Source organism: Solanum stenotomum, chromosome 12 (assembly GCF_019186545.1).
Source record: "Solanum stenotomum isolate F172 chromosome 12, ASM1918654v1, whole genome shotgun sequence".
NCBI classification, from domain to species: domain Eukaryota; kingdom Viridiplantae; phylum Streptophyta; class Magnoliopsida; order Solanales; family Solanaceae; genus Solanum; species Solanum stenotomum.
Window position 1 is genome coordinate 13,847,821 of NC_064293.1, and position 71,128 is coordinate 13,918,948.

Below are 71,128 nucleotides of genomic sequence, written 5' to 3' on the forward strand. Positions count from 1 at the left end.
CCCCCCCCCCCCCCCCCCAACATTCACTTACTTAAAAAAGGGCTACTAGCCGTTATCAAATATAAAAGATTATTACCGCTAAACCGGACCAGAACCGGGTAAAGCCTTGGGATCTATCCCGGTACCCTTATGACCGGTTTCGTACCGATCCCGGAAAAAAACCTGTCCGCATGCCAGCCTTAGATGATACCAACTAGTTGAAGGCTAAGTTGTTGCTATACTTTCATTAGGTGCAATTGTTAAATACTCTTTTTATTCATATTAGAAGCTTGTCTATTGGTATAGAGATAAATTATGAGATTTGGAGAACCCCTAATTATTTTGAACGAAAAAACAAATTACGTAACTGTGGAGTAAAATGAACTTGAGAAGAGCATAAAGGGTGGACATAATTTATGGTGTCAACCCCAACTAATTGTGATTGAGTGCACAGTTGGGAGGCAATGGACAAATAACCACAGGTGATTCAAGCTCACAAATCAGATCAGAGTCGTTGGGCTAAAATTTTTCTGTTGACTTTGTTCATTCATACTCATATCAGAGTCGCATCTAGGATTTTTTAAACATGGGTGCACCCAAAAAAATGTATTAAGCGGGAATTGATCCGAACATGGATGCACCAAGAAAAATGTATTAAGTGAGAATTGATACTTAATCCTCAACGTCAAAAGCTCAACATTTAACCATGTGGACCAGATAGACTTCTTATAGTACGGGTGCCAGAATATAAAAATATACAAATTTTAGAAAATATGTACATACAATATCTAGTTTTACGAAGAGACCACGGGTTCCGATGCCCTATTTTTTACCTTTAGATTCACCACTGACTCATATACGCTTGTCTATTCATTCCCTGCAACACAAGTCTCAAACTCAAAGGATTGATCTCTAATAGGCATCCATTTCCTAGCTTAGTTGCTCTAGACATAAGCTTCCATGCATATTATCAAATTTGTCGTGCTCTCTTTAATCCCCAACATTCTTTTTAATTTTGATGCATACATAAGTTGATCCTACTACCAAGGTTCTCCTGTGGCACTAAATTGTATGTCTAATTGTCTATCCATAATATGGTTAGTACTTGCCAATTTTTTTTGTATCAAGATTCCTAAAAATTGAAGTATGGGTTACCTAGACTTTCTATGATCATTTAGGGATGGGATTAGAGCAACACTATAGTTGTTTTGTTAGTGGTGTGAATGAGGATAAGGAATGGGACAACACTCTCTCCATCCTGCTAATGATTCTCTCTTTATTTTAGGATGTGTCCAAATGTTTAACATCATTCGTTGATGACATTAATTTATTGTACTTTCACAACTCCTGTAAATTTTAAATTTATGTAACTTCACATTTTAAACTTTGATGCGGTGTTCCTTCAATCAAATATGTTTTGTCCACTAGTACTCATAAAATACATTAGTCATATTAACATCTTAAATTTCTTTTCATCCAAATATCATTTGTATAAAATGGGATGAAGGATGTTTTTCTAGGGTATTGTGGATAGGTTTTAAACTTGTATCCGATTTTTGGTTAAAAATGGCACTGAAGTTGGACTTGTGCTTTTTACATGTTAGTTTTAACTTAGCAAAACTGCCTATTAAAAAAGTAAATAAAGCAACAAAAACTAAAATAGTATGAAATTGCTCTAAAAATATAAAAAAGTGGATGGATAGCCTAGGGTGGTGGTGGATGGAGTACGGAAGCAGGATAAGTCTATTAATTACTCAATACTCCTTGTATCCCTAAATCCCGTATACACATTTCAGTGCTGTAAGAAAGTTAGGGAGGCGAAAAAAAAACGAAAAAATAGCATGAAATTGCACTAAAAAAAATAGAAGGTGGATGGATGGCCTAGGGTGATGGTGGATGGAGTATGGAATCAGGATAAGTATTTTAGCTTACTCTCTCTCTCCCTAAATCTTTAGTTACACATTTCAGTGTTGCAATAAGGTTAAGGAGTCCAACTCCCATGCTATATTGGTGGCAAAAGAATACTACAGTTCTGAATAAACTTTATCTAGAAAGAGAATTACAGTTAAAAATATAAGTTTATGTTCATTTCTACTCAAGATTTAATTGGTTAAACTCTTGGTACATGTAAATGATACATGTCAAATTCTATGGACTTTCGCAAGCAATTTGATATAATGCTTCCATTGATTGTTTTATCATCCTAATCCCATTAACTTAAATTGTAACCTTTTATACTTTCTAAAATTTGTTTTGATAAATTGTTGGATAAAAGAATGCATCCTGGTTGGATGTGGAAGGAAGGTGTAATGTGTGTGTAACTGATAAATGCGTACCAAGTATGCTATCATCTGTTTATGTTTTCTCCTTTTGCATGCAGGACAGCCTAAGCGGCATCTTCTTACTACTGGCTGGAGTGTGTTTGTTAGTGCCAAAAGGCTTGTTGCTGGAGATTCTGTTCTTTTCATTTGGTACTGTTTAGCTTCCTCTGGTGACACTACTGTACATTTTTCACATATTATTTTATCCAGCATGACAATTTCCTCCAGGCTTTTTCTTGAGATAGTCGGTTCTGCAGGAATGAGAAAAATCAGCTCCTTCTGGGAATTCGGCGTGCAATTAGACCCCAGACTGCGATGCCTTCATCAGTTCTATCTAGTGATAGCATGCACATTGGATTACTTGCTGCTGCTGCTCATGCTGCTGCTACTAATAGCTGTTTCACTGTCTTTTTTAACCCAAGGTAGTACTTAACAGTACTCCTCCCTTGAGTTTTCATTCATATCTATTACCATTTATGCTTTTTTCTACTCACATGTTTATTGCATTAGGGCTAGCCCATCTGAGTTTGTTATACCACTTTCAAAATACATCAAAGCTGTATATCACACGTGCGTGTCTGTTGGAATGCGTTTTCGGATGCTATTTGAAACTGAAGAATCAAGTGTTCGAAGGTATGGAAGGAAGTAGTTTGATCTTAAGTGAACAATTTCCTTTTATTTTCTTGATGTCAAGTTTCCTGATCTGTTCCGCCTGAAGTGCTATATAAGTAGGCTTGTAGTTTCTTATGATGTATTGGGCACCTGTTTTAAACTTAACTGCAGAAAAAGGCTCTCAAATATGCATCTTCTCCTATGTTTTGCTTCATCATGAATTATAGTTGGAGAATTATGTTTACTTATGTAGAATGGTGAATTGGGATGACGGTGCAGGATTATTACCCCTATGGCTTTCCTTTGGCCCATAGAGTTGCATATCATTCTTGTCTAGGACTGGCAAAAATATAGTTGCATTCTTGCATTAGGGTTTCAATTAATGAAGTTGGTTGTTGGTTCTAGTAAATAAACCAACTCTTTAACCAATTAAATTAAAATTTTCATTCGCTAGTAAATTAGTGCCCTACCTTTGTGGGTATCATTGAAATTTTTAGCCTGTATGTTTGTTAGATAACTCTCTCTCTCTCTCTCTCTCTCTCTCTCTATTTGATAAACCAATAAGATTTTATAGATATGTGGGTAGAAACAAAAGCCAGTATACAAGAGGTATACCAATAAGTAGAAAACCTACAAGAAGAAATGGTTTTCTACAATAGTCACCCAATCTTCTATTCCTACAGGGATCTCATAGGTGCACCAAATGGAAAATAAGGGATTAGAGGCTACTCGGCGCCTAAGGTTCCAACTTAGGAATCAATCAACATTAATCCGCAGCTCAACGGTACATTATTCATCTCCACCCTTCAAAAGCTCGCATGTTTTTCTCTCCATAGTACCCACATAAGTGCTAATGAAGTAATATTCCAAGCCTTGTGTCTTCTTCTCCGTCTGCCGCAATTCCAACTAAACATCAGCTCTTTCACAGTACTTGGCATCACCCATTGCTCTCCAAACCAAGTAAGGATATCCCATCATAACCTCAAAACAAATCAGCAATGACAAAAAAGATGGTCAACATCTTCACCCGAATCCTTACACATAAAACACCGGCTAACATAAGTGACCTGTCATTACAACAGATAATTCTTTTTTCTTATAGGTGGTTCTGTCATTTTTCAGATACATGGGCACAATTACTGGGATTGGTGACTTAGATTCAGTTCGCTGGGCAAACTCTCACTGGCGGTCTGTCAAGGTAAATGGTCTATTTTTATTTTACCTTTAGCATTTCTCTATTTGCTATTCTTATTCTTTTGTAAGTATATCAGTTATAACATGGTTTTCCCATTCATGTCTCTATGTTTGAAGGATTTACTCTTTTTTCCTTTTACTTCGTTTGGGGTTCTGGGGTGGGTCAGTTCAAGTTGAACCCACACATCGGGTGGGTTGAATCCCACTCATGTGATTGAGTTGAATGCGATTGCTAACACTTAATATTTAAACAACAAATTTCATGAAATTATAGGTTGGTTGGGATGAGTCAACTGCAGGAGAGAGGCAACCAAGGGTCTCATTATGGGAGATTGAGGCTTTGACTACTTTTCCGATGTATCCATCTCTTTTCCCTTTTAGACTAAAGCGGCCTTTGTATCCCATCTTATCAAGGTATGGCACACTGAATGGTCATGTGGTTAGAGAATTGAAGCTGTAAATCCTATCTTCCTTTATTTTGGTAAAATTGTGAAGTCTGCACTGTAACTTATCAAGAAAGAAAGAAAAATAAAAGGGAATGGCCTATGTAGTTTTAGACTTTTAGGGTCTGTTTGTTTGGAGGGGTTAAAAGGGTTATCTCGGTATTAAATTTGGGACTAAACCTGTGTTTGTGTTGGATGAGGGGACTACCTAAAACCAGGATAAATTTTATATCACAATCTTGGGATTATTTATCTATCCCAGATGAAAGGTGGGAAGATGATTGTAGTTATAATCCCAGGATAACCTGCTTTTGAACCAAATAACCCTTTAATGTCTCTTCTAGCCTCCAAGAGTTTTACATCCTGTCTTCCCCTCCCAAATAAGCATGATAGAAGGAACAATTATGAGTTTATTGCAGTATCATTGTTCAGATAGCAACCAATTCTCGTTCCAGAAGCTATAGTACTAATTTTTCTCCTTTGCTTTTGCAGATAGTAACAATGAAGCTATTAATCGAATGGCATGGTTAAGAGGGAATACTGGTGAGTTAGGACCTCATTCGATGAATCTTCAATCTTTTGGCATGCTTCCATGGATGCAACAGAGAGTCGATTCAACAATTATCCCAAATGATATTAATCAACATTATCAAGCTATTCTGGCTACTGGCTTGCAAAGTTTTGGGAGTGGAGATTTGATGAAACAGCAATTAATGCAGTTTCAGCAGCCTGTCCATTATCTCCAACATGCAAGTACTGATAATTCCATTCTGCAGCAGCAGCAAATAATGCAGCAAGCAGTTCATCAGCATATGCTGCCTGCTCGAACCCAAATGCTGTCAGAGAACCTTCAAAGGCAATCAGAGCAACAATCCAATAATCAGTCAGAGGAACAGGCTCACCAACACGCTTACCAAGAAGCATTCCAAATTCCACACGACCAGCTCCAGCAGAGGCAACCATCAAATGTTTCCTCTCCATTTTTGAAAGCAGATTTTGCAGATTTGAACTCAAAGTTTTCGGCATCTGTTGCTCCTCCAGGCGTGCAAGATATGCTAGGTTCTTTGTGTTCTGAAGGAAGTAGTAATTCATTGAATATCAATAGAACTGGTCAGTCTGTGATCATAGAGAAGCCGCCCCAACAGTCCTGGATGTCAAAATTTACGCAGTCACAACTAAATACGTGCTCCAACTCTTCACCACTCCCAACATATGGGAAAGATAGATCCAATTCTCGGGAAAATTGTAACTTGGATTCCCAGAATCAAGTGGTTTTTGGTGCTGATGTTGATTCTTCAGGGCATCTCCTTCCGACCACAGTGTCTAATGTTACTACTACATGCGCTGATATGTCCACAATGCCACTTGGGGCTTCGGGATATAAGAATTCTTTATATGGTTATGTGCAAGACTCTTCTGAGTTGTTGCACAATGCAGGACAAATTGATCCACCAAATGCAACCCATACATTTGTCAAGGTGCCAGTTCTGCTGTATAAGGTCAAATTTTTCATTGGCTTTAGTGCATCCAACAATTATGTGAGTATAGTTTTTTGTCTATGCAGGTTTACAAATCGGGGTGTGTTGGGAGGTCACTGGATATCGCCCAGTTCCACAGCTATCATGAGCTGCGACGGGAATTGGGGCAGATGTTCGGTATTGAGGGGTTCCTTGAAGACCCTCAAAGATCAGGCTGGCAGCTTGTATTTGTTGACAGGGAGAATGATATCCTTCTCCTTGGAGACGACCCATGGGAGTAAGTACCCAATTGGGAAGACTTAATATGTAACTTTTTTCTTTAATTTCCAGTAAGACAAAAGGAGAACATGTGCTTTTAAAATTTTTTCTTTTATGTCTCAACTTTTGATTTATAGGGTTGCGTTTTCTTATTTAGCTAACTCTCAAGTCTGTTATCTTACCTTCACATGATTTATATTTTTTTCAGCCTGGTGATAGTGTTCAATCTTTTTGGAAGTGGCTTTTCTTTTGTCCTATTATAACATTATAATCTTCTCTTTGTTTCCCTGGCATGATATCTTCAGGGCGTTTGTCAATAATGTCTGGTATATAAAAATCCTTTCACCCGAAGATGTGCAGAAGCTGGGAAAGGAAGAGGCTGAATCCCTGAACCATGGAGCGGTTGAAAGGATGAGTAGCACTAGTGCTGATGATCAAGATCTTATTTCTGGAATGCCATCTCTAGGATCGCTAGAGTACTGATTGTTGTAATGTTATAAAGAAGAGGACTAATTCTGATTCTCAATCTTCTCGAGGGTCAGAAATTCAAATTACATGCCTCGTAATCTGGCTTCTTTAGCTTTCGTCTAATTGGTCCATCTCCCAATTGTATGCTGTATTTTGCGTTTGGATCTAGCAGTAATAGGGACTTAAGGCGTCTCCCATTTGTATGGTGTAGTTTTCATTGTAATCCTGTTGTTCAAGTTAATATAATTCACTGTACGGCACAAGATGAGACGTGATTCAAACTAAGAATCTCGGAAGTGTTAAAATTTGTTATTGCACTTCTACTTTTGACAAGTAACCCTTGAATTTACCTAGTCTATCAATTTTGGTTTGTTTTTGTTTTTTTTCAGACCAAAGAAGCAGTTGAGGATCTACATCTGTGGTTTTCCTGCAGGTAAATGTTCTTTTTTTTTGCTTTGATCTGCATATCTGGAATGACACTTTCAATGTATGGACTTTTTTATGCTTCTAAGTCACCATAAGTATATTTATTGGTAAGCCAGGTTAACCTGCAACAATAGGTGAGGTTACCTGATAGTGTAGAAGGTACATAACCAATTAACCGTGTCTATAACTTAAACTCGAATTTATTTTAGTTTGGAAATGAGTTTTTAAGTTATATTCAAGAAAAACATGAGGGTTACTGGTACTCCATTTCAAAATATAATGAGCTACTTTGAGTTTCTATTCTCTAATCATATACAATAGCGGTGCTATAGCACTCTACATTGTACATGTGCAGTGCATAATTGTAGTTGAGCTATTTTTTCTTCATTTCCCTCAAACAACCAAACACACTCACAATAGCCACATAAATTACTCTGCATTGTTGTTGCACCCTCTCTTCTTTGAGCATAACGGTTGAGTCCCACATATATCTAATGGTGCTTTAATGATGTAAATGTTGTTTGGAATATCTCTCCAACTTTAATTAGAGGTTTCAAGTTTATTGAGAATGCAACTTTTTTTAGGAACTACTTGACACCTAAATGGGGTTATTCGACATGAATTCAAAATTAGAGATTGAATGTAGGATTTAAGTTTTATAGGTTTTGAATGCTACTGAACTTGGAACTCTTGAGCTTATATATATCTGTTGGGCGTCCTCAATGAACTCTTGTGGATCCTCATCCACCTTCGAACTATGAAACTTTGAAGGGTTTATCTGAGTGAAATCCCAAACCCTAGCCGCGGCTGTATTCCCATTCGGGTTGGTTGGGGCCTCATCTTGCTGATTGACTTGAGCTAGCGCCTAGAAAGCAACCCTGAATTCGGCATGAGAGACTTGTTCAACCAAAGGGTCTGCTGAAGCTGGAGGTGGTTGTTGCTCATTTCTGTTCCTTCTGATGTAGGCTCTTCTGAGAGGCATGATCTCTGAAAACGCGTAAAACACGAATTAGAAGGGGACCATATAGAGTTGAACTCTATCGTACGATTGAGAGTAAGAAAGAAGTGAATTATTTTTGTAAAACATTTCATTGCCTCTTATTCATAGATGTGGTGTGCTTCACACCCATGAACAAGACTTGACTTAACGCGACTTTTAGACACCCTCTGACACTTGAGCCTAATGTTCTGATAACTGCTTACATATGTCCTTGTTATACAATGCATCGTTTGGTGTGAGGGATAGACATAAATAGTCCTGGGATAAAATTTAGATGTCTTGTTTGGTTGACATGTTTGGGATAACTTATCCCACCATTTATAGCATAGTGATGAGATAAGTTATCCCATATACATGGTGGGATAAGTTATTTCAGGATAACTAATATCAGGATAATTAATCCTGAGATAACTAGTTCCCAACCAAATGACCCCTTAAATGTTACAAAGAGCTTACATATTCCTTTTTATCTAAAGAAAGTGAAAAAAAAATTAACTTTAAATTTATTTTCTTGATTTTTAATTTTTAGGAAATCATGTAGAGGTATATGTGATCCTTTTTAATTTCTTTGATTATCAATATTTGAGTTTTTTTATTCTTATTTTACTTTTTTTTTCTTTCATTCTTTATTGTAAAAATATGAGAAATAAAAAAAGAAGTGTGAACGAAAAAAGAGAAAAAAATACCAAAAAATTTTAAAACTATTTTTTTCATAATTGTTGTAATTTATTTTGTGTTTGTAAAAAAAGGGAAAAGGGTCAAAAATACCCTGAACTTATTGGAAAAGGTTAAAAAATGCCCTTCATCCAACTATTGGGTTAAAAATGCCCTTCATCCACCTATTTGGATCAAAAATACCCTCAAGGTTAAACTTAAGTGTAAACTTACCCTTCCTTTTAACAGAAGATGACGTGGCATAAATAATTTCTTAAAATTAAATATATAATACGTATTATTTTTAGTGGTCCACATCTAACTACATTCAAACTAATTTACAATTATACCCATGAACTCAAAACCCATTTCTAAATCCACAAAGCAAAACAACCTCTGGAGCTTCTCCATCTGCTCTATTCCCCTGCTCTCACCGCCACCGACATGAGACATATCAGCAATAGTTTCGTGGCGGCACTCGCCGCTTTTCTCTCGCTCGCTGGCAGCAGTTTCAGCCGCGGTTGAACTGGATAACAGCGAGAGAGTAGAGCGACAGCGCGTCAGAGCTAATAGCCGCCTTCGCCATCACGGACGCAAACGGTTCCTCGACCTTATTAACAGTAGAATACTCACCATGCCAAGAGGGTGTAACAAGCTTCAACATTTCCGGGGTCTACGCAGTGTTTCAGAAAGCTTTGAGCAGATTCCGATCAGTTTTGTGCTTTCAAGGCTAACATATTTTTCTGAGAAACTTTTGATAATACAAGCGAATGGTGACTTAACACATTTTATTGCATTTGCAAATCAAAAATCAAACCCCCATTAGATATAGTTTTTAGTTTTGGCCAAAGGTGTAAACTTTGTTTTAATCTAATTTAAAATGAAAAGAGAAAAGAGGATTGCAACATACTAATCAAAACGTTAACTAAATCAGTGTGCAATGCAGCAGAAGTGAGTGGCATTGTTATATTCAAGATAGATATTGGTGAAACTCCAAGAAAATAAACCTGTTTAATTTGTTGGGTCATTAAAAAGTAGTTTTGAGTTAACGGGTATAATTGTAAATGAATTTAGATGTGGACCAATAAAAATAATATTATATATTTAATTTTAAGAAATTATTTATGCCACATCATATGTTAAAAGGAAGGGTAAGTTTAACCTTGAGGGTATTTTTGATCCAAATAGGTGGATGAAATGACATTTTTAACCCAATAGTTGGATGAAGGACATTTTTGAACCTTTTCCAATAGGTTAAGGGCATTTTTTATCCTTTTCCCGTAAAAAAAAAGGACCTGTATGAGAAATTTTACTAGAAAGTTAATAAAAAAATTAATTTGACCATCAAAATAATAAGTTCAAATTACTTGTTGAATCAAAAAGGCAAAAAAAAAAAAAATACGTGTATGAAAGATCAAATATGTATATGAATTTTTTTTTTAATAAATTTTTTTTAAACTAAATTTAAAATTAAAAATATCTCTTCCATTAGAGGTAAAATAGTACATATGAGTTGTTTGTGTAACAGAAGTTTATATAAATCACTTTTATAATAAGGTATATATCAATCTTAAATGGTAAAATTCAGATCATTTTCCCTTTTTACATTGTGCGATCAATTTTTGTTCCATTTTGTTAATCAAGCATATAACACCATACATAATAAGGTAAACATTTTACTTTATTTTATACTTAAGTTTTATTTGCATATTTGATTATTATACAAAACTGTGGTAAATAAAAAAATTGTTAATATTTAAAATGTTTTTATTCTCTTCACGCTCTTTAAAATTGAAATGTTCATCTATCTAAAGGTAATTTAATAATTAAGTATTGTTAATGCTCAAACATTTGATCAATTCAAATGAGGGTTGAAAAGACAACTCTTAATAAGATTGGATGCTCGACCTAGAGCCCTTGTCGCAACCCTCGAGAAGCTGGAAAGTACCTATATGGCATACCATCCACAAGCACAACCGCAATATATATATATATATATATATATCATTTTTCATGATAAATATCCAACCATCAATAAAAAAAATTAAACACTATAATGAAAAGCAACATATATATAATTTTTGTGTTTCTATTGGTTTTCTTACTTTTTTTTTTTAGTTAATTTAAAAGAGAATGTGTATTTCCTTTTACCGACAACTCGTTAATTCTAATTTTCACATAAAATGTTTAAGATCACAAAATTAAAGAACATTTTATATATTTTACGTATCCTTAGTTTAAACCACAAGACATAATTAAAATAATGAAATTTTCCTTTTTTTTGTTTTGTTACGTATCCTTAGTTTAAAACCCGTTTGGATGGACTTTTAAGTTGGTCAAACTGACTTTTAAGTCAATTTTTGACTTGTGAGAGTGTTTGACAATTATAAAAACAACTTAAAATAAGTCAAAAGTTAAAAGTAGGGTGACCCCTACTTTTTTTTTAAACTTAAAAGTCATTCTACTTTGACCAAGTATATTACTTTTTTACCCTTAATTCTTTTAAACAATTCCAAATTCTTTCATATGATCTATTCAAATTATATATTTTTGAAATTTAAAATAAGTTGCACATTTAAAATTAACTTAAATATTAAGTTATTGAAATTGAATTAAATTATAAATTAATTTTATTTTAATTTTTCTTAGAAATAAAAATCTTAGATTAATCAACTTTTTATTATGTTAACAGTTTTAAGGATATTTCAGACATTTTGATAAAAAAAAAGTGTTTAACAACACTTATTTGTCAATCATATCAACAACTTTTTTTTAACTGAAATACTGTTATCCAAACATATAACTACTTATTTTTAAAATAACTTTCAGCACTTTAAAAAATTATTTTTTAAAAGTTACTTGTTTTAAGCCAATCCAAACGGGCTCGTTTTGATGTACGCAAGACACAAATTAAAGCAATCACATTTTTTTTTTCCTTTTCATCTTCTATCATCACATATTAGTTTCGTCTGAAAAATTTTATTACATTTTTAATTCATTTTCTAAAATGTGAAAAATTACTTAAACTAATTGTTCAATTCAATGTTTGAATTTGATGTTGTAATTAGCAATGAAACGTGTAATATTTTTGTGTTAATTGGGAGATTTAACTTTATAAGTTATAATTTATTTTTTTTAAAATCTGAAATAAACCGCAGTCGCTGCAACTTTTGCCACAACCTATTCTTTGGGTGAGCACTGGATAAATCTCCACTGTGTAATAGTTTAGAAATCACACAGGAGATGTAAACCACACAGGGGATATAAATCATAGACAAGTCCAATGCGACAGGCTCGACTCAACAGGTATTGAGGGAGAATCGATCCCGGATCATCCGTGTGAATGACCACCCTCCAAACCAACTGAGTCATCCCGAAATCTTATCAAATCGCTTAGTTTGATCAATTAGAAAAATAATTTATTAAGAAGTTGGTTAATTTATATTTTAAAAAAATTAACAATAATTGCAAGGTTGGGCCGTTAGTGGCGAATTGGAGGAAGGTATAGTGCAAGTAAAGGAAGATTAGAAAATAAAAAGTGACGTGACTTGATTAATACTATATAGATATTCCTTCCATTCAATCATTTTAACGGTCGTTTTTTCCAAAAATAAAAAATAAAAAATCTAAAATAAGTATCATAGTTTAAGATTAAAGTTGACGACTAACAATTTTTTTAAAAAATATTACTCAATTAAGTTTATGAATAACTTAATTAAATTATACCTCATCTTTAATATTTTCCTCCGTGACAAAAATTTAAATTCAAAGATTCTCGCTTGAAAATTCCACATTGAGGCTAAAGTGTTCTCTAATAAAAATAACTCCGTATTCAAAAAAACTTAAATTCGAGACTAGAATAAATAAGTAATTATCACTTTGCCACGGATTAGACTTAAATGTGGCGGCGAAAGTCTTTGATAGAGTGCTTTGATGAGTGAATTTTCCACTAACTTCAGTCATTTCATGTCCATTTTCGTAGAAGATTCCTCATCACTATGGCCATTTACATTTTTACACTATAAAATGCCATACATTTCTCCATCTTGTATACCAAAAATTGATGGTTTACATCGATCATATTCTGCTTTCACAGGTAATAATTCAATTTTTCCACTACTTTGGTCAACATTTTTTCAACTATTTCATATTATTAATTGGGCATTACCTGATTATGCAGGGTGAAAAAAACTTACTCTTCTAATCAACAATTCAGACTTATATATAGGAAGTGTGTATGTAAGTTCCCCTATTCCTAACTCGTATAATGTGTTTGTATGATTTTGACTTGACACTGTATTAAGAAAGTAAAGAGGACTACTAAATCTCATGGTTTTAAACTAAAAATATGTAGAATGTGACATCATGTCCTTTAATTTTAGGGGAAACTACCTTATTAGACATATATTCTTACCATATTTACTAATTCTACCCATACTTTCAAATAGTTTTTGTATCTTACCACTAATTAAGAGTTTCTTATCATATATTGAGGAAAATACACCTAAATACATGTATTTTTGCTACCATATACACTAAAATAGAGAGAGAGGCAAGCGAGAAGGGAAGGGAGGCGAGCGAGATAGTCAAGTATATCAGATATATGTGAACCACACTAGATACACACTAAATACATGTGTATGTATCTGGTGTGATTCACATGTATATGAGATACCAGATCATAGGAGAGTGACGAGCGAGTTGGGAAGGAGGCGAGGGAGGCAAACAAGATTTGTTATGTACTTATGTATCCTATATACATACATATCCACTTGGATACAATGTGTCTAAAATAAATAACATCGGATTTTGACCCATGTGTCCTGAGATACATGTATCTTATATACATATATTTGATATACATGTATGCCATATACAATGTATCTAGAACAAATTACACCTAATTTTAACCTATGTATCCCGAAATACATGTATCTGGACGTATTTGGGTGCACCAAAATCTGGTAAAATTCATAATATTGCAAATTAGAGTGTATCTAAGTAATTAACTCCTAAACTAGTGAGATTTCGATAAGTTTTCCTTGGTTTTATGCTCTTATACATGTCATATTTCTAGTTATAATTTATAAAATACACTGTCATAAGAAAGGGAAAATAAGACAAAAAAATGAAACAGGTGGAATAATATAATATGTGACTTTATACTTACTAATATAGAGAACAACAATAACATACCTAGTGAAATCCCACAAGTGAGGTGTGGAGAGAATAGAATGTATGCATGCCTTATCACTACCTCATGGAGGTAGAGAAGTTGTTTTCGAAAGGCCCTTGACTCAAGTGCAACAAGTATGAAGAAGAAGACAAATGAAGAGAAATCAAAATAAGAAACAGTGCAAAAAAACCAAAAACAACAATAAAATCATGTGATAATCGAAATGCCATAAACAACATAGGTAGGGTAGATTATTTTTAACAAACAATAATAAACCATGGTAAAATAAAAAGCAACAACTAAAATAATACAATTAGTACCATTGCAAGCACCAGCCTCTCTGAGCAAGACAATACTACACTACCTACCACCCTTCTACCCTAATACAAGTCCTCCACACCCTCCTATCTAAGATTATATCCTCGGTAACTTGAAGCTGAGACATATCATGTCTTATCACCCCTCCTCAATACTTCTTCGGCCTACCTCGGTCTTTCCATGTACCCTCTATAATCAACCTCTCCTACATTCTCACAAGTGCATCTATCTATCTCCTCTTCATATATATGTCCAAACCATCCCAGTATTGCTTCCCTTATCTTATCAACCATGGAGGCCACACTCAACTTATTTCAGATATCCTCATTTCTAATACTATCACTCCTAGTATGGCCATACATCCACCTTAACATCCTCATCTCTGCAACAAGCATCTTCTAGACATGGGATTCTAGAATTTCTCGACTGACCAACACTCAGTCCCATAAAACAAAGTTGGTCTAACCACCACTCTATAGAACTTACTTTTGATGTTTTGTGGTAGACTCCAAAGGCCAGCTTCCACTTCATCCACGCCGCACCAATACAGCGTGTGATATCATTGTCGAAGTCTCCACTCTTTTGGATTGTAGACCCAAAATACTTAAATCTAGCTCTCATGGGTATATTTTGGGTGTCAAGCCTCACTTTCATGCCTACCTCATGCATCACATCATTGAATTTGCACTCCATATATTCTGTCTTAATCCTGCTCAAACTAAAACCCTTAGTCTCCAAAGTCTGTCTCCACATCTCTAACTTAGCATTCACTCCATTGCGCGTCTCATCAATGAGGACTACCTCATTCAATTTTTGGTTATTATTTTTCTTAGGACAACTCAAAAAGGTAATTATCCCTAAAAATTTTGACATTGCGTATGTATGCAAGTTAAGTTCAAGAAATAATTATCTACCTTTATGATAAACATAAATATCACTTCTTGTGGTGAGGTTGGTCATTGTTTACACATTGTATTGGGTCAAATTGATCAATCTAACTCATTCATAGAGAATACATGAAGAAGCTGTTTTACGAATGAAAGAAGAATATCAAGGATCTTCTCTTAAACATAACACGTGACAAGTAGCGAGGTGTTTGACAAGTAATGATCAGTTTTATATTCCATTTTTATTGAGGCTTGTTTGAGCCTATAGAGGGACTTCAACAACCTACATACCTGGTTAGTTCCCTTGAATTGTGCTTGAACCCTTGTGCCAATTACATATAAACCTCCTCATACAGATGCTCTTGTAAAAATGCATTGTTTTATGGACCAACCCTTGGTTGCATCCAGTGAGATTATGCTTCTCACTATTGTTAGAATTTGGAACTTCAGAGCAAAAAGTAAGGTTCAAAGAAAAGTTTTTTCTTCATTCATAACATACTACAAATTAAAAGGCACACACATATATCTACATAAGCTTTTCAAAAGTTAGTAGAGGATGATACTTATCCAACCCCTATTGAGCTTTCTACCAAGACATATACCATAAAACAAGACTACTATTTCTTTACAAATTAGACAAAATATTCAAAAGAGAACTATTAAACTAAAGACTATCTAGGAAAATCTCATTTTCTAACACTCCTCCTTGAGATTTTTCTTGGATACTCCTAGCTTAGCCCTTATAACTTCAAACTTCACATTAGGAAGAGCTTTGGACATAATGTCCGCAATGTGCTGATCTGAGCTGCAATGAACAAATTTAACTTCACCATCATTTTTTGCTTGTCTGATAGCATGGAACTTCATTTGTATATGCTTGCTACAACCATGTTTCATTGGAACTTTGGTCATATATATTGACAGTAGCTTAAATGTGAATGAGGGTGAAAAAGAAACCTTAAATGTGAATGTGATTTTGCTCCAGATCATTTAGAATCCTTCTTAACCAAAATCCTAATAATTAGTTGCACCAACAACGATGATGTATTCTACTTCTGCAGAAGATGTATTCTGCTTCTTTGAATTCTATGAGAACATGCATGGATCAAGTGTAAAAGCATATATCCAGATTTACTTTTCATATCACTAATGCTTCATGCCCAATCACTATCTCAATAACCCATCAATTGCCCTTGCTCTTCCTTTTTAAACCAAATACAATAATCAGCAATTCCTTTGTTAACCTCAATGTTTGTTTAGTAACACCAAGATGAACTTGACTTGGATCTTGCATAAATCTCGACAGAAGACTTGCCGTGAATATGAGATCAGGTCTTGTTGCTGCGAAATACAACAAACTACCAATTAGACTCCTATAAACTGCCAGCGGGGTTAATATAAGCTTGAACCTCTCCATCTTGAATCTTTTAAGAATATCCCATGCATATTTTCTCTGAGAAATGAAGATTGCATCAGTATCTGGATGAATCTCCATTCCCAGAAAGTAATTCATTTCACCCAAATCTGACATTTCAAACTTGGTCTCCATTTTTTGCTTGAACTGATTTACCATAACTTCATTTCTTCGTTTTCACCTTTAGCCTTCTTCACATACAAAGTAGCTTCATTTTCACTACTCTTAAAGCCACAATGAATAAAATGATCATTGTACCATGCTCGAGTAGCCTGCTTTAATACATACAATGCCTTATGTGAAGCAAGCAATAAGTTAGTGATCAAGATTGTCAGACCGAAGCGGGTCCTTCATTTGATATAATAAAATTCAAGTTGTGAGAAATCGATTGGGCCTGTCGTCTACAAAAAAATTATCCAACAAGTGGTATCAGAGCTGGGTGGATAAGAGCGAGGTAGTAACTCAAAAGAAGATCTTACAAGCAATTGTTGGAGGCTACAAATCGCGAGACACTTATCAATGGCAGATTTCGCAAGCACTTTCAATAGCGTTGAGAAGTTCAACACAAGCAACTACGAATCATGGAGCAAAAAAATGCAATATTACTTTCTTGGCCAAGAATTATGGGATATCATCGGTGGATCAGACACCACACCACCAACATATGCTGAAGCAGCAAAAATGTGGAAGGTCAAAGCAGGAAAGGCCATATTTGTTCTCTCTGTAACAATTGAGGATGAGTTCTTGCAACAAATTAAGAATGCCAAAACACCCAAAGAAGTTTGGGACACCTTGGCAACGATTTTTACAAATAAGAATGATGCAAGATTACAAAGGCTTGAAAATGAGCTTTTGTTGATCTCTTAACGGAATATGACAATCAACCAATACTTCTCAAAGGTAAAATCTATATATGATGAAATATCAAAATTAGATCCTGAGAATGCTATCATGAAGACAAGAATGAGAAGAATCATTGTTCATGGTTTAAGGCGGGAGTACAAAGGCATAATTATAGCCACACGGGGGTGGGCCACAAAACCAACTTTATCTGAGTTAGAAAATCTATTGGAAAATGAAGAAGATTTGGAGAAGCCATTATCAAGTCTTGCTATAAAAGACGAAGATAAGGCGTTCTTCACCAAAATACAAGACTATAAAAAAAGAGAAGCGGATAAAGGATCACGGCCAGGGGGAGACCAAAAGAATCAACATCAAAGAAGTCAACGACAAAACAAGCAGGCGAAAGGCTTTTACAACCGACAAATGGAGAAGTGCTACAATTGTGGAAAGAAAGGACACTACGCCAGAGACTGCTGGTACAAGAAAATTGAAGGTTATGATATAGCTACTTCTTCCGAAAACCAGAAAGATGAAGAAGAAGTTTGGGATTTCGAGACCTCTTATGCAGTTGAAAAAACTAATCAACAAGAGGAGCCTGTCACCTGTCACTCTAACAAAGAAGATGAGATTGCACTTGCAACTTTAAGTGAGAAATTGGTCGATTATGAACATGATTGGATCATTGATTCAGGATGTTCCAATCACATGACTGGTGATGAGAAAAAGCTCATTAACATGAGTGAATATAAAGGTGGTCGAGTAGTGCTGACTGCAAATAATTCAAAAATGCCAATAACTCATATTGGCAAGATGTTGTTTGTGCCTCATCACAGCTCAAGACATGTGGAACTTCAAAATATCTACCATGTTCCAGGTATGAAGAAAAATTTATTATTTGTATCACAACTAACAGATTCTGGTAACTATGTCTTGTTTGGGCCAAATGACGTAAAAGTATATCGAAACTTAAAAATTACAAGCACACCAATAATGGAAGGGAGAAGGTTGGAATCAATATACATCATGGTAACCGAGACAACTTGTGTGGTACTTGATGAAGCACCAACATAGTGGTACAACGAAGTCTCCTTGCTAGATTCAAGGAAATTAGAGCAAGAGCTACAATATAAACTTGAAGAAGAAGGACAAAGAAGAGAGGCTGAATAGGAATAAGAGGTATGTGAAAAATATAACTCACATATAGAGGAGATATTTTCAAAAGGAGAAAATAAGAATTCATGGAAAACAAGAATACATGAAACTCCAGAACTGTTGCAAGAAAAAGTCCAAAAAGATCTGCAACCTCAACTAAGAAGGAAAACACGATTGAAACGCTCAAATGTCAAGTATATAGATGCAACATTAGCAGAGATGGTTAACAATAAAGATGCTACTACCTTTGAAGAAGCTTCAACGAGTAGGGATCAAAATAATCTGATGAAGAAGGAGATTCTCAAAGGGCACGGACGTCATGATGCTTGCAGAGCAAGAATCGCTCACAACGGATGCAAAGGAAATATTACGTTGGTGTTGAGGGGGAGTGTTAAGAATTCATCACCAACTTAATTATTTACTTAAGATAAATCAAGAAAAATCTAGAATATTTCGGAGTTATAGAAAATTGAAGGAAGATCTCTAGAATGAGTATTCTAGAGAGAATAGTCTAGAAATGTTCTAGATAGGGTAGTTCTAGAATTAAGTAGTTGGAGGAATATTCTAGAATAGAGTAGAAAAATATGTTTAGCTAGATTGTTCCATCACCTCTTATAAATAGAGGTGGTCCATTTGAGTTGTAAGCAACAAACTAAGCAACAAACCAAGAAAGAAATCAAGTAAGTAACAAACCAAGAAAGTAAGCAAGAAAACAAGAGTGAGTGCTAAGTAAAGAGTGTTGCTGAAGCAAGCAACAAGTTAGTGATCGAGATTGTAAGACCGAAGCGGGTCCTTACTTTGATATAATAAAATTCAAGTTGTGAGAAATCGATTGTGCCCGTCGTCTCCAAAAAACAATATCCAACATTATGTAGTTTGTAAACTTTATCCTCCATTCCTACAACTTGAAAGCCTTCTGGTTCATCAACATAAATATCCTCATGCAACATTCCATTTAAGAATGTCGATTTCACATCCAGATGATACAACTTCCAACTTAATTGAGTTGTCAAAACAAATAGAAGTCTTACTGTATCATGTCGTGCAACAGGCAAATGTGCCTCCATAATCCAACCCAACAACTTGCGCTTAACCTTTCACAATAAGCCCTGCTTTGTATTTATAAACTGAGATATCTTTCTATAAACCCATTCACCCCTATTACATTTTTGTCTTTGGGCTTATCAACCAGCTTCCAAGTATCATTCTTATTTATCATACCAATCTCCTCATTCATAGCTTCAATCCAAACTTATGTCTTAATGCTTCTTAATAACTATTTGATTTCGAGATTGCAACATTGCATCTTTCATATATCCCAGAATGGGACTTTGTCTTCAAAATTATCGAATCAAGTGAGGATTCCCCCTCTGCTTCTTCATCTTCTTCCAGATTTTGAGATCCAAATAATTGTGTTGCAGGCAAGGGATTCATGTTCTGAAAATATGCTTTTTCTTTCTTAATTTTCTTTTAATCCCAGTTCCAATAAGCAACTAGTACATCTCTTTTTGATGGAAATGGTTTTTGTGTGCAGGTTGGAAACTTTATAACTCTTTGTCTTGCGATGAATAAGCAACAAAGATACCCAATTCATCTTTCGGTTCAAGTTTACTTCTTTCGACTGAAGAAATATGAGAATAGCATATCAAACCAAAAAAAATGAAGTGCTTGGCTGATGGTCTAATTCCACTCCATGTCACAATATGAGTTCTTCCATCCATAGCTTTAGCTGATAGCCTATTTAACAAATATACTAAAATATAAACATCTTCTGCCCAAAAGCTTTGTGAGAGTTTCTTTTCATGCAAAAACATCTAGCCATTTCAACTACAGTCCCGTTCTTCACCTCTCAGACTCCATTTTATTCTAAATAACTTATTGTCAGTTTGTGATCAATCCACATATTTTCACAATATTATAGAACTCATTTGAAGTGTATACACCACCATTGTCCGACCTCAAAGCCTTTAGCATACGACCACTGTCTTTAGGAAAACACTTCAAATTTCTTGAAAACTGAAAATACTTGAGAGTTGTTACTCAGAAAATACACCCATGTCATCCTTGTTAATTCATCAATAAAGAGCACACATATTTATTTTGGCCCAAAGATGATGTATGCATAGGTCCACACACATCAGTGTGAACTAGTTCAAGTTTTTCCATTGCCCTCTAGTTAGCACTTTTAGAAAAAAAAATTTCTATGTACCTTACCTATTTGACATGACTCACAAACTTCTTTAGACAATGAAATCTCAGGTAAATCCTTAGTCAAGTCCATTTCATACATAATTTTTAAAGTAACATAGTAAAAATGCCCATATCTTTTCTGCCACAACCATGACTCATCCATACTTGCAAAGTTTGCACCGTCAAAATTTCTGTCTAAAGGAAAAATTGTATTCACCACTTCTACTTTAACAATCAAACTATCTTCTGAGTCAAAAACCAAACAATGATTTCCCTTAAAATATAAGGAATAACTTTTAGACATCATTTGTCCCACACTTATCAAGTTACATGCTAAACATGGAACATACAACACATCATACATTAATTTTGTACCTTGTATAGTTTGAAAGACAACTGAACTCTTCCCATGTGCATGTAATGATTCACCATTTTTCATCCAACTTAAGTTTTAAATGTCTTGTAAAGTGTGTGAAACAGTAACTCATTGTGTGACATACGACTCGTACATCCACTGTCTATGGACAATGAGGATTTATTGATTGTGTTTTCTTCGTAAGAAGCCATAAACAAGATTTCTTATTCATTTTCTGTCTCTTCATTAAAATTTCCTTGCTACACATGATTTTGTTGTGGTTGATTCTGTTTGACCCTAAAATTCTTCTTGTTGGTGTAATATACCACAAATATATTAAATTACAATTGAAAATAAAATGACAAAAATGAATAAACAATTTTTTAGGTTGAGGCGTAGATATCTCGTTCTCTTTAAGGAAATTCAAGCCCAACGGCATAATCTACACTGATCGAGCAGTATCACTCTTGATTTGTCCCCTCCAGGATACAACAGCCCAACAATGTCGTACAACTCAAGCAACTCCGGATTAGTTGAAGAGTCCAAAACTCCACAAAAGAACACCTTCCTTCAACATATAATACTTTATTTTGTATATTATGAATTTAGTTGAAGACTTACAACTCAAGCAACTCCGGATTAGTTGAAGAGTCCAAAGCTCCACAAAAGAACACCTTCCTTCAACATATAATACTCTCTTTTGTATATAGTGAATTTAGTTNTATAATACCCTATTTTGTATATAATGAATTTAGTTGAAGACTTACAACTCAAGTAACTCCGGATTAGTTGAAGAGTCCAAAGCTCCACAAAAGAACACCTTCCTTCAACATATAATACTCTCTTTTGTATATAGTGAATTTAGTTGAAGACTTAGAATATTTTTCTATGTCTCAACTCTCTCTTTCACTACACTAATCTCAATATAAACTCAATATAATACTACTCATCTTTTTCACTCTATATTTTCTTGTACATCTCTTGTTGTCTCTACTTCTACCCAACACAAGGAAGACCACACTATTTATAAGTGATGGATTATTCCTTGCAATGAATAGGAAGATAGTGGGTCGTCAGTTTGCCAAATGAATGGCCCAAATGATACATAAGTTACAAGACATAAAGATAGAATAATGAGTGAAATGAAGAGTTGGTGGGTTACATAAGTTACTAACAACTAATGACCACTTTCTTCCACAATTGATGAGAGTAAAGAGGCACAAATGTAATGTCCACCAATAGACATAACATGATATATAATGTGACATATAATATATTTTTTATTAATATTAAAATGTCACACCAACAATCCCTCACTCATTTTAATATCAAGATAAGAGAGTTATTTCACAATTTAGTTGAAGGTAGACTATTATGCATAATGAAGGTGTGCTCTGCATTGAACCTTCACTTAGTAAAACAATAATCTTTACTCCAAAGTCAGTAGTGGTCTCAGACTTGAACTATGACTGCTTAGGGGAAATAAAGTATTACTGCTTACACACAATAATCAAGGTGTTGACATAAGCTTTAATAGCCAGCACATTACGGCCTTGTGCTATCTCGGTTTTTATGAGTGTTTTTGAGAACAAGCTCATTCTCATAGAAAGCTGCCTACTTTCACACTCACATAGGTGAAATCTGTCAAGGGTGCTCATATAATTTGACACCCCACTCATACGATATACAGACTTTCATTAAGAGTTCAAGACTCAACCTCCACAAATCATTATAGGATAAATGCACTCACATCATAGGGATTGAATAAAATTAAGATTAGTGCATTTCACAACAAGTCATCTAATGATTCGTTCTTCCCATTGAACCTGGTTATAGGATCTCTAGTCCCCAAGTTGGGTTTCCTCATATATAACATAGAATTTTTTTTTAGCTTCAATTTCATCCCCCTCGATGTGCTTCAGACTCAACATCTTGTCTTAGTTTATAAATCTGCAAGATTATCACAAACTTTAACACAATTAATATTGATGGTATACAGTGATCAATATGATCTCACAATATCATGTTTTCTCCTCATGAGTCTGAATTTACCGTTATAATAACAATCTTGTATTCAACCATTATATTGGTGCTATCACAATTAATCAAAATTAGAAAAAAAAAATTTCTCAAAATAAAGTGTTTCAATTCACTTTTTCACTAGTTGAAGTTTAGTTTTTTACTTCAACCTCAATGATAGAGTTAACAAATAATAATCTGCTTTTCTCATCCCACCAAATAGCACCAAATTTTCTCACCTGCACCAACAAAACTTTTAAGTATAGCATAATATTTTTCCTCATAAAATAAGCCACCAAATTTCGTACCAAGTAAATTTACTTGATCTGCTTGTACATGCAATACTTTATACACAATATCATATAAAGTGCAATTAGTCACATATCTCATATTTTTTATTAGTCTAGCACACTCCTTCTTTCTTTGTCACACCATTTTCACAATTGAATCAAAATGAGTTGCAAGACTCACACGACCAATAAGATTGTATTTCACAATTTTTTCAACATTATGTGACTTGACAAGTGTAAAGATATGACACTTGAGCCTAACTCAACCCCAAAAGCTAGCTCACGAGGGGAGGTTTGTCTGAGTCCATATAAGGAGACCAAATTTTCCATCCCTCTACTGATGTGGGACATATTAGCATTCCCCCGCATGCCCAAACCTCAACTGTAGCGTGAACATTTCTAAATGGAGGTCCATCATCGGTGAACAACAAATTGGGATGGGCTTAATTCTGATACCATGTAAAGATATGAAACTTGGGCCTAACTCAACCCCAAAATCTAGCTCACGAGGGGAGGTTTGATTTTGATGCTATTAATCGCAAGGAGAAAAGGAAGGAGAATCCCAGTACAACTCCCGTGATCTCTACTATTAACATGGGCAAAACAATGGGTTCAGGTACCGGAGTTGGCCGAGCTGGTGCAGGTGCACTACAGGCTCTATCGAACCCAATGACTGGTTCTGGTATATATGGGCATGGGCATGGGTATGGGTATGGGTGGTATGGGTATGGCTAATGGTGGCCCTACAGGGGGTCCTGGCATGAGAGCATATGGAGGAGCAAACCAGCCTTATGGCGGCATGGAGATGAACAGACCTATGAACAACATGGGCATGGGAATGAACATGGGTCAAGGATTTCAGATGCAACAACCTTCCGAATTCCCCCCGGACCTGGAGCTCCCATGTAGGGAGATTACAATCCCCGAACGGGCATGGGTCCCTATGGCCAACAACCATATGGTGGAGGATACCAATGAAATTTAGCCCAATTTTGAAAGTAAGAAATCTTTGTGTCATATTATCTGGAATGTTTTCTAGTCGGTAAGCCTATTGAACTCACCCTCTGTTATAGAGTTGATACTTTTCGGGTGCCTGTAGTTTTCCATGATAAAAGTTATAGAGGAGAGTATATGTTGAATCCTTCTTCAACGTTGTTCTGCAATTGCATTTCCTTTTATCTGCCATTTGGGGTCAAAGATTGCTCGCAAGACCCCTCATAATGTTTTGTTGTTGTGCCTTTGTACACACTCGAGGATCACTTGTCTCTGATGTTCCTCTTTTTGCCACTTGATCCATCTATACACGTGTAGAATTTTTTGGACTCGCGATTATTGAAATTGTACTTGCTGAAAAAAATAATCTGGACCCCCATTTAGAAGTATTCACGCTCCAGTTGAGGTCTGGGCGTGCGGGGGAATGTTAAGATGTCTCACATCATTAGAGGGATAGAAAATTTGGTCTCCTTATATGGACTCGGACAAACCTCCCCTCGTGAGCTAGCTTTTGGGGTTGAGTTAGGCCCAAGTGTCATATCTTTACATGGTATCAGAGCCAGACTCATCCCAATTTGTTGTTCACCAATGATGGGCCCCCATTTAGATGTATTCACGCTCCAGTTGAGGTCTGGGCGTGCGGGGGAGTGTTAAGATGTCCCGCCTAGGCGTGCGGATGAATGTTAAGATGTCCCAGATCGGTAGAGGGATGGGAATTTGGTCTTCTTATATGGACTTGGACAAACCTCCCCTCATAAGGCTAACTTTTAAGGTTGAGTTAGGCTCAGGTGTCATATCTTCACAACAAGGAAAATTTCATCACATGTTTTATGGTATTTTTTTCATTCCAAGAATGAAACTTATCTCACCCAGAACATTTCATGTTAAATGACTACTCAACGTGTTTTTCATAATTTATTTATAACTCTCATGTTAAAGCCAAAAATCATCTCATTATAGCCAAAAAACAACATGTGATTTATTCCATAATAAATATATGCACTTGTAATACTCTTTTTTAAGAGTATTTCTCAAAGATGCAAAAAATATTTTTTTTCACAATAACTTTTTCCTCATTTCATGAGCACCCACTATTTTAAGAACTTAAATATCATTTTTTCACGAAAAGTAGTATCACTTTATTCATGAAAACACTAGGTAAAAAAGTTTTTTTTTCCTTTACCTTTTCTCCACTTGAATTGAGCAAGTAGAAAAATATTTTACCATACACCTCTTCTCTTCCATCTCTTAAAGAGAGCGACGTTGAGCAAAATTATGTTGAGATCTCTATCTTGATATCCACACCTTTTCAACCTGTAACAAAGACATGACTCTCCTTAAAATTGTTGGTGTAATATACCACAAATATATTAAATTACAGTTGAAAATAAAATGACAAACAAATAATTAAATCTTTAGGTTGAGGCGCGAATATCTCGCTCTCTTTAAGGAAATTCAAGCCCACTGTGGCATAATCTACACTGATCCAACAGTATCACTCTTGACTTGTCCCCTCCAGGATACAACATCCCAAAACGTCGTACAACTCAAGCAACTCCGGATTAGTTGAAGAGTCCAAAGCTCCACAAAAGAGCACCTTCCTTCAACATATAATATTCTCTTTTGTATATAGTAAATATAGTTGAAGACATAGAATATTTTTCTATGTCTCAACTCTCTCTTTCACTACACTAATCTCAATATAAACTCAATATAATACTACTCATCTTTTTCACTCTATATTTTCTTGTACATCTCTTGTTGTCTCTACTTCTACCCAACACAAGGAAGACCACACTATTTATAGGTGATGAATTCTTCCTTGCAATGAATAGGAAGATAGTGGGTAGTCAATTTGCCAAATGAACGACCCAAATGATACATAAGTTACAAGACATAAAGATAGAATAATGGGTGAAATGAAGAGTTGGTGGTTACATAAGTTACTAACAACTAATGACCACTTTCTTCCACAATTGATGAGAGTAAAGAGGCACAAATGTAATGTCCACCAATAGACATAACATGATATATAATGTGATATATAATATATTTTTTATTAATATTAAAATGTCACACCAACACTTCTCAATATGATCCATTTTTCTACAAAATCTGCANCAATAGACATAACATGATATAATGTGATATATAATATATTTTTTATTAATATTAAAATGTCACACCAACACTTCTCAATATGATCCATTTTTCTACAAAATCTGCATTGAAATGATGGCTTTCCTATGAACCAACAGTCATTTTCTTGATGATTTGTTCCTTTACAATAGTTGCAAGGTGGAAACTTTTTCTTTCTTTGAAGATTCAGTCCATGTTTTGCATTTTGCTACTTTATCTCCTTCCATCCTTCTATTGTCCTTCACAGGCTGCTTGCCTTTATGCTTTGGCTTTATGCCGCTTTTGCTACTTCTTCATCTCTTATACTTGATCATTGTGCTTAGGCTTGCAACTTGCTGATCAAAACTGCTACAGATAAAGTATTCAAACCACAAGATTCCTCTATTGCTGAAATCTTGGAACTAAACCTTGTTGGTAAGCTCATCATCATCTTCTCCACCACCTTTGAATCTGGAGAGGTTTCATCAAACAGTCTTATTTTGTTTACAATCTCCACAAGTTTGGTAGAGTACTCTTTCACAATATCTCCTTCTTTCATACTTAACATCTCAAATTTTCTTTTGAGAGTTCAGAGTTTGACAATCTCCTCTCTGTCACATCCCTCAAACTCCACTTTTAGTTTCACCCATTCTTCTGCAGTTGTTTCACAAGCCATTATTCTTGTAAAAATCATATCTAAAAGTGTTGAATGAAGACATGTGAGAGCCTTTGGTTTCCTTGGCTTTACATCTTCATAAATCTTCATTTGTGCAATAGTTGGATTTGGTCTAAGTGGAGGAGGATCATCTTCACTTTCAATTGTTTCTCATAGACTAAGAGCTTTGAGATAAGCCTTCATGTTTATCACCCATATGTGATAATTGTTTCCTGTAAAAATAGGAGGGCCTGCACCCAAGAAGCGTGTTGGATGCCATGTTACTGCTGCTCAACTCTCTTATCTTAAAAGAACCAAAGAAAACCTTATCTTTTTTGCCTTCATAAAGAAGGGCTCTGATACAATAGTTGGAATTTGAAACTTCAGAGCAAAAAGTAAAGTTCGACAAAAGTTTTTTTTCCATACATAACATACTACAAATGTCATAAACATATATCTACATAAGCTTTTCAAAAGTTAGTAGATGGCCATACCTATCCAACCACTATCGTACTTTCTTACATGACATATTGTATAAAACAAGGACTACCATTCATTTGCAAACTAAGCAAAATATTCAAAAGAGAACTACTAAACTAAAGACTATCGAGAATAATCTCATTTTCTAACCATTATAACCACTTTAATTCACTATAGGTAAAAAGGTAAGTTTCTTTGTAGCCTATCCACTCTTTTTGGTTGTACCATTTTGCCACTAAACTAGTTTTGTATCTACTTCTCCATCAGGTTTGTACTTGATCTTAAATATCCAATCCCCCCAAGTCTTATTTTCTTTCAATGCCTTAATTGCTGACTACATGGCCTGAATTTACGTTTCATAATAAGTCTGGGCATGGATGGATCTAGGTAGAACACCTTTGTCGGAAAATCTTGAATTGTCAAATTTATGTTTTATGCATATATATTAAATGTTGAATCCCCTGACACAAGCCAAGAGCTTAGCTCGCGTAAACAGTGGCAGAGCCAAGATTTTTAATAAAGGGGTTCAAAATCTGAGAAGTAAACACACGAACTAGTGGAAGGGGGTTCGACATCTATTATACATATCTAAAAAAATAATTTTAACATTGTATAAATAGTAATATTTTCTGCCGAGGGGAACCCCCTAAGTATATGCTGCCTCCGCCACTGCGCGTAAAGGGGGTTCAGATTCCCTTGGATAACACACGTTCAATTCCCACTAATCACATAGGTCCTTTTAAAAATAAATTGAATTCCTTTGGCAAAAATCGTGTCTCTGCCATTGAATCTGGGAACCTATCTCAGTTGAAAACTTACAAGTGAAGCTTTGATAGTTCCCAAAATGACATCGATAATTAAGAATTTTGTGTCTGCAATTGATTACAAACAACTATGTGCAATCTTTGTACATGTACTTGGCCTTTGTTAGCCAAATAGGGGGTCTGCTTGTTCTAGCTGACTTTCTTCTCTCATCAAGTTGAGGTCTTATTTTCCCATCAACTTCAGTAACTATATTAGAAGATGGATCACCACCTATATCTCTGGTTGTATCTTCATGTGAATCGTCAGTGTGAGTTGACTGCTCAGGCATCCTTCATAACTCATTTTTTCTAAGAAAGCCATCCAGTCAGCCTCATTTTTAGTGACACTACATCCCTACTAACAAAAAGCATTTTGTACTAAAGATAATAGAGCTTATAACCATAGATGATTGCTGGCATATCTCATCATCATTGATATGATATCTTTAAGCCCAAATTTATCACCTTTGATCAAGTTAGTTGCATGACATAGGCAACTAATAACTCTCATACCACAGTTCATTCCCTCTCCGCCTCACCATCCCTCTCCCCCAATCGAATTGTCATTAGGTCTGAAAATAACATTAGCAAGCCCAAACAGATTTTTGATCACCTAGTTAACTTCACCCCCACCATCACACCTAATAGTGTCAAACAAGTACAAACACATCCCGAGTCGCGAGAAGCGATGAAACAGGAACTTGATGCCTTAATGAAATACCAGACTTGGGAACTTGTTCTGCCTGACCCGACTAAAAATATTGTGTCCTGAAAGTGGATTTTAAGGATCAAAAGGAATGCAGATAGGTCCGTTGACAGATACAAAGCGCACTTGGTTGCAAACGATTTCACTCAGAGGAAGGGCATTGATTTCCATGCAACATTCAGTCTGATCGTCAAGCTTACCACAGTTTGCATCGTCCTCTCTGTGGTACTTCACTACAACTGGTACCTCTGTCAACTTGATGTCAACAATGCTTTCCTCCGAGGTGATCTGGACGAGGAGGTGTACATGGCACAACCTCTGGGGTTTGCTAGTAATGACAAGTTGACACACATCTGTCGGTTGCACAAGGTTATCTATGGCATGAAACTAGCCCCTCGGGTGTGGTACAATATATGCGCTCACAGGTTATCTTTCTTCCATGGGTTTTGTTTAAGAAAATATCAGACACCTCGCTACTTGTCAGACATGGTCTAGTGATACATTGTTTGTCCTTGTCCATGTCAATGATATTATTTTCACTGGGAGCAACCCTTCCATTGTCAAAGAGGTTATCACTTCTTGCTTCTCGTTTCTCAATTAAAGATTAATTAGGAAATCTTCACTATTTTCTTGGTGTTGAGGTGATACGCAGCTATGAAAGTTTTAATTCTCACCCAAGCGAACTATGTGAATGAGATCTTGAATGATGAGCTAATGTCTGACTGCAAAGGTGACCAAGCGCCAATGAATGCCTCTGAGTTTCTCAACTCTGATGGTACTCACCTGACTGATACAACTCATAATCGTCGAGCCTTAGGCAGTCTCCAATACATATCTTTTACTAGACCTGACATCGAGTATGCAGTCAACAAGTTATCTCAGTTCATTCAAGCACCATATTGGACCTTCACTGGAAAGTTGTGAGGCATGTTCTCCGGTACCTGCGTGGTACGATCCAACTAGGCTTGCGTGTGACTCCCATTGATGACTTTAATCTGCACGTGTAATCCGATGCGGATTGGGCTTGGGACATCAGTAATAGAGTCTCTACATAGGTGTACATCTTGTTCCTTGGTCACAATCCAGTTAGCTGGTCTTGAAAGAAGCAAAATATTGTCTCTCTCTCCTCCATAGAGGCCGAATACAGAGCAGTGGCTAATGCCCTTGCTAAAACCCTGTGGGTCACCAATCTCTTGAATGAGCTGCAGTTTCCAGTACATAAGTCACCTATCATTTACTGTTACAATCTTGGAGCAACATTCTTTAGCAAGAATTTTATCCTCCATAGTCTTGTGAAGCATGCTGCAATGGACTTTCACTTTGTCCGCCACCATTTTGAAAACAAAAGGATTTGTTTTGTTCATGTCCAAGGTGCCGACCAACTAACTGACACTCCCACCAAAGCACTGGCTAAGCCTGCATTTGAGAGTAATCTATTCAAGTTAGGCTTAGTGACCCATCGCCTAACTTGAGGGGGAGTATTGGAACACTATGTTTGTATAGTGTTCAAATATGTTCAGGACTTGAGATTCTTAGTTTGGGTAGTTTGTTTATGATTATATTTCAATATTCATTGTTTAGTTAAGATAATTTATTAGTGTTCAGTTAGGAGTCTACTTAATTCTTGTAAATATTCAAACAACTGATGCTTTCATAAATAACATACAGAGTTTACATCACTTCTCTAAGTGATTATAGACATAACCTATTAAATTAGATTTGACAAATACTCATACTAATGATGTAAGTATATAAGTTAAATATTACTTTTATTGGACCTTTAAATAATCCCTTAAATTATCTTTGTTTTCACCTCTTTGTAGCATTGATGATCTTGTAAAATAGTCCATTTGATATCTATTTTATTGTTTGATTTGTTATGTCTAGTGAGTGACCATGGCTGACATGCTAGCAAATCTAGCTAAAGAAAGATTATGGGAACCTTATAGAGGACTCGAAAAGAAGATAGTGAATCTAAAGGGAAAGATGGAGTTGCTCGGTAGTCGAAAGGTTGATATAGTGGCTACAATAGAAGATGCTGAATTTCATTCATCCAAGAAAAGGAAAACAGAAGTTCAAACATGGTTAAGCAATGTCAATAACAAACTAGAAGATTTCCAGAGCCTTGAGAAAGAAGGTCAAGAGTGTGGCCGATTTGATCGTATAAAATTGGCAAATTTTGCTGATACAATGATTGAGGAAGCCGAGGAACTCATAAAGCAAGGCAAGTTTCCTGAAGGGGTTTTACATAATGTATATGAAGAAAAAGGGGAGCCTTTGGTGACAACAAATTTAAAAGGCCAAGTATTCAGACAAAATTTGGAAAATATATCTGAAATACTAAGGAACGATGAGGTATCAATCATTGGCATTTATGGCATGGGTGGGGTGGGTAAAACCACTATGGCTATGAATATCCACAACGAGTTATTACAAGAAAGTAGATTCTTGGGTCACATTTATTGGGTCACTGTATCTCAAGATTCAAGTATTCAAAAGTTACAAAATGGCATAGCCGAGAATGTTGGCTTAGATCTTTCTTGTGTTAATGATGAGATAAAAAGGGCCGCAAAGCTATTCCAAGCATTGAAGAGAATGAATACTTTTGTCCTAATACTCGATGATGTTTGGAATAACTTTGACGTGAAAAAAGTGGGGATTCCACTTGGAAATGATGGAGGCAAAATGATCATAACAAGCCGATCACTTGAAGTATGCCGTAGAGTTGGTTGCCAAAAGAATGTCAAAGTCAATCCTCTTTCTAAAGTAGATGCTTGGGATTTATTTACTGAGAAACTTGGACATGGCAATAATAATGAAGTACAAGTAATCCCGATTGAAATAGAAAAAATAGAAATGAAAGTGGCAGAGAGATGTGCTGGGCTACCACTTGGAATCATAACAATGGCTGGTTGTATGAAGGGAGTAAATGACATTTTTGAATGGAAGGACGCGTTACAAGAGTTGGAAGAATCTTCCATGATGCAAGATGATATGAAGAATGAGGTGTTCCCTATTCTCCATTGTAGTTATACTCGCTTGAGGGATCCCCGGTTACAAAAGTGCTTCTTGTATTGTTGCCTATATCCAGAGGACTTTGATATTCCAAGAGTTGAGTTAGTCAACAAGTTCATCATGGAGGGATATATAAATGCAAGGAATAGTAGGCAAGCGCAAATAGACCAAGGCCATGCAATACTAAATAAGCTAGAAAATGTATGTTTGTTAGAAAGCACTGAGGATGTAGATGAAAATAAATGTGTTAAGATGCATGACTTGATACGAGAAATGGCTATAAAAATCACCAGCCATCCTCATCATGATCGCTTCATGGTAAAAGCTGGAATGCAATTGAGAAAGATGCCAGAGCTTCGTGAATGGTCAGAAGATCTCGACAAGGTATCCTTGATGCATAATTGTATAGATCAGATTTCTCCTTGTGAACTATACAAATGTTTGGAACTGACAACCCTATTGTTGCAAGAGAATCGCTTGTTGCGAGAAATTCCATACTCATTTTTCATGTTCAAGCCTTGTCTACGTGTTTTGGATCTAAGCTATACCAATATTGAAAAATTGCCTGATTCTCTATCAACCTTGGAAAATTTGAATGCTTTATTGCTTAAAGGTTGTGGAGAACTTAGCTTTGTACCATCACTGAGCAACCTTAAGGTACTTAGCGAACTCGAGCTTACTGGAACAGGGATTAAGCAAGTTCCCGTAGGCATACCTAACTTGGTTAAGTTGAAATGTCTAACCATGAGCGGGTTGAAGAAGCTAAGAAGTAGTGAACCACCCATAGATATGTTTGGAAGCCTATCCCATCTCCAGCGTCTCATGACTCCGTTTTCTATACGAGCAATGGACCTAGAGAGGATGAAACAACTTGAAGAATTTGGGGGTAAGATGTTCAGTCTGTCTGATTTCAACAAATTCGTAGCAAATCGAGAATGTTATGGGCAGCCAATCTTCTTTCGGGTCACTCTAAATGGTTTGACCAGTGATAGTGTTGGAGATTTGTATGAATACCCTGTGAAATTTTCCAGCAAAGAAGTCATTTTGAAGGATTACTGCCTGAAGGGTGGAAATGTAGTACAACCCTTGAGGGAACAGTCAGAAGCTGTAATCAATTTTCCAAGGGACATGCAAAGACTTGAAGTTTCATGGTGCGATTTCATAAGTTCGGATAATAGCTTCTTAAGTGCCCTGCCATCCTTGATAAATTTGACAGATTTGAAGATAGTCAAAATTGTTTCTAGTGACGGTATAGAGTGCATACTCCGATTACCCTCCAATTGCCAAGAATTGATTGTGCCAGAAGGACTTGGGTCGTTACTCAAAAGCTTGGAGAATTTGGAACTGTACAATTTGAAGGATATTGTTAACCTTATTGACATCCAACCTAATACTGAAGCATCTTTTACGGCTCTTTCACATGGATCTTTTTCAAACTTGAAGAAGTTAAGGATTGAACATTGTTGCCAAATCAAGGTGATGTTTCCTCAATGGTTGTGGAAAAATCTCCACAACCTTGAACATGTTGTGGTGTCATATTGTGAGGGGATAGAAGAAATTATTAGCGAGAATGAGGAAGAGGAAGTGGATCAAGAGGTGAGCAGTCAATACCTGAGTAGTCCTTCATCATTGTTTGCCTCTACCGATGTCATCCTCCCTAAACTAAGAGTAGTTCATTTGACTGAGCTACCGGCACTCAAAAGCATATCTAAGGGAAGAATGACTTGTGTATCCCTTGAGGAAATAGGTCTATGTGGCTGTCCAAAGCTTGAAAGACTGCCATTTTTTCATCCTCTTCGTGATGGAGAACCACTGTTTATTCCACATGCTCTCAGATCTATATATGTAAGTCAAGAACTTTGGGAATCACTAGAGTGGGACTATCCTCAAGCTAAGAGTATGCTTCGACAGAATTTCATAAGAGTAAGCTCAGGTCAGTGCTTCTTCATTTGCATTTTAAACTATGAATAATACTAACACCCAAGATTCACATGTCGCATCCTTTACATCTCTTTATTTGGTTTACCTTATTATTACTTTGAGGGTGTGCTGAATCTAAAATAAATTTATAACTTTGTTTCTTTCAAACGACGATTCTTGTACTGCATAGGTACCAAGTTCGATTGTAACACACTCTTTATCAAGACCATTCTGCCTCCTAGGTGACAGTAGCTTCCCATGCCAGCTACTCAACCTTTTCACCACTTCTGTAACCATATCATAAAAGTAGCTAACCTTCTTACTACCTGAGTATATAGGACACCCCAAGTAGGTGAAAAGGTGAAAGAAAAACAATAGTCTTTGTCATTCTCTTTATGTGTTCGACGAATATAGTTTAAAGAAGTTTTTTTATGGGAATTATACGGAATGTTTATTATTAATGTTAAAAAGATTCCATTTTTGAATATGATATGTGTACCTCGTAGCGTCATAAAATCATGATGTGAACTATAAAGTTTTCATATTCCTGATTTCTGATCAATTATAGGTTGGTTTTAGTAGTGAAGTTGACATGTTTTAATAATAATGTGTCTCTTTGTGACATTTAATTAATCTCTACTAGCTTTATTATTTAGTTTTCATCTAACTTTTCCAGCATAATTAATGATATTACCACGTTTGTTAAATCTTTTTTATTTCTGCCATTTTAGGTTGAAACGTCGAGCACCTGCAATACCTCGCTATTTCAAGCAATCAGATTCTAACTGATGTGTCTAGACTTTAGAGGGAAGCATCTGTCAATAATATCTGAGGTACTTAGTTCACTTTTTCTCATTGTCATAAATTATCTTCCATGAAATATATTTGATAGTTCTGAGATAAACACTTGCAGGAACACATTTCAAAAACTTCATCCATCAGAACAGATGGAAGAAATCACCTAGCATTTTGTCTCTATATTGGGATTTGAACCTCAGACCTCAGTTCGAATTCACTCTATTGACCACTAGGTCACACTCTTGGTTGCAGGAGATAAACTTATGTAATACCATTGAACTTGAATATTAACTCCTAATACAATGGAAGTTCAGTTCTGTCCACAATAACACCAAAGTTGTGTCTTATTTTTCGATAGCTACTTACAATTGTTAAATAGTATAATATGTATATTACTCTAATAAATTAAATAGTGTATGTGCAGAACTTCAATTTTGAAGGGTTAAATGATGTTATTTGCTTGATAAATACTTGTATTGATTTCCCCGGGTTAAAGGTAAATGTCCTGCATTATCTTTCTGATAATAAGATGGATCGGAGGAGTGTTTTATTTTGATGAAGCTAGAGGTCATGTATTTGTAGACGGTCTTGCTAATGTAGCCGGACCAAATAGTTCTCGTCTTTTGAACATTTTCCTGGAAAAGTTAAGAGGCCATGTAACTATGGACAGAATCGATCCAAATGTTAATTCGCTGAGGAGGAAAATCAACAAAAATCAGTTCAACATCTATTTAGAATGCATCATTTTTGACGTACCTTAATATCCTCATCTTGTATAGAATCTAACACTCCCAGCTTGAATTTTTGTGAGTTGGCTGAAAATGATAAATAGAGGCTAGATTATTATAATACATTTTCACTGGTGGTTAAGATTGTTACTATTAGAACCATCACCAATATTGTAGCCTGTAAGAATTGGTCTATTTCACAAATGAATGTTAGCAATGCCTTCGTACAAGGAGATTTCTCAGAGGAGGTATTTATGACTATGCCACGGGGTTTTCATAGATAGTGGGAGAAAAAAGTCTGCAAGCTAGTGAAGTCATTGTAATTTGTATGGCTTGAAACAAGACGGTGGAACATCAAGCTCACAATGTCTTAGTTGCATGCATCAGGGTATTCACAGAGTGCTTATGATCACTCTTTGTTTACAAAGAAGAAAGGGTCAGCTATTGTTCTCATCCTTGTTTATATGGATGACTTGTTGATTATAGGGTGTATAAAGGTGACACAGAACTGGTAGATGTTACTGCCTATCGAAAATCCAATGGAAAGTTGATGCAGAAATTACTTGGATTGTGAAAAGAGTTGGACTTTTCTATTCCTACCCCAATTTCACTATTTTGTGACAATAAAACAGCTATACATATAACCTCTAATCCCATATTTCATGAGAAAACTAAACAAATCGAAATTGACTCTCACTTTGTTCGAGAGATGCTCAAACTTGGCCTCATTCTTCCTCAGTTCATCTCTACTTCTTCCAAGTTGGCAGATGTGCTCGACGAAATCCTTAGGACTGCACGACATAGGCTGTTGGTTTCCAAGCTTGGATCCTTTGATCCTTTTCAGCCTCCAACTTAAGGGGGGTATTATTAAACTACTTAAAAGTTGGTTAATGAGTTAGTTAAACTAAGGGAGAAGGGTAGTCTACTCTTTTACCTTATAATGAGTTGGTTGTTGCTCTATAGCAATAGTATTCACTCTATCTCCAAGTTAACATATCAAACTTACTAAGTAATAATATATACTTTGCATGTTAAACTGTGATATACTATGAATGGTAAAACCATTTTTATCTCTCTTAATTAAGCAGTTGTTTAATGGGTCTGAATTTGAATGATTAATACCTAAGCCTATTAAGGCCTCATCTATTTGTAGGGGTGACAATTGGGTGGGTTGGGTTAAATTTAGTTATAATTTACATAAATCTCATAGTGTTAAAGAGCTAATTACATTATTTTTCTATTTTTTCAAATTAAAAATCCCTTAAAATTTATGGATTTCGGATTCATCACTGGGCTTCTGGTTACATCCCATCCAGATGCATAGGGGAGGGATGTATCCGAGAGGGGATAGGGATGTATCAGCGAGAGGGGATTTTTGAATTTTTTTTTAAATGATAGGAAATTTTAGAAATTATGGTAAAATAAGATGTGTATTTAGGTATTTTTTCCTAAATTTAGGCAGATCAAAATGAGTCAAGACCCAACCTAACCCAAATTTGTTTGGGCCAAAATGGGTTGGATCAAAACGGGATAGTAACGAATCATAACTTAACCCGTTAATATCCCTGCAACGAGAAAGATTGAATTTTAGACACCGATTTTACGGTGTTAAAATTGAAAAAGAATCTCACTGCCCTAGCAACGACTTGTCCGTTTTGGTATAAAATAAAATTCAGTAGCCCTTTATGCATTTTTTAAAAAAAATGTCATTTTGATTCTGAACTCATCATTTTCTCCTCCACCACAACATCAACTTCGTCGGCTCCTTTAATATGTCACTTTTTGCCAGAAAATTTAAGAACTTTCCAAATTACTATACCAACTATGTTAAAGTTGTTGCAACAACTATGTTGAAGTCGCTATAACAATTTCAACAATTGCTGAAATTGCGGCAATAATTCAAACAATTGCTGAAGTTGCCGCAACAAATACCATAACTATTGCAGCAACTATCATAGTTGTTGCAGCAAGTACCATAGTTATTGTAGTAATTACTATAGTTATTAGGTTCAAGAGTATAACTGAGGGAAAAGGTGGGTGAAGAGGTATATTTAGCAAAATAGGTTGATGTAGAGTATAGTTTAGAGGTACTTTTAGCCCTTCTCCATTACAAAATGTACACATCACACACACACACATATATAACGAAAAATATTGGACTATAATCATCTCTATTTTGTACAAATAACTTAAGATAAAATCCACATGTAGTAAGTCGTCCATAGAGTAAGTGCAACTGATGCCAGAGCATAATTCCATAGCATAATCACTGAACATTCACTTTCACCAACTTCAAACAACTGTGTAATTGTACCTGCCCATTTGCCAACCAAAAATATTAAAGGAAAAGAATGAGAGCAAAATTGCTTTTGAAATTAGAAAAGTAATTACATAGATTATCTTGCATCATCCCAAGAATAAAACTTTGATTTCTACATATATCGCAGCGTAAAAGAAACATTATTAGGTAAACTAAAAGATATATTTTTTGCTACACATTTTACATCTAAGTCAATTTCAAAAAAGAAATGACAAATATTTAAATTTAAAAAAAAATAACTTTATATTTTTAATTACTCTTAAAACGACAAAACTTGTATCGCAACATAAATATTTATGACATGTTTTAAATTAGAAATGAGATGTACCTATGGTCATGGCAGAGGGAAGTGCATATTGCAAGAGAAGTACAAACTGATATAATGAATCTGATCCAACCAACCCATAATGACGTGCAACTTTGACAACACAAATTCCTGATAGTGGCAATGCTACATAACGTATTACTTGAATGCCTATCACAATCCACACACCTACTTCTGACTTTTTCAGCCCTGCACTTATAATTTTTACATTATCGATCGGTAACTGATCTGATCTGCTAAGAAAAATAAGGTAAGTGACCAAACCTTTAAGAAGATTTGCTCCAACTATCAATGTCATTGCTGGTATTGCAGCTTCTCTGTAGCACAAAACACATGAGTGTAATACGTTGAGTTAATTAATTGTCATATACTATACTATAGTATTAGTACAAATTAAAATATCCAAAATTGAGCTTTAATTTGTTATACCCAAGCATAGATGCAGAGCTATCGATGACATGCAATGGAGCCTCATTTCCAATGATCAACTTTCTTAGCAAAGATGATACGCCAATTAAGATCCCAACAATCTGTAAAAATTACATAATTTGCAGATTATATTCTCAGTTGAAAAAATTAGTACATGATTAAACCATGTGGTCGTACCGTAGCTATTGTTGAGGGTGCAAATAACATTTTGAACTTGATTCTTTGTGTCCATATTTTGATATGTTGTTTCATCTTTTTCACAACATGTCCCTGTACAATAATAATATTATTAAATAGAAATATTAGCTGGCAGTACCACTCACGATGCGTGGCCCATGACCATTAATTTTGGTACTTTAATTAGGGCTTGAGCATGGCCTTCTTATTTGTTGATGCCTCACTATTGTAAGGTATAATAAATAGTTTGTTTCCTCCCATTGTAAGGGGAATATTCTATTTCTAGCAATATACTAGCTACTTCTTGAACTCCAAGTTTACATTATTCGCTAATAATAATTAAGTAGCATTCTTGGACTTGGGGCGCTATCTTAACTAACAACTTCATATTCTTTACACTTTTACTTATTTCATTTGATTTTGCTCGCTAACCTGACAATAACTACTAATAATCGGACCTAGAAAAGAGCTGAACCAAGATAAATTTAACTACATATGATCGTTTTACCGATAAACAAAAGGTCATCTTGCTTAATTGTGTGTTTTAACTTTTAACATGTTAACTTAAGTTTTAACAATTATTACTTGGTACTTTACTATGTGTTTAGTTGATCACCTGATGCAGTAAAAAAGACTCAAAGATTGTTTTACACTATATCACATCACATAGTAATAAAAGTCGATTTCTATTTTAAAGAAAGTAACCTGATGATGATCATGTGTGGTTTGATATGCAATGAGAGGCAGTGCAAGTTGAGATTCATGGTCCATATCCATTGGAGGTAATTTTGGGACTTGTGTTGAGGTATTATTATGTTGACTTCCAGATGCTCGAATCATGTTATAGATATATGTCCAAATATACACTGCTCCTACCTACACATATATAATTAATTAAAATATGAAATATAATACAAACCACAAATTAATCTTACATACTATTAATTTTAATGTAATTATTTTGAAAATTGACCTAGTACTAGAGATGTCAAAGATGAGCCCAACTATAGGTAACCTGTCCAAAATTTTAAAAGTTGGACTCAAGATAATTTGTATTGAGTTCAGTCTCAACTCATTCAAACTTTAACTCATTTTAAGAGAATCCTCCATTGAGCTCAATTTAATCTTCAATTTCTACCCATTTTAAGACTCTTTATTTTTATTGATATAATGTATATTCCTATATTGAAGGTACAACTTCCTATCTATTTTATATCTTTAAGGATTTATCTATCCATCTATATTTTCTTTTTTAAAATTTTCTTGAATTAAAATTCAAATTGTGGTTATAAAACTTAAATAACAGTATATTAAAATGATTGAGATTAAACTGGTCAAATTGAGCAGGTCAAAATCTAACCCGTGTTTAAGCTTATTTGAGCCCAAAATAAACTTGAGTGGATCAATACCCAACCCAATTTCTATTTTAACTCATTTTAATATCTTCAGTTTCAACCAATCGACCCATTTGACACCTCTGCCTTGTACTATTAAAAAGAGAGTTGTGTACGTAGTGATACCGCCATAGATAGTGATGCATAGGCCTTCCCATTAGTGGAGCATGTAATTGAATCCCCAAAAGGATTATTCTTCTCCTCACATACTGCTGGAATTATGATGAGAGGCAAGTTACCCAAATTCCCTATATATTCAGAAAAAAAAATAACTATGAGATTCAGATTTCATTTTCCTATAGAAAATTATAATACTATTCCCTCCGTCTTAATTTATTTGTCTGATTTTATATTTGACACAAAATTTAAGAAAGTAAAGAAGAATATTTGAATCTCATGGTCTAACTAAATATTTGTAAAATTACCAAAATGTTTTTAATTTTATGATCTCAGACGTGCAAAATTAGAACTAAACTACTCAAGTTTGTTTACCTGCAGAACAACAACTAATAACTAGGCCATGGAGATGTATGGGAGTTTTTGTGATTTTCACAAGTATCCATCCAAGTACTGAACCGATAATAAAGGTGAGAAGGATGTTTACTGGCATGAACCATCTATACATAAAAAAAATAAAATAATATAATTATTATTGAGTAATTAATTAAATAAATAATATTAATGTCGCACATAAAAGAAAATGTACCCACAATGAAACAATGTTGCTCGATGTTACTGTTTCAGCCAAGCTGCTTGCCACCAACGCTGGAGTAAATATATAAAACACAAGCTGCTCCAACCATTCAACAACAAAAAAAAATTACTTGTTTAATTTCTTTGTTCAATTATATTAACCGACTCCTTACCAATCCGTGAAAGATTGTGAATCTGAATTAGATACGAAAAAAATGAATCTATGTCTGTGCACGAAATTAAGGTAATAGATTTAAAAGAAGAGAGAAAAGTTACATTGTTCAAATGGTGTCTTGCAGTGGAGCCAAGAAGATTGATACGTTCAAGAGCAAGGAATAAACCAACAGCAGTAATTATGAGTGTTTTAAGAACAGGCACTAATGCCACCACAAACAACTCCACAAATGCCATCCTCAATTAATTAAGTTGAGCAACTTTGACCAGAATTTTATAATAGTTCAATACGTAGATATATAGAGAGTTATATATATAGGAAGTATGTATAGTAAGGTACCAAGTTATGATGTGATAAATTATGATAAGATTAGTTATGATGAAATAAACTATGCTAAGATTATTTTTTATTTAGGGTTTGGTTTGTTGTATTCAAAATAATAAATCTTAAGAACAACATATAAGTATATAAAAATTCCCTTCATGAATGTGAAAAGTAATGTATAAAAAGTGTTTAAAAGGACATTTTTGTCATTTGGTCATTTTATCCCGGGATAAGTTATCCCGGGATTACTATAACACCCAAGGGAAGAGATAACGTATTCCGGTACTTATTATTAATCCCAGGATAAGTTATTCCGGACTTGCCAACCAAACAACAAATTACGTGGCACTATAATTTAATCTCAAGACTATTTGAAGTTATCCTTCACACCAAATGACCCCTAAAAGTTGATAGTAATTACAGTTTGAATTTATTAATATTATTATAGTACTAAGATTTATTATGGTTTAGAATGGTTGATAAATCAAATGGCTAGGTCTCAGTTATACAAGTTGGACGGACCATAAATAATTAGTCAGAAACTAGAAATAATAAGGAAAAACTATATAAATGAGTCATAAAATTTAAAATAATTACATGTTTATATCTAATTTTAAAAGACGAAATGACTTGAAAGGCCTTTGTACTTGGCTCAGTTTGTATGCTGGACTCTTATACTCACAAGTTTGTTAACTGAACCCTTAAACTCCACTAAAATACAATAATTTAAAAACCCATTTTTCTCATCTGATGTGAATGGGTGTGTGTACTCATTTTACACGTGAAATTTAACGTCGTTTTTAGTGACACATAACATATTAAATATTAAAAAGAAAAAAAATATTTTTGGAGAATAATACTGAAAATGTTGAACTTTATGTTCTTCATATTTGCTCTAAAATTGAGAGTCAAATTCATGCAATATATGAAAGTCTTGTCTATATAATTTGAATTTTACAAGTTCACAAACACAAACCTAATAAATTCTCATTACAATTTCAAATTAATTTCATAAATTCACAAAATCAATCTATAGTTCTCCAAGCTTCCTCAAGCATATGATGGAGCTTTTCAAATTTTTAGTATCTAATATCACACTTCACATTAAATATACGAGATTCAAAAGATACTCACGGAATTAAAATTTAAGAGTGAAAATGTGCCGAACGAAAATAACCAAAAAATGTATTGATTTGAAATAAAAAAAATAATTCTGAGAGAGCATTTAGGGGTAGGATAAAAGGTTGGATGGGGTGTTAATTACGAAGAAGTAGAAGGAGGGGTGGATCTGAAAGTTGGGGCTGGGGTGGGGTGGGGCTGTCGGTGTGACGGGAGGAGGGGTTGAAGGTGGTTTTTTTTCCAGCTTTTTCAGTTTTTTTTTTTAAATAATAATATTTTTTAATATAATATTTTAAATTCACTCGCTTTAGAACGCATGTGATGACGTATTTTTCCAACTCAACAATATTAATGTCACATAAGTTTGGTCAATTATCAGAGGAGTTTAAAATATTGTGTTTCAGTGAGTTGAACGATTCAGCTGACAAAGTCATAAGTCTAAGGGTCTAACTTACAAACGGATCCAAGTATAAGGGGGTTCTCAGGTCATTCACAGCTCATACCCCCTTCATTGAGGGTGATAATTTTCACTTAATTGATATTAAATCAGTATCATATACTGTATTGGTATCATTAAGGTTGATAATTTTACTTAACTGATACTCAGCATAATATATATATATATATATACTGTATTGGTATTATTAAGGTTTCTTGTTTAGAGATTGCTCATTAGTCAATGATACTACATGTATATTGTTGTGGTATCATTAAAGTTTCTTGTTAAAAAATTACTCATTAGTCAATGATACTATAAGAGTATATGTATATTTAATTGTCATTATTTTCTTTTTTAAATATCAAAGATTTAATTATTGCACATCAATATAGGTTTCTTGTTTAGAAATTACTCATGACAATTCTCAGTTGAATTGATGTAATATGTGGTATTTTAAATAAGCCTAATATAATAAATTTAACCGAGGAAATATCAACAAAAAGATTCAATCCTTGATATCTCTTATAAAATACCACATATTACACCAATTCAACCACGTTTACGGCCTATGTGGATAAACTTTTATCATTTCATTTTAAGAAAAAGACATAAATTCACTCTTAAACTTGTCGCAAAAAGTCAGTTACACGCTTAAATTATTGGGACGACCTATTACACACATATACTACTCAAAAGTGAATTTAATACCACCCTCAAAGCTGGCGTGGAAATAAAACTAAATAAGGCGTGTTTGAGTTAAAATAAAGTACAACAACAACATACCCAGTGAAATCCCACAAAGTGGGGTCTGGGTGAGTTAAAATAAAGTTAAAAAAAAAAAAATCACCCCCACCCTTCTCCTTCACGCTACCCTACCTTTCTTCTCCTTCATTTTTTCTTATCATGAACATTCTTTTTGCTATGGTTAATGAGAAAAATAATATTTTTTTTCATGGTAAGTTTTCAAGAGAAAAACACAAGAGAAGATTGAGGGATAGAATTCCACGGCAAAGATTGGCGAAGTTGTTCAAAAAATTAGGTTCTCTGTTCGAAAAATTTTCCAACGAGAAATTTACTAGTCCCATATCAAATTCGTCAAGTCGAGCACTGACTATTCAATATATATATATATATATATTTATTTATTTATTTGTTGATTGTGAGCATATGAAATAATAAAATTTTCAAATCTTTCTTTTTCTATGTGAAAGTTTTCGGATTTTGCACAAAATCTAATTTTTTAATATATCTTCATAGATCTTTTTTGGTGGCGAGCTTGATGGTTGTTAGAAAAAAAATTAAAAATTAGTGGTTGTATGGCTTTTATTTTCATTAATGGCAATGAAACTTGTGATTTTAATGTGAATGCTAAAATTTATGATTATGATTGTGATGAATTTCAATGGTGGTAATGGTGGTGATGTGATTCCGATGGTGAATTTAACCAAATTTATTATGGTTGTTATCAAATTTTTTATGATGGCAGTGCTTGTGAAAAGATTCTAATGGTGAATTTAGTTGTGGGAGGTGAAATCTATGGTGGAGGCGAAGTGAATTTGGTGATAATGACAATAATGATGATGATTTAATGGTGAGTTTGATGGTGTATTGGGAATAAGAAGCAATTGAGTGACATGGATAAAATTTTTTTTTAGAAATCGGACACAATTATTAATGTGGCAATGATATAATAATAATGTGGCGCGAGTGTGAAACACTTTTTATCTATGTCTTTTCTCTTTCATTTTATTTTATTTTATTTTTTACTTTGGTTATGTTCATTTAACATAAATTAGTTTTCAGCATGGAGGATTTCACATGGAGAAAAAAAAGAACTAAAACGTGTCAAAATTGTAGTTGTATAGAATTATATTGCTAGCTTCACTTCACTTCATCACAGGTTTTATTCATTCTTGTTGGTTTTTTCTCGGTGAGAACTAAAGCGTCGTGATTCACGAAGAATACGTTATTTTCATATATGTTCTTTAAAAAAAATTGTAATCTCACAATATATCATAGTAATATATAAAAAAAAATTTCTATTGATTTTTTATTTAATAATTATCTTCAGGAAATTGATTTTCATAGTACAAAAGTGAGAGATTATTTCTTCATTCATGATTTTCTGATTCTGCCAAAAAATTTACACCGAAATTTGTTTCAGCGTGAAGGGGTGGAAAAAAAAATGAAATAAATCGGAGAATTAATTGATTTTTTTTTTAAATCAATAAGAACATAGATATATATTATCTAAACTATGATATTAGGGCTTTGCTTTAATCAATTTAATCCTTTAATCTTATCAATTGATTTTAACTTATGTCATGTATTCTTAATTAAGTAAGAATTTAGAAAAAAAATTAAAAGTAAAGGTTTAGTTTGTAGCACAAAATCAACTATATGTCCCACCTGCTGTCATGCATCTACTTTTGTTCCACGTGACATTTTTTCCAGTTATTTCTAATCTAATGTCAAATGTAGTTAGTTGGAAATAACAATTATTGACGTCCATACGCTTGAAATTCAATAATTGTTGTTTCCAACTAATTACAATTGACGTTAGAAATTATTAGAAGTTGAAATTAATTGATACTCCTTTGTTCATAATTAATTGTCCACTTTTTCTTTTATAGTTGTTCCTAATTACTTATCTATTTTGACAAATTAAGAAAGGACAAAATAATTTTACCTATTATACTCTCAATTAATTACTTTGAAAAATGTAGAATTTCTTGAAAATCTTAAATTTTTAATCCATCCACTTTATAATTAATAGGGATAAAATGGTAAACTCACTATGTCAATAATTGATTTCTTAATAGGTGTGTCAATTCAAAAGTGGACAGGTAATTAGGGGGAGTAAGGCTTAATTGATTTAAGCAAAGCCCTAAAATAACAATTTAGATACTCCCTTCCCTATGCCTAATTACTTGTCCATTTTTTCTTTTTTAGTTGTCCCTAATTACTTGTCCATTTTGACAAATCAAGAAAGGACACAAAAAATTCTCTATTATACCCTCAATTAATTACTTTGTAAAGGGTAAACTTTTTGAAAACCTTAGCTTTTTAATTCATACACTTCATAATTAATAAGGCTAAAATGATAAATTTACTATGTCAATAATTCTTTTCTTAATAGGTATATCAATTCAAAAATAAACAAGTAATTAAGAAAAAAGAGTAATAAATAGAGTATGTTCTTACCGATTTAATTCATGCCTTGAATTAATAATTGCACATGATATCGTAGAGTCATTCGTAGCCATCCGTATATCTTACATTTTATGACCAAGCAATATTGCTTTTCAAGTTTAGTCAAATCATTGTGGATCCATTTGTCTATTAGAGCTTGTTTGTCATTACTGCCGTTATAAACGGCTTATTTTCATACATTTTTTTAAAATAATTTTTTAGAAAAGTGTTTTTAAAAATAATAATTTTTGTTTGGTTAAATTATTTGAAAAATGTTTTTATAAGCAAATTATGTTTGACTAATTTTTTTAAAAAAAATGATTTTGAGAGTTAAATTATGATAAAGGACAAATATTAACGTACTTTTAATATTAAAATTATTTTATAGAAAGAAACTAGATATATATATATAAGGATATTTTAGTCTGAAAAAAAAAATTATTTCTGCTTCTGCTTTTTTTTAAGAAGCAGAAATTTTTAGCTTCTTTTCGACACCAGAAAAAATGCTTATGCTTTCATTTAAAAGCAATTTTTATAGGTTTGTCAAACACCTAATTTTTCAAATAAAAGTGTTTTTTCCTCAAAATAAGTGTTTTTCGGCTCCCAACAACAATGTCAAACAAGATCTTAGTTGATACACCCAAAAATCAAAATCAGATTTATATAATTGAAGTAAAAAAAAGTTATAGCTGAATCTAAAGCTAGTTTACACTTTACTGGTTACGTTTTATTGACTTTAATATTCAAAGGCCTTCAGGGAATAAAATAGAAAAAGTTATCTATTATACAACTTATTTTATCATATTTTAAAAATAAAAATATCATTTAAAAAAATTATAAAAATCCCTACTCTTTCCTATTCTTGGATACATCACTTTTTTCGATGTATCGATCGGATATCACTTTACGAGATGTATCAGTCGAATACATCAGTTTATGCGATGTATCAGAACATATGTGATGTATCGGGGCATTGAGTGATGTATCCAAAATTGAGATGCGATGTATCAAGACATTGAGCGGTGTATTCGAAGTCTCGATGTATTGGGACATTGAGCGGTGTATCCAAAATTGAACGCGATATATCAGGAATGTTTTGGGATGTATCTGTATTCCACCAAATTTATGGATTTTTTGTATTTTGAAAAAGAGTACGGATAAAATGTAATTACTCTTAACATTATGAGATTTGTATAAAATATGGATTATCAAACATATGGGCTTATAGCTTGCCAAAATTTAGAGCATGTTAAAATGTGTAACCAAGACTTAACTATCTAATAGACTAAGGAGAACACAGATCGCTCTCTTACATCAACGGAAAAGATTTCGCCGGTAACGGCTAGTCAAAGGGAAGCTCAGACATGAAACTCGACGTCGACCTCCTTAGGCAAAAGACCGCTAGACCCCCAGACCCAGACCCGAATGGTTTCCCCCCTCTAGCCATAAACTCCCAAATCTTCAACAACAACAAAGGAGTACCAATAACCAGGGACAAAACACCAACTCCGATGAGCAATCGAGCTACAAGATCGCTTTGGGTTTTCGATCCCAAAACTTCATCAAAGGCAGAATCAAACTGCAACCAAGGAAACATGAAATAATTAATGGAAAATCTGTTGTCAGCTTTACCAAGGAAGAACACGACCTCCAAGCCGATACTTGCAAATGGACTCTGGTGTGGAAATTCGAGCAAAATCGCTTACAAATTGATAAAATTAGGGAAGATTTTGCAAAAATTATATCAACCAAACGTCATGTGAAAATTGGGGCAAAAGATGGGAAACACATTTTCATTGATGCTGAAAGTGAAGAAGACTACAACACTATAGCTTCCTGCAACTTCATTCAGTTAAGTGGAGATCATTCAATGAAGATCCAATGATGGACGACAAATTTCAAACCAAACAAAGAGACGACTTTAGCTTCAGTATGAATCAATTTACCATACCTCCTGTGGCACTACTATGAATGGGCAACTCTTTGTAGAATTGTGGAACCAATTGGAACCCCTATTGTCATGGACAAAGCAACTCAATCAAAGACGAGACCCACAACAGCCAATATGAGGGTGGAAATAGACCTCAGGAAGCCTTTGATTACTGAAATTCAAGTGACAATAAAGAGCTCGGAAGGACAAATGGAAGCATTCAATCAGAAGATTGAGTACAAAAATATCCCTGAATTTTGCAATTGGCATACAAAAGAGAAATGCGAGATTGTCCATCAAATTTATCAGCAACAAAAATAAAATTTCAACAGAGCAAATATTAAAGAGGTTGAATCCCAAAAAGAAAACAACAATGACAAGCATAAAATCGATGGGACCACACAAAATCCAGGTACGACTACTGAAACTTTTTCTGATAATCAGAGTTTGCTTTAGCATAAAGAGATGCATATGGATATGAATTGCCAAGAAGATCTAGAGGCCTTAACTATTGAAATAGAAGAGGGCTAAAAACATGTGGAAAAGAAGAAAGGAAAAGGGAAAAACAATGAGAAAGGAGACTAATCGGGTGAACCTACAACTAAACAAGATGGAGGAAACAAAATCTTTAGACGTTAACAGTAGCAAACATGAGAACAACGTGTTCAATCACCTTGCTGTATAGGAGATGATGGACTTAACCATTGATAATAATGATCTGAACGAGAACAAGGATCACGAGCAAGAAAACAAACAAAACACTTTGTTTGTTAACAAAAGTACAAGATGGGACAAAGACCGACAAAGCAAGATAAATAAAAGGCAAAAGGATAAAAATGAAAGGCACCATCACAATTTAAGAGTCAGGAAAGCTAGAAAAGAAGTACAACCTTATCTACAGAACATAGAAAAGAAAATTCAAAGCAACAAAGAAGATGTTAACATCAATGAACCAAATCTCATCAAAGACCTTCCGGCTAAAAAACAAAGGTTCAAAGGCAAAGTTCACATCCCTAAAAGAGTTAATTTGGAAGGAGTTGTACAAGGCTCAGGAAGTGAAGCAGAGCAAACATGGCCCCAACTAACCCTTGCTAAGATGGATCACCCTCTAAACCTCAATGATCAAAAGGCTGATTTGGGAGAAGGAGATGTGAGAAATTTAGCTCGAACTCTGGACCCAGACCCACATGATTCTAGCAATAAGATAACAACATTCCAGGTGAATAAATCTCAGGAAATGGACTATGCCACTGGAGAAGGACACAACCAGGATATGTGTTAACACCCAATTTTGGACCTCCACAATATATATTAACCATCGAGCTTCTTAAATTTCAAACAATTTGAAATAATTAAATTTTATAAAGTTCAAAATATTTTCAAGTTATTTTTAATTAATTTTATCATTTTTATAATTTTTACATAATATATATGGTTTTACATAATTATGTATATACTTAGTATATATTATGAATATTTGAAAATCATCTCAAAAGATTTTATTTCTTACTTAAATATTTTTATTAAATTAGTTTAGTTTAAATTATGGTTTTAATTTTGAGTAATTTAGTTTAGTTAAATTTATTATTTTATTTCATTGAAATTAGGAAGTTCGTTAGTTGATTATATTAATTCATCTCATTTAAATTTTAGCCAAATTCTTTACATAACATTCTTAATACACTTGGCTATTTTTATTTATAAATATACCCATGTGACGACCCTAAAAACAAACTAGAGTAACTAGAGCCAAACGTGTGTTTGTTTGTGTTCATCTTGAGTTTTGATGATGTTTGATGTTATTTCAAGCCATGGTTGAGGTGTTTAGGGGTTAGACATCAAGGTACGATTCCCCAAGGACCACCCTAAGGGTCCTTGAGGTGGACCCTAAGTCTAAGCCCCAAAGCCCCAAGGAAAAATCATGGTTGGCCAAAAGTGTCCAAACTACGCCATGACCTATGACTCGTGGGTCAAACCACGGCCAGTAGTCTTGGTCCGTAGTTGCAGGCCCTGCAGGCTGACTCTTAGTACCAAACCACGAACCCCATTGACTGGGCATGGACCAGGCCACGGTCCGTGGTCTGGTGGGCGTGAAATGGATCTGCAAAAGCTGTAAGGGACACTGCCAACTTAGGGGTGAGTTGGTAAATTCACCCTAGTCCTAATTAATATACGAGTTATTAGTTTAAGTGTTTTTAAGTATTTTAAGAGTATTAAAACATTATTATGGTATTTTAGAATTCATTCTTCACTTTTCCCTAAATCAAAACCCTTTTCTCCTAAAAAGTTTTCTCTAGAACCCCATTGAAGGGCTAGGTCAAGTTCAAGCTAGGGTTGAAGGTTTGAAGTGTTTTCATCTAAAAAATTCATGGGATTCATGAAGTTTAAGGTATGGGGTTCCTTTATCCTTGATTATTCTTCCTTTTAAGGAGCTCAATCCAAATGATTTCAAAGTTCTTCCAAAAACACAAAAATCCTAATTTCGATTCTAAGCATGGGTTCTTGCATTCACTGATTTTTAATGATGATTTATTCTATTACTGATGTTTATTGATGGTTTTAAGAAAGAAAATTCCATGAACCCATGTCTTTCCAAGTTTCCTAAATTTGGCATATGAAATGGGTTGAATGTTTATGATTGAATGATGATGGAATTATGCTTAGATTGAGTTTAATAGTTATTTTCTATTATTATCTATGTTTATCTATTGTGAATTGTTGAATAATTGAGGAATGGTGATTGTGGCTTTGGAAAAAGGGTAAGTTGACCTAACTTCATTGTTAATGTAGAATTGATATGGAATTGTGATAGATTGATGTGTGATCCACTTATGGTGGAGGTGCTTATATATTGAATGTATTGTGATTATGGCCTTGAAGGCATTGTATGATAAAGTTGAAGTGTTGACATGATATCATATATGTGAATGTGATGTGAAGGATTTGAATGAGAATCTAATGATGTATAGGTAACCATGTTGTGAATGTAAAGGTGTTCATGTGATCTCAAATTGATCTTGTATAAGTTGTTATTGTATTATGATTGGAAGTATGTCCTCTCTTAATGTTCATATGTGACGATGATGGAATGTCTAGAATCGGTAGACCTAAGTATGGTGCCCTTTCTATGAATGATTAATGAGGCTTCTAGGCTATGTCTTGAACCGGTAGACCTAAGTATGGTTCTCCTTCATGATAACCCTAGGACCCTAAGTGAATGTAAAACCTTGAAGCGGTAGACCCTATGATGGTGCCTCCTTCTTGTGTGAAATGAACAACTTAGAGTTGGTGGACCAAAATGGTAGAAAGCCCACTCTAAGAAAGTCAATGAGGTATCCTTAATGAACCTTTATCGGTAGATCCTTGTGGTGCCCTACTTGGTAGATGTGCTATGGGTCGGTAGACCTAATGATGGTGCCCTCTCTAATACATATATGTGAATGAAATTACTCTATGGGAACTAAGGCTAAGCACCGAGTGGATATGGTTAAAATGGTCGCTCTTCTTGAGTATGAGGCGAGAGTACAATGAACATATCTGGATATCCCCTAAACCATGTGCCTACGTGGGATGTGTCCTAGTTCTACCATTGGCAAGTAGAACACCTTCCACGGTGTGGGGTCTTATGACACCGAATTCCATGCCTAGCTAGTATGGTCTATGTCGGTTAATGCCTATTCCCATCATGTGGGATGTGCACTCTAGTTGTTGGATAGGTTCTACAACGTGTAGGTAGTAGTATGGGATGCTATCTACACATGGCACGAGTAGGCTTTGAAGATGCTAAAGTGAGTTCCCTAAGACTTAATGGCTAATGTATGAAAGTCCTCTAAATACATGAATGTGTCCTAAATTTCTCTCATGAAGAATGTTGGATCCTAAATGCTTAGAACATGAAGATGCATGCTATATTTGAGTTGTATTATGAATGTTGACTTATTGATATTATGTTCAAAATAGAAAGGTCATTATCTATGGTAGCCTTGAGGAACACTTAGGTGTGTATGAAGAGGTTGTATGGGCGGCCACTTCATGTCTCACTTAGATGTGTCTTAAGGTAACTTTAGATAGAGGTTCTAAGATGATGAAATGGCTTATTTGAGTAATATGTTTATGTGTTGTATATTAGTACTAGTTATGCATGATGGCTTGTGATATGAAGCATGATAAGTGGTAAGTTCACGTTAGGTGGCCTTATGATGATGCTTTAGTGTGGACGGTGGTATGGGACGCTATTCATACTTTGCACAAGGTGTTGTCCAAAGGTTACTTGAGGTGGATGGTTTAAGGTGAAAGAATGGGTTATGTGTGTGAGTATGTGCTAAAGTGGTTAATGACTTGTATGTTGGTTATGATTGAGTATTGTGACTCTTATACTTGGATTTTCATGAAGTTTTACCAAATGACATAATGATTCTCCAATAAACGCCCCTTTTAGCATGTTTTTGCATGGTTTCCATACTTAGTACTTAATTGTGCTAACCCCTTTCTTTCCCTTTTGACTAAAGTGTAGGGATTTGGAGATGTCGATATTCCATGGTTGATGGATAGGTTTCTAAGGTGTTTGAAGATGAAGACTTGATAAGTCCTCATAGATTCGAGGACAATACCCAACATGTTTCTTTATTTCTTGTAGTTTTGTTATAGTATTGAGTGGGCTTAGTCCCAATGTTGTATTCAAAGTATTAGATGGTTTTAGGACATCATGTATAAAGTCTAGAAGTCTTCCGCTTGCTATTTTATTAAAAGATGTTCTTTCAATTGTAAAGCAAGTTTTAAATTCCTTATGGTTTTTCGTGTCTATGCGATGAATGAATCCTAAGAGGCTTGTATTAGACCTCCGAGAGGTCGATTACGCCGGTTACGACTAGGGGGTGCTCTCGGGTCGTGACAAACTTGGTATTAAAGCATAAGGTTTTGTAATGGTCTTAGGTTGTCTCAAACCACATCTAGTAGTGTCTTGTTCATAATGTGAAACGCGCCACATTATGAATATGAGGCTATTGGGTGCTGCATTCTTCAAGTCGTGCTATAGAGTTTCGCTCTATAATGCTTTTCCATTGTTTCTTATGTGATGGTCCTTAGAGTGTGACGTCTCTTGGGAGGTTTATATTGCAAGGGTTGAGGGAGAGAAAAGGTTGGTTGTGATGCCAACTATGGATTAGTGACTTGATAGATGTGAGGTGGAAGATTGTAATGTTAACTTGAGATTGAATGAGATGCCTTATGATTTTGAATTATTGGTAGAATCCGGCTTAGTTATGATGAGTTTGGGGGAGAATTGAAAGAGTTAGTGAAATGTGGTGTTTTAGAAATTCTTAGGTGTGATGGGTATGAAGGTTTAGTGTGTCTTGCTCCGACCTTAGGATGGGAAAAAATGAAGTTTGAAAGAGCTAGTATGAGTTTTCTCCTAAGTGGGGGATATTGTGGCTAGATGGTAAGGCTTTTGAGAGTCTTTGATGTTCATGAATTAGGCTTGATAGATGTTTTCATCTCAAGAGGTGTAGTGAGTTGAGGAGTTTAGACCCGGTGTGGTAGACTCAAGTGAGACCTTGGAGTGAGGTGGTAAGGTTGATGTGAGCAAGAGTTGCTTAATGAGGACCTTCCTAGTTTAAAGGCTCTGGTATGTTGATGGTTTCTTAATTGAGGTTCCTATGTCATGTTGACCTTAGTTGGGTTTACCCTTAAGGAAGGGATGGTATGTTGAGTAGTAAGGTTGATGAGAAGTGTTGATATCCTTACCTCTTTCTTTATGTGCCTATTCAAGCCTAAAACAAAGAGTTCCTAGTAGCTTGTTTTATGTTTTGGAGTCTTGTGTGAAAAATGAGTTTCCATATGTTCTCCTTATGTTATGCATGTTCTAGTTGAATTCTTGTTAAATGAGAGAATGAGTTTTCATGAATTGTGTTCCTCTTGTTGATGTGCATCTAGTATGAGTTGTCTATTTGCTTTATAAGGTGAAATGGTGAACATGCTTAAATGTTACATCAGTTGACTTATTGAGCATGCTTAATTGTGTTCTTGAAAATGTTGCATAATGTGCTTTTATGAGGAAATTGCATATTGTGTCTATTGGTGTTATGATGAGAATGATGTGAATTGGAGAAGGAAGTTCCTCCAATGAAATAAAGAATGTGAAGGTTTGATGCATAAGGAGTAGGTAGATGTATTCCTACTTTCTTGAATTGCATGAAGTTGTTTGAGCCTTGTTGATGTGGAGTTGATGTTTTTCCTAGATATGTGTGATGTTTATAATGTTATATGTAAAGATTGTGGACTGCTAGTCTTGAGTCATTACCCCTTAACATGTTCAAGTATCATTCGAAGACGAATGTTCCCAAGTGAGGGATAATGTGAGGACCCTAAAAACAAACTAGAGTAACTAGAGCCTAACGTGTGTTCGTTTGTGTTCATCTTGAATTTTGATGTTGCTTGATGTTGTTTCGAGCCATGGTTGAGGTGTTTAGGGGTTAGACGTCAAGGTACGACTCCCCAAGGACCACCCTACCCTAAGTCTAAGCCCCAAAGCCCTAAGGAAAAACCATAGTTGGCCAAAAGTGGCCAAACTACGGCCATGACCTACGGCTCGTGGGTCAAACCACGGCCAGTAGCCTTGGTCCGTAGTAGCAGGCCCTGTAGGCTGACTCTCAGTCCCAAACCACGGATCCCATTGACGGGGCGTGGACCAGGCCATGGTTCGTGGTCTACTGGGCGTGTAATAGACCTGCAAAAGCTGTAAAGGACATGACCAACTTAGGGGTGAGTTGGTAAATTCACCCCTAGTCCTAATTAATATATGAGTTATTATTTTAAGTGTTTTTAAGTATTTTAAGAGTATTAAAACTTTAATATGGTATTTTAGAATTCATTCTTCACTTTTCCCTAAATCAAAACCCTTCTCCCCTAAAAACTTCTCTCTAGAACTCCATTGAAGGGCTAGGTCAAGCTCAAGCTAGGGTTGAAGCTTTCAAGTGTTTTCTTCTCAAAAATTCGTGGGATTCATGAAGATTAAGGTATGTGGATCCTTTATCCTTGATTATTCTTCCTTTCAAGGAGCTCAATCCAAATGATTTCAAAGTTCTTCCAAAATCACAAAAACCCTAATTTCGATTCAAAGCATGGGTTCTTGCATTAAATGATTTTTAATGATGATTTATGCTATTATTGATGTTTATTGATGGTTTTAAGAAAGAAAATTCCATGAACCCATGTCTTTCCAAGTTTCCTAAATTTGGCATATGAAATGGGTTAAATGTTTATGATTGAATGATGATGGAATTATGCTTAGATTGTAGTTGAATAGTTGTTTTCTATCATTATCTATATTTATCTCTTGTGAATTGTTTAATAATTGAGGAATGGTGATTGTGGCTTTGGAAAAAGGGTAAGTTGACCTAACTTCATTGTTAATGTAGAATTAATATAGAATTGTGATAGATTGATGTGTGTTCCACTTATGGAGGTTCTTATATGTTGAATGTATTGTGATTATGGCCTTAAAGGCATTGTATGAGGAAGTTGAAGTGTTGACATGATATCATATATGTGAATGTGATGTGAAGGATTTGAATGAGAATCTAATAATGTATAGGTAATCATGTTGTGAATGTAAAGGTGTTCATGTGATCTTGTATAAGTTGTTATTGTGATTGGAAGTATGTCCTCTCTTAATGTTCATATGTGATGATGATGAAATGTCTAGAATCGGTAGACCTAAGTATGGTGCCCTTTCTATGAATGATTAATGAGGCTTCTAGGCTATGTCTTGAACCGGTAGACCTAAGCATGGTGCCCCTTCATGATGACCCTAGGACCCTAAGTGAATGTAAAACCTTGAAGCGGTAGACACTATGATGGTGCCTCCTTTTTGTGTGAAATGAATAACTTAGAGTTGGTGGACCGAAACGGTAGAAAGCCCACTCTAAGAAAGTCAATGAGGTATCCTTAATGAACCTTGATCGGTAGATCCTTGTGGTGCCCTTCTTGGTAGATGTGTTATGGGTCGGTAGACCTAATGATGGTGCCCTCTCTAATACATATATATGAATGAAATTACTCTATGGGAACTAAGGCTAAGCACCGAGTGGATATGGTTAAGATGGTAGCTCTTCCCGAATATGAGGCGAGAGTACAATAAACATCTTTGGATATCTCCTAAACCATGTGCCTACATGGGATGTGTCCTAGTTCTAACCTTGGCAAGTAGAACACCTTCCACGGTGTGGGGTCTTATGACACCAGATTCCATGCCTAGCTAGTATGGTCTATGTCGGTTAATGTCTATTCCCATCATGTGGGATGTGCACTCTAGTTGTTTGATAGGTTCTACAATGTGTAAGTAGTAGTATGGGATGCTATCTACACATGACACGAGTAGGCTTTGAAGATGCTAAAGTGAGTTCCCTAAGCCTTAATGGCTAATGTATGAAAGTCCTCTAAATACATGAATGTGTCCTAAATGTCTCTCATGAAGAATGTTGGCTCCTAAATGCTTAGAACATGAAGATGCATGCTATATTTGACTTGTGTTATGAATGTTGACTTATTGATATTATGTTGAAATAGAAAGGTCCTTATCTATAGTAGCCTTGAGGAACACTTAGGTGTGTATGAAGAGGTTGTATGGGTGGCCACTTCATGTCTCACTTAGGTGTGTCTTAAGGTAACTTTAGATAGAGGTTCTAAGATGATGAAATGACTTATTTGACTAATATGTTTATATGTTGTATATTAGTACTAGTTATGCATAATTGCTTGTGATATGAAGCATGATAAGTGGTAAGTTCACGTTAGGTTGCCTTAGGATGATGCTTTAGTGTGGGCGGTGGTTGGGACGCTATTCGTACATTGCACAAGGTGTTGTCCAAGGGTTACTTGAGGTGGTTGGTTTAAGGTGAAAGAATGGGTTATGTGTGTGTGTATGTGCTAAAGTAGTTAATGACTTGTATGTTGGTTATGATTGAGTATTGTGACTCTTATACTTAGATTTTCACGAAGTTTTGCCAAATGACATAAAGCATGATTCTCTAATAAACGTCCCTTTTAGCATGTTTTTGCATGGTTTCCATACTTAATACTTAATTGTGCTAACCCCTTTCTTTCCCTTTTGACTAAAGTGTAGGGATTTGGAGATGTCGATATTCCATGGCTGATGGATAGGTTTCTAAGGTGTTTGAAGATGAAGACTTGGTGAGTCCTCATAGATTCGAGGACAATACCCATCATGTTCCTTTATGTCTTCTAGTTTCATTATAGTATTGAGTGGGCTTAGTCCCAATGTTGTATTCAAAGTATTAGATGGTTTCGGGACATCATGTATAAAGTCTAGAAGTCTTCCGCTTGCTATTTTATTAAAAGGTGTTCTTTCGATTGTAAAGAAAGTTTTAAATTCCTTATTGCTTTCAGTGTCTATGCAATGAATGAATGCTAAGAGACTTGTATTAGACCTCCTAGAGGTCGAGTACGCCGGCTACGACTAGGGGGTGCTCTCGGGTCATGACAACCCATTTCTATAATCCCAATTTCAATCCTTAAAACACCAAATTTTGGGCCTGTTTACTTTTTCATCAGTCCAAGTTCAATTTCCAGCTACCCAACAACTTCCTAGCCCACTTTATACCTTATTTCAGCCCAATTCTCCTAACACCCCGACACGACAGAGTTCCCAATTCTAAAAGGACCCAAAAGCTACCCAACGTTAATAATTCCAGCAGCCCACAAAATACAACAACAATACGTACAACGTACAATCCCAAACGACCCCTGCATCTTTTTCTTCTCTTTTCTCGATGCAAAACAACCAAGTACTATTTCAGCAGTACGATTTTAGACACCAGACATGCGTTTTCATCCTTGTAGTTGTAGGATCATGTCACGTAGCGCGCCAATGACGTTGGAATCGATCCCCGTCGGCCATCCCCCTTTCCCCTTTCGCTATGGAGAGAAATTTCAGACAAAGGGTGTCGTCCCTAAATGGTGAAAGGATTTTGGATTTGAATTTGGCCCAATTCCTGTGGGATTTTCACCCATTTTCCCCCCTAGAAGGAACCCTAGTTTCCGTAAATAAAAGTCACATTCTTCTGAGGGGGGGAGAAAAAATTTTGGGAATTTTTTTGGTAAAACTGATATAGAGAGATATAGTTTATAGAGAAAAGATTTACGTAAAGTTGCAAATAGAGTCGATATTTGAATAGAAATATTCTGAAATAGCTTCAAAGGATTTTGAGTTTTTTTTCTTCTTGTTCCGTTTTCCCCGTTCTCACCTTGTTGAAGTTCGCCTGAGTTCTTCGAATCTCGTTGTGGTCGTGGAAAGATCTGTTCAGCTCGCTCGGTTCCTGTTTGCTGCTCGAAAAGAGGTAAACTGCTCTTAGCTTTCTGTATAGTTCCTAATTTCCTCGTCGATGTTGTGTATTGTTAAGATGTTGATATTGGGTATGTGGGATCTCAAAATGGTGATTCTAACATATCTTTTGCGCAAGAATGTTGAGTTGTTTTCTGATATGAAATTAGCTGCTGGTTGATGTTTTTACTGGTTAGGAAATGCTCTCGGTAATGCTAAAACGAAATATTGTCCTTAGTCACCTGCCAAAATTTCTTCGGGATTCATAACCCTGTGTTTTTATTATGAGATGATTATATTCATGTTTAAGTTGAAATTCCAGTGATAGTATGCTAAATCAAGATTCAGTTTAGTTAAAGTTTCCATATTGATGTAAAGGTTTAAGTTTAAGAATTTGCTATTCCATTTCGAGCTATTAACATAAATCTCTGTCAATGTCGTTCTTAATATATTGAGACTGTATGATTACTCACCGAAGTCAAGTCTATAACATGTTAAGAATAAAGGTAAAAATGAGTTCATCCTACTATGAATGATGTATCTGGACTTGCCTTATGTTTATTTTTTTAATTTTTTTTATATTTGAGAATAGCATGAATTAGTTATTAAAATGAGAGTCATGTAATGAGTATTCGGTGGTTGTTGGCTTATTTTTGCAATATGACTATCGTTATTTTCTTTTATCTCTTCTATTGTTTATGTCATGAGTTCCTATATTTTTCTAGTATTTTGAGTTCTCTGCATCTTTTGTGAATGACTATTTTCCTAAAATTGTTCAAGTTTTCAAAAGGTCAAATACAACTTGTTCATAGCTTATCCATAACCGTCTTTTTCGTCGTATGAGATGCATCATTTTTTTATTTTTTATTTTTTGTTATTTTTTTTTCTCTCCCTAAATGATGACAAGTTTGTTATTTGCCATTTATTATTTGTAGCTGAATGTTGTCATTTGTTAATGCCAACAAATGTTTGTCAATAATCTGGAACGCTACAGTTTCTTTTAAGTCATATTAATACTCTGCTTGGTCTTTTGATGTAAGACACGAGCTAGTACTTTCCTTTGCATTATATAATTGGCTTGATTTTATATTTATTTTCTTTTTAGTAGTATGGTTTGACAGTGATGGTTATAATTATAATTACTATTTTTTTTTCTTTTTTTGTATGAATTACTCGGATTGAGTCCAAATGAGACTCCCTTTTACATCGCCTTGCATTCTAGTTGGGCCAAACCCAACACCCATTTACCGAGTCAACTAGGTTCATTGAAGGTTGATTGCTAGAGGAAGCTGTCATTTGTTTTAGAAGCAAAATTACAAGTTCCCAAAACCAAAAATATGTAGCAGATTAAAAGTTGAAGAGATCTGGGCCAAAAGGTCCACCCTTATGTTTAAGAAGTCGTATTTTGTTATTTTGGGCCTAAGCCCTTGTCATTTTATTTATTATTATTTCTGTTACAATTTTAGGACAAGTGAAAGAATTGGGGCCTTGCCCCAAAGATAAAAAAAAATATCTTTCTTTCATGTTAGTTTAGGACAGGTGAAGGTGACTTAACTAGGCCAAATGCCCAAAATGAAAATGGGCCCAAATACTAGCCTAGGTGGATAGGAAAACCAGATTTGGGCACAAGCCTCTCTCTATTTTATTTTACAGTGTTTGTTTACTCGTTATTGTCTGCTATTAATCTTAAGGTTTTAAAAATAATTTCAAATCTCCGAAAGACACCCAATTTGAATTAATTACGTAACTAAATTATTCACTTTTTTACATGACTTAAATAAATAAATAAGTAAGTTTACAAAATACTTCACTTAGATAATAGTCAAATATTTTTCTATTTCTCCCTTAAAATGGTCCTAACTACAAAATAGTTCAATTTTGCAATTCAAACTAAATTAAACTTATTTTAGCCAAATAATTAATCGCCGGATAACCACGTATTAGCAGGCGTTTCAGGTGCTTTAAATCCGTTCCCAAAATGCTAATAAGAACCCCGAACCCCTTTTATGATTTCATTAGATTTTCTATTTTTGTCTTTTGAAAACAATAGTTTTCTTAATTTTACTTTAAAAATTAAGTGGCAACTCTTAAAACCAATCTAAATTATTATTTTTTAATAAAACAGAATGACGACTCTACTGGGGAATTGAATGGTTCTAACCTTAAGATTAATTTATTTGGCTATGTATTTTAACTGTCTACTTGTGTTATTTATCGTATATATTGAAATATTGCATTCATGGCATGACATACTCCGTCAAATGACAATTATTTTGTTTTTCACTTAAAGGATGATTATGCGGGCCGCAGTCATTCGTTCACCAAATTTTTCTCGGGGCATCCTGACGAATGTAGTTTGCTACTGGATAGTCAACTGTCATTAACTCTCCCAGCCGAAATAGTCCGCTTGGGTCACCAATCCACTATAAAGAAAGCCACCCTTAGTAAAACTAGGGTAGAGCGAAACCAAATGCTTGAAATTTAGCGCATTGACCTAAGATGACCTAATACCCAAGGCGTGTTGGGTCAATTAGAAAGACCACCTTGAGTCCAAAGGGTCGACGGCCCAAACGGATGCTCATACGTACGTGTTTGAAGAATGTATGCACTATTTGACAAAATATTGTATCTTGGGTTTGGGGGGTTATCTAATTCTTTGTATGTTTTTGTAGATGGCCAAGCAACATTTGAGTTTCAAAATGGTCACTGAGACGCCGAACCTCCTCCGTGTATGGTGGAAAAATCTCAATGCATACCAGAAAAGAGAATTTTCCATTCACTTAGGTTACCTCCTGTCGATAATGAATCTCAAAGTTTGGCCTAAATTCATTGAGGTGGTCACTCGATTTTGGGATGATGAGAGGATGTTGTTTTGCTTCAGAGATGTTGAAATGACGCCAACTATTGAAGAAATAAGAGATTGTCTAGACAACGTCGGAATGTGCCAGAAAAGGAAAAATCATCCAGATCATCACATCTTTCTACCGGATAAGCCGACAAGCAAAAAACTGAAAAACATATTGTTATTGGTAAATGCGGACTGGCTAGACACCCCGAGTATTCCATTTGTGAAGTTCTATGAACGATGGGAACACGAGAACTATTATAAGAATTTCCCTAATGAGTGTCTCGATCATGGTAGTTTGAGTTAGACTCAAACTCTAGCATTTGTTGTATGCCTATTAGGGACGATGATATTTCCTCAGGACGGAGGGAACGAAATTGATACTCGGATTGTCATGGTAACCCATGCCATATTTGAGGGTGTTGGTAAAAAGGGACAAGTCAAGAAATACTTCAACCTGTCCCCGTTCATTGTGGCTGACATCTATCGATCTTTGGGTCAATGCAAAAATGGGTTTCCATTTTTTCAAGGGTGTAATATCTTGCTGCAATGGTGGATGTCTAAACATCTAGTGAAGACGTATGAAACTCAGAAACAGAAATTGGCCGAACCACAAAAAGAAAGCCACCTCGACCACTACGAGTTCCATTTAAACATTAACATGTTCACGATCCACAACACGAGGGAAACATGTGCTAAAGTCTTCCACGACATAAAAGACGGAAACGTACAATGAATGTTTCAAGATTTCATGTCAGAAAAAGTAGTTGTTCAGGGAACTAAGTGTTCTTTCCTAATCCTTCCTGGCATTAGAGGGGTACGACCCTACAACCCTAGTAGGGTAATGCGGCAGTTCGGTAGTACACAAATTGTACCTTTCAAAGGAGACACTAGCCGCTACGTCTTAGACTACAACGGCTGCGACAACATACCTCATGCCAAATATATTCTTGATGAATGGGCCGGGCGGGTCAACCTAAAAGAAAGCATGGGCGAAAAAAGATATGAAGCTCGGTATGTTGACGAATACAAAAATGGTTGCAGGATGATCTACGTGGTACACTTGACCCGACGCCACGCACGGGCCGACAGATTGAAGATGTCCAGGTAAGGCTCCAAATCCGAACCTACCACTTTCAGTAGGAATGGGACCGAAGAGAGCAAGAGTTTCAACGTAGGGAGCAAGAATTTCAACGTAGGGAGCAAGAATACCTGCGTAGGGAACAAGAGTTTCAACATCGAGAATATGAAAACCAAAGGGCCTTAGCTTTTGCCACACAATAGTTAGCTAGCGCAAGAGCCTGCCTGATACGTTTGGATTCGAACTTGGATGATCAACTTAACGCTCTCCAGGGCATATCGATGTCTTCCAAAGCTGTGTTCGCCGAGCCGCATGTGATAACTAGCAAGTTCCTTATCGTGAAGAAGTGGAAAAAGCAAGAAGAAGAGCAGGTCCTTCAACCTTTTAGTTATCTAATTCCTTTGCATGGGATTGATGTTATTGTATTTGCAGTTTATCCCTTCTCTAAAAGATGTATCCCTTTTGTTAACTTTGTAATGAATTGTCTAATTATTTATGAATCTTGTTTTGGGGGGTGCAACAATTTGTTTTGAAATGACATAATACATCCTTCAAATCACTAGGCCTACCCTTGGCACAAAAGGGTCACATATCTGTTTAGGACGTGATATATGCTTGTGTGCTTTAACTGTTTATGTGATATGTTGCTTTGAATGAAGACATTTTTAGCCCACTCCTTTTCAAAAATTTTCCAAAATCTCCACAATTCTAAATACAAAGTCACTACCAAAATGTTCGACCAAAATTTCTTGAGTCTTGAGTTTCTCAGCCAAAAAATAAAATCCTACTACCAATTCCTAAGACATTACTCTATCATCTCAGTAAAGGTAAAATCGCAGCTAAGATGAAAAAAGGCAAGAGTATCGACGTAGAGTTAACTAAAGAGGATTTGAGAATGGAATTGCAGCAGCTCAGACAGGATATCCAAGAAACCAGAGAAAGGAGAATAGAAGTGGAGATCGCCACCAGGGTCGCACGAGCCGCAAATGCGGCACTAAGCGAGAAGTTAGCGGCTAAGATGGAAAGACACACTATCGTGAATGAAGAGACAACTGCTATGCGGAAGGGAGACGATGTCTTCAAAGATAGTATAGCCATGAGTCTTCAGAGGCTACGCGAAGAATACCCTCTCTTGGATAACGCAGTCCCTGTCTTCGAGGACACTGAATCAGAAGCTATTGAAGAAGGACCTGAGGAGGAAATTGTCTATAGGCCTCCTTTCCAGGGATGGTGGGAAGAAGGGAATGAGAAAATCACCCTCGAAGCATATGAGTTTACCCCCCATGATTAATGCGACAATCGAAAGAAGAATGGCTTGGATGGAGGCACATTTTATCTTTTAGGAGCTTTATTGTCTGTTTTTCACTTTCCTTGTAATCACCATAAATGACTGAATGAAAATGAAAATTTCTTTTGTATTCGAACTACGTAGGGCCTGAATTCTCCTTGCGAGATACGTAGGCAGTCTTTCAAGGCTCGGCCCCTATCTTTTTAAAATTTTCTTTTCCCCCTTTCATTCTACAAGGAAACATTGAATTCAGATCAACAAATGCCAGAAGATGCAGCAAGAAAACTTTAGCTCAATGCGATTCAACCTTTCTGAGTCACTAGCCTCAAAATAATACGAGCAAATTCCTGCTTGTTCAAAAATCAGTCCCCATTATTCGTGTGTTAACATGTTCTCAAACAAAGCAACTCTTATGTGTTTATATGCCCTCTATGTGATATTTTGCATTATTTGTCCTGAATAAAAAACTAACAGATTTGCTTTTGATTTGTTTTCCTCTACAGGTAGTTAGAACTGATATGTGTTGATAAGCTGACTGAACACTCATATTTTACAAGATCAAAAGGCCCTACAGATTCCTTCCCCAGTAAAAGTTCTCGGAAGGGCAAGTCAACAATGGGTGATAACATCGAGGATACCAGCTTAACATATGTTGTTATGGCTCAACCCGTCATCGTCGATCAGAACGAGTTAATCGTGTAGTTAATGCAACAGATCGCTGAGATGTGGGTCGAAATGTAGAGAATGCAAGATTTGTCTAATCTAGATTTTGCTTTTAATGCTCCAACAAATGGAAGGCCTCCACTTCACTTTCCTCTTTCAAGTGCGGAACATGCTCAAAATCCATCCTCCAGCCCTGCTCATAACCCCTCAATCATTGACTTAACCGCCCAAAATCCCCATTATGCCTCTGCCTCTTATCAGACACCACCCCTTCAAAATGCCAACCTCCAGGTGCCACTTCCTCCCCAAAATGCCAACCTCCAAACTGGTCCACCCCGTAAAAACCAAAACATTAACAACCCGCAAGCTTCCCCCCATCACCAAAATCAACATACCAACCCCCAGACTTTCCCTCAAAACTACCAAGCCACTCAAAATGCCCAAAGTCCCTCCATTGCTCCATCCCTACCTCAGAAAGCCACTTTCCAAATCTCGGTCCCTAATGAGCATGACGTCAATGGTTCTAAGCTCGATCATTACGAAGAGTAAGAGAGAGAGTGGAGGTAGAAGGAAGAGGCTGCCAAGCTGGATATGAATGAAAAGATCCGAAAGGCCATGAAAGAGTTGCAGTGTATTCCTGAAGTCGCCGATGTGAGTTATGAGAATTTAGGCATTCATCCAAATTTGGATCTCCCGGAAAGGTTTAAGGTGCTAAAATTCGACGTTTTCGGAGGAATAGGGAACCCCTTAGCACACTTGAGGAGCTACTGTGACCAGCTCGTGGGAGTTGGAAGAGACGAAGCATTATTGATGCGACTTTTAAGCCGAAGTCTGAGTGGAGACGTTCTGGAATGGTTTACATCTCATAAAACCAGACAGTGGCCTAGCTGGAATACTCTAGCTAAGGACTTTATCGAACGATTCGCATACAAGGTGGAGATCGTTCTTGATCGCTATTCCTTGGAAAAATGAAGTAGAAATCAAATGAAGGTTGTAGAGAATTTGCATACGGATGGAGAAATGAGGCAGCTACAGTTCGGCCTCATATGTCTGAGAAGGAAATTATTGAAGTATTTATGCGGGTTTAAGAGCCTGAATATTATGATAGAATTATGTTGCTCGTTGGAGCAAAGTTTGCTGAGATAGTCAAAGTAGGTGAGACTATGGAAGATGAATTAAGAACCGGGAAGATTGCTCGTGTTGCTGCCTCATCTAGATCCTCGGCTTTGTTGAAGAAGAAAAGAGAAGATGTGTCTTTTATCTTTTATGAAGGGAAGAAGACCCTAAGGAAATAATCATCATACCAAGGTCGTTCTCGACCTTCACAGAGTTCGTACCCGTCTTGTTATGTACAAGTTGATTACCAAAATACCCTTTCCACCAGTTATCAAAATCCTCCTCCTCCCAGTTATCAAAATACTCCCCCTCTTATCTACCAAACTCCTCCTCCAGTTTACCAAACTCCATCTCATCACTACCAGAACGTCTCCCCAACTGTGTTAATGTTCCGGCAAATTACCAAACTCCTCCCCCAGTGTACCATACCCCTGCTCCACTTTACCAAAATACCCCCTCGAACTACCAAGCTCCACAACCAAATTACTAAACCAACTCATATCCCAGATATCAAGCTGCTCGTCCAAACGCTCCAAATTATCGTCAAATGCCTCATCCTCAACAAGGCACTTACAATTTCCCCCGTCTTAGATTTGAGAAAAAGCCTGCTAGAATTTTCACTCCGCTTATTGAAAGCCGATCAAAGCTGTTCGAGCGATTAACTGCGGCATGATATATTCATCTAGTGGGGCCCAAGCCGGTTGATACTAGCTCAAAGTTTTACAGACCTGATCAGAGATACGCATATCACTCCAATAGTGTTGGACATGATACAGAGGACTGTATCAACCTAAGATCCAAGATCTGATTGACCAGAAAATGGTCTCTCTCCAGAAAGTTGTGCCCAATGTCAACAGTAACCCTTTGCCAAATCATGGAGGTGTCACTATCAATATGATAGAGACAGATGATGATTGGTGCGTGACAAAGGCAATAGTTCTGATAGTTCCTGATGAACTGGAAAGGGTTGTAGCTTCGTTGACCATCAGAGAGAAGAAATAGTTTGTGATTCTGACACCCAAGAAGGCTGTTGCCTTGGTGCCATGAGAAAATCTTACCTGACCAAAGTTTGTGATTGAAACGGCTGTTACCCAGGGTATGACCAGTTCCGGCAGGTGCTACACACCGAAAGAGTTGGCTCAAGGAGGGGAGAAGAAGGACCAAACAAAAAGGCTGATCAGTGAAGCTGACGCTGAGGAGTTTTGGAGAAAAATGCAGCCGAAAGATTGTTCAATTGTGAAGCCGGCTCTGATTTCTGTATGGGCTTTCTTGATGAATTCGTAGTTGTATAGGCAAGCTCTGATGAAGGCTCTGGATGACACTTATGTGCTCGTGGGCATCAACAGTGACAATTTAGCAGCAATGATAAACTAGGCCATTTGAGGAGAGAAATTTATTTTTGTGACGAAGAGCTGCCATTTGAAGGCATGATGCACAACAAAGTTCTGCACGTAACCACTATATATCGAGACAAGATAATAAATCACGTCTTGATCGATGACAGATCCGATCTTAATATTTACCCACTTTCGACTCTGGGGTAGTTGAATTTCGACATGGGAAAGCTTCACCAGAATCAAGTCAATGTGAGGGCTTTTGATGGAGTGAAAAGAGACACATTGGGTGCAGTAAACTTGGATATTCAGCTGGGTCCTGCGGAATTCAACGTGGAGTTCCAGGTGTTGGATATCAACACTAGTTACAATTTGCTTCTGGGAAAACCGTTTATCCACATGGCTGGGGCTGTGCCTTCTACCCTTCACCAACTAATAAAATTTGTTTGGAAGGACCAGGAATTGGTCATTTAGGTTGAAGGGAGCCATTCCAATGGATATGCACCGATCGTTGATGATGTCTCTAGAGGTTCTGATTTCTACACGGTTGAGCTGGTAACTGTCACTGGTGATGACTTGGCTCTACAACCTCTTATGCCTATTGTGTATAAGATGATTGCTACTGTTATGCTCCGGAGCGGTTTCAAACCAGGTTTCAGATTGGGGAAGCATTTTCAAGGAATTGTCGAGCCTATTCAAATCCCCGCCAAAGAAGCGAAGTTCAGTTTGGGATATGTCCCAACAGATGACGCAACAAAGATGAAGAACAAGAGCGTTGATCAATCATTAGCCAGGCTAATTCCTCATCTGTACCAGTCATTCTCGGCGTGAGAATATGTCAATGATGATGGTCTCGAGAAAGGAATCTGGGCTTTTTGAATAGATTGATGCAGTTATCGAGGAAGAGGCTGGGTCATTGGGCATCCATGACACAGAACCTGAGGAGTAATTGCAAAATTGGACCTCCACACCTTTCCTGATTTCCCGTGTTGTTTGATAGAAAAGACATGTGTCTTTGTTTGTTTTTAAAATCGGTGGTAGTCCGAAAGAGGCCCGAGACCCACCCTTTATGCAATTTTTATTTGTTTGAAGTTTTTAAATTCCCTTGTGATGTTTAAAAAGTCAAAACGGCCCTTGGCCGTGGTCAAAGTTTGTTCTGGTTTTTCAATCCAAATGAAAGCCTCTTCTATAAAAATTTTGCTCACTTATCTGTTTATATGTTACTTTCCTAACTTTGTTTGTTTATAATTTCAGTAATATCAATTTAAAACCAACTAATGTCATGTCATGTCATGAATCGATTGAACAAAATGAGGCAGATGATAACGAGTACGAGGAATATGAAGAAGAAAATGAGGTACCCGAACATGTTGCTGGAGAGTTTCGACAATTTGAGAATCAACACAAGCCGAATTTGGAAGAGACTGAGACTTGTGAATCTGGGGGACAAGGATTATGTTTAGAAAGTAAGAATTTGTGTCCATCTGACCGAAGCTCAAAGAAGGGACCTAGTCCACTTGCTTAGAGAATACATTGATATATTTGCCTGGTCTTGCAAAGATATGCCGAGGCTGAGTACGAATATGGTGTCCTATAAGTTGCCGATTAATCCAGATTTCAATCTCGTAAAACAAAAGACTTAGAAGTTCAAGCCTGAGTTGAGTTTAAAGATCAAAGAGGAGATTACCAAACAGATCGAGTCTCAAGTAGTGGAAGTGATGCAATATCCGACTTGGTTAGCCAACGTTGTTTCGATTGCCAAGAAAGACGGAAAAATCAGAATTTGTGTTGACTACAGAGATCTCAACAAATTTAGCTCGAAAGATAATTTTTCGTTGCCAAACATTCACATTCTTATTGATAATTGTGCCAAGTATGAGATGCACTCATTTGTGGATTGTTATACGGGTTATCATCAGATCCTGATGGATGAAGAAGATGCAGAAAAAACAACTTTCATTACGCCCTGGGGTGTATATCATTATCGGGTGATACCTTTTGGTCTCAAGAATGTCGGTGATACTTATATGAGGGCCATGACAATCATCTTTCATGAAATGATTCACAAAGAGATTGAGGTATATGTGGATGATGTCATAATCAAATCCCGCAAGAGTTTGGATCACTTGAATCACTTGAGAAAGTTCTTTGATCGTGTGCGTCGATACAATTTGAAGTTAAATCCTGCCAAATGTGATTTTTGAGTGCTGGCTGGCAAGTTGTTGGGATTTATAGTCAGCAGAAGGGGTATTGAGCTTGACCCTTCCAAAATCAAAGCGATTCAAGAGTTACCTCCTCCGAAGACCAAGAAAGAGGTAATGAGTTTTCTGGGAAGGTTGAACTACATCAGCCGGTTCATAGCTCAATCCAACGTGGTGTGTGAACCCATCTTCAAGTTGTTGAAAAAATATGCTTTGACCAAATGGACCGGAGAATGTCAAACTGCTTTCGATGCCATCAAGAACTATTTGTCCAGTCCACCGATATTGGTTCCTCCATGGGAATAAAGTCCACTATTGTTGTATCTGTCTATCTCGGATAACGCATTTGGATGTGTGCTTGGTCAACATGACGAAACTGGGAAGAAGGAGCGAGCCATTTATTATTTGAGCAAGAAATTCACTCCATATGAGGCTCGTTACGCTCTTTTGGAAAGGACATGTTGTGCTTTGACTTGGATTGCACAGAATTTGAGACATTATTTGTCTTTTTATACCACATACCTTATTTCCAGGATGGACCCGTTGAAGTATATTTTCCAGAAGGCAATGCCGACTGGGAAGTTGGCTAAATGGCAAATGATTTTGAGCGAGTTTGACATTGTGTATGTGACCCAGAAGGCGATAAAAACACAAGCCTTGGTTGATCATCTTGCAGAGAATCCAATTAATGAAGAGTATGAACCGCTCAAGACTTATTTTCCCGATAAAAAAATTGCATTTGTGGGTAAGGATATTTCTGAAGCGTACCCTGGTTGGCGAGTGTTCTTTGATGGAGCGGTGAATCACCAAGGGAAAGGAATCAGAGCGGTCTTAGTGTCAGAAACCGGTCAGCACTATCCTATGGCAGCTAAACTCCGATTTGATTGCACAAACAATATGGAAAAATACGAAGCTTGTATCCTTGGGTTGAAGATGGCCATCAACATGAATGTTCATGAGCTTTTGGTTATTGGAGATTCAGATTTGCTAATTCAGCAGGTTTAAGGAGAATGGGCTGTGAAGAACCCAAGATCACGCCGTACGTTCAGTATATACAGAAGTTGTGTGAGAAATTTCGCAAAATTGAATTCAGACACTCTCCCAGGACACAAAACGAGTTGGCCGGCTCTTGCCACCATTGCCTGAATGATCAAATATCCATATACAAGTTATATTGATCCCTTGGATATAGAGGTAAAAGAGCAACCTGTCCATTGTTCACATGTTGAAGCAGAACCAGATGGTTTGCCTTGGTATTTTGACATCAAGAAGTATTTAGAGACTAGGACCTATCATGAGAATGCAACGTTCAACCAAAAGAAGTCGATACGTCGTATGACTCTCAATTTCTTTGCAAGTAGGGAAATCCTTTATAGGAGGACTCCATATTTAGGTCATCGCAGATATGTTGATGCTAGTGAAGCTGCGAAGCTTCTTGAACATATACATGCCGGAGTTTGTGGTACTCACATGAATGGGCTCACTTTGGCTAGGAAGATCCTCCAGGCTGGTTATTTTTTGATGACTATGGAGCATGACTATTCCAAGTTTGTGCAGAAATGTCATAAATATCATAAATGTCAAGTGCATGGTGATTTGATTCGAGTGCCACCTCACGAACTCAATGCTATGAGTTCACCTTGGCCATTTGTAGCTTGGGGCATGGATGTCATTGGTCCAATAAAGTCAGTCGCCTCTAACAGAAACAGATTCATTTTGGTTGCCATTGACTACTTCACCAAGTGGGTGGAAGTAGCTTCATACAAGTCGGTGACCAAGAAAGTTGTAGATGATCTTGTTCACAACAATTTGATATGTAGGTTTGGAGTACCAGAATCCTTCATTACTGATAATGGAGCGAATCTCGACAGTCATTTGATGAGAGAGATATGTGAACAATTTAAGATTACTCACCAAAATTCAACTGCCCATCGTCCCCAAATGAATGGAGTTGTAGAAGCCACCAACAAGAACATAAAGAAGATTATGAGGAAAATGATTGACAATCATAGGGGTTGGCACGAGATGTTGCCATATGCTTTGTTGGGTTA

At 35.8% G+C, this 71,128-nt stretch overlaps 3 protein-coding genes across 5 annotated transcripts in view; 2 read left to right on the forward strand and 1 right to left on the reverse strand.

Annotated features, from left to right (window-relative positions):
- The window catches only part of LOC125848157 (auxin response factor 8-like), a 10,442-nt gene extending 3,307 nt beyond the window's left edge, over positions 1 to 7,135 (forward strand). Inside the window, exons 7-14 of one of the 3 annotated variants that reach the window (XM_049527972.1) lie at positions 2,360 to 2,450; positions 2,558 to 2,722; positions 2,811 to 2,933; positions 4,035 to 4,110; positions 4,381 to 4,537; positions 5,042 to 6,027; positions 6,114 to 6,304; positions 6,591 to 7,135. In XM_049527972.1, coding sequence (XP_049383929.1) covers positions 2,360 to 2,450; positions 2,558 to 2,722; positions 2,811 to 2,933; positions 4,035 to 4,110; positions 4,381 to 4,537; positions 5,042 to 6,027; positions 6,114 to 6,304; positions 6,591 to 6,768 — 1,967 coding nt within the window. In that variant the 3' untranslated portion in view covers positions 6,769 to 7,135. Of the gene's footprint in view, positions 1 to 2,359; positions 2,451 to 2,557; positions 2,723 to 2,810; positions 2,934 to 4,034; positions 4,111 to 4,380; positions 4,538 to 5,033; positions 6,028 to 6,113; positions 6,309 to 6,590 lie in introns of those variants that run through there. The other 2 variants (XM_049527971.1, XM_049527973.1) reach the window with 2 other exon arrangements.
- Positions 7,136 to 13,010: 5,875 nt separating this feature from the next.
- LOC125847110 (disease resistance protein SUMM2-like) lies at positions 13,011 to 36,549 on the forward strand. Its single transcript, XM_049526809.1, has 4 exons — positions 13,011 to 13,072; positions 31,120 to 34,180; positions 36,081 to 36,190; positions 36,433 to 36,549. Exons 2-4 carry the CDS (start codon positions 31,129 to 31,131, stop codon positions 36,547 to 36,549), a joined length of 3,279 nt encoding a protein of 1,092 aa, XP_049382766.1. The 5' UTR covers positions 13,011 to 13,072; positions 31,120 to 31,128.
- A 1,325-nt stretch (positions 36,550 to 37,874) lies between these two features.
- On the reverse strand, positions 37,875 to 41,502 carry LOC125848153 (protein PIN-LIKES 3-like). The gene is made up of 10 exons (XM_049527967.1): positions 41,308 to 41,502; positions 41,049 to 41,128; positions 40,831 to 40,955; positions 40,465 to 40,586; positions 39,650 to 39,820; positions 38,945 to 39,037; positions 38,768 to 38,868; positions 38,603 to 38,655; positions 38,342 to 38,527; positions 37,875 to 38,007 (listed from the first exon to the last, which is right to left on the reverse strand). Exons 1-10 carry the CDS (start codon positions 41,440 to 41,442, stop codon positions 37,883 to 37,885), a joined length of 1,191 nt encoding a protein of 396 aa, XP_049383924.1. The 5' UTR covers positions 41,443 to 41,502; the 3' UTR covers positions 37,875 to 37,882.
- Positions 41,503 to 71,128: the final 29,626 nt, after the last annotated feature.

Bases quoted from the DNA above. Each gene is read 5' to 3' on its own strand.
- LOC125847110 (XM_049526809.1), top strand. From the start codon at position 31,129: ATGGCTGACATGCTAGCAAATCTAGCTAAAGAAAGATTATGGGAACCT. The intron at 34,181-36,080 runs GTCAGTGCTTCT...TGCATGCATCAG, and splicing joins TTTCATAAGAGTAAGCTCAG to GGTATTCACAGAGTGCTTAT. The intron at 36,191-36,432 runs GTGACACAGAAC...ATTCTTCCTCAG, and splicing joins TGATTATAGGGTGTATAAAG to TTCATCTCTACTTCTTCCAA.
- LOC125848153 (XM_049527967.1), bottom strand. From the start codon at position 41,442: ATGGCATTTGTGGAGTTGTTTGTGGTGGCATTAGTGCCTGTTCTTAAA. The intron at 39,821-40,464 runs GTATCACTACGT...ATATATGTGTAG, and splicing joins ATGCATCACTATCTATGGCG to GTAGGAGCAGTGTATATTTG. The intron at 38,528-38,602 runs GTTTGGTCACTT...TTATAAGTGCAG, and splicing joins TGGAGCAAATCTTCTTAAAG to GGCTGAAAAAGTCAGAAGTA.